This window comes from Clupea harengus, unplaced genomic scaffold, assembly GCF_900700415.2.
Source record: "Clupea harengus unplaced genomic scaffold, Ch_v2.0.2, whole genome shotgun sequence".
Taxonomy (NCBI): Eukaryota; Metazoa; Chordata; class Actinopteri; order Clupeiformes; family Clupeidae; genus Clupea; species Clupea harengus.
This window is the reverse complement of record NW_024879893.1, coordinates 1-55003: the sequence shown is the minus strand read 5'-3', so window position 1 is coordinate 55003 and position 55003 is coordinate 1. Positions and strand designations below refer to the sequence as shown.

Sequence of the window (55003 nt, the reverse complement as noted above, 5' to 3'; positions counted from 1 at the left end):
ATCGTGGTTGTCAGCTCTGTTAGTAAAATATCTGAAGTTTGCAGAAAACATACAGAAGACTTGACCTCGGTGACCTGACACGTAGCTCACTCAATCATTGTGCAACTTCCCTGTTTATGAAAGCTATATTATGTAGTAACATCATGACTTGTATTGTGTTGTGCATTGTGCAAATTACATGAAAAAGCCAAACTATGTCAAAATGCCTTGTATTTCACTGTGCATCAGAATCACACGAATACATATTAAATCATTAGATGTGTCACTATTGTTCAATATGTTCTAGAATGTTCTAGAAACAAGCTTCATATATCTTTATGGCCTGGATCGTGTCTTTGGAGGAATGAGACTAAACAACTCAGTTCCATGACTTGCCCACACACATGGCTTTTAACCATAATAACTGTTGCTGTACGACATAGGCTTGTTCAGTATCAGTATGAACACTGATCTTATAATACTTTAAAAGGGCAATGCCATCATGCATAAGAAATCAGGAAAATACTCTTGGTTTGGGGTCCAGTGTATCATTGTGTAGCTTGCAAAGTATTGCGCGGGACAGCAGTTCATAAAAACAATTACTATGCAGTGTATCTTAGTGGTCACATAACATCTTTGCATTCAGTGCTGTACGAAAAAATGAGCTTTAAGCCAAATAAAAACTTTTTAAACCACAGCAGATATTTTTAGCAACAGCTTCATAATAAGCAGTTGGGACATGAGGGGATCCAACAAACATGCTTGAGAGAACTAGGAGAGCTTGGGTGACCAGATGCAAACAGACCAAATGTGGGACAAGTATCATGTTTGTGCAGGACAATGTAGGACATGTTACCAATGCTGAGATGTAACCTAAAAACTCTCACTGAATAAAAACATTCATATTCTTCTGTCTTTTGGCTCGTAAACATCTGTGTAAGTTTGTTTTTTGTGACGTAGCAGAGGAGTTTACTGGCCCCATATCTGCAGTTTGATTGGCAGCTGTCACAGCTTCTTGATGACTTACGTAACCTCGGTTCCTTAAGCAGGGACCAGATATAACAGAATGGTACATGACGTCAGTCATGGGCCCAAATCGAAGCATTTATCCATTCACGCCTGAAAGGCTGTGATTCGTCCGCGCTCTCTCCTGAGCCCGCCCCCTCAGGAGCCTATAAATTCAGGAGCGCGACACGGAAATATCCTTGGAAAGAAAACTGAGCGTAGAAGTATCAAACCAAGGCAACACTGTACACGCTAAACTTGTTATATCTGGTCCCTGCTTAAGGAACCGAGGTTACGTAAGTAACCGAGACGTTCCTTATCGCAGTTGACTGCGATATAACAGAATGGGACCGTATACATTCCCGCGTGATAGTAGAGTGGCAGCCAATCACACACACCAACTTTATACATTGCTTTTGCCCTCCTAGAGGTTCATACAGCAGCTGGTGGTGAACATTTACAGAGCATCCTTTAACATAGGCGGCAGGGATCAGTGATCCCTCGCCTGTAGGAAACCACCCTGGGATGGTTCATGTGCAACACAACACGTAGACACTAATGAACACATTCATCATTATATCGTTTTCAGGCCAGGGGATTCAGAGATCGCCTGCCTGTAGAACACCATGTAAAAAACTAGGTTCAGCCACATCTAACATATAGAATCTAATGAAAGTGTGGCGAGAACTCCAGCTTGCAGCTTTACAAATATCTTCCACTGAGACTCCCTTTAGTAAGGCCCAGGAAGAAGAGACCCCCCGCGTAGAGTGCGCATGCAACTTTTCCGGGGAATCTAAAGACAAACTCTTATAAGACAACACGATAGCCTCTACTATCCAACGGGAGAGGCTCGGTTTTGATAGAGGTCTGCCTTTTGCACGTGCACCAAAGGACACAAACAGCTGATCTGATTGTCTGAATGCCCCAGTGCGCTCTACGTAACAGCGGAGAGCGCGTACTGGACAGAGCCTATTCAAACGTTCCTCCTCTGCTGACGCAAAAAGAGGAGGCGAGAAAACTGCTAATTCAATCACCTGATTGCGGAATGGGGTTGCCACCACTTTAGGTGTGTAAGCAGCATTAGGGCGCATAACCCCTCTGTCACCAGCGATCGAGAACTGAAGGCACGATGGGCTGACGGACAGAGCTTGCATGTCACCAACGCGCATTGCTGACGTCAATGCCAGTAACAGCGCGGTCTTTAAAGAGACAAACTTTATGTCCACCGTCTCCAGGGGCTCAAATGGTGGCCCTGTGAGAGCACGTAACACAACCAGCAGATCCCAAGAGGGTATGAGGTGTCTCTCCGGCACCCTGAGCCGTCTCACCCCCGCCGTAAAGCGTGACGCTAGCGGGTGACTGCCAGGGGAATTGCCATTAATGCCTGTATGACAGGCTGAAATGGCTGCCAGGTACACTTTGAGAGTGGAAGCCGCCTTCCCCTCATCAAACAACTGCTGTAGGAATTCTAGTATAACGCCCAGCGTGCAGTTAACGGGGTCGTGCTGACGCGCAGCGCACCATCGTTCGAAACTTCGCCACTTTAGCGTATACAGAGCCCGCTCGGGCACTCTGTATTGTGGCTACCACCGCGTCTGATAAGCCTGACGCTAGGAGCCTGCACCTTTCAGGTGCCAGGCTCTGAGAAGCCACAGCTCCGGATAGGGATGCCACACTGTCCTGTGCGCCTGTGTTAGGAGGTCTCTCCGCAGAGGCAGCTCCCAGGGCTGTTGCACTGACATATTGATCAGATCCGCTGCCCACGGCTGGTTGGGCCAGTGGGGGGCTATCAATAACAATTCTCTGCCCTCGTTCGCTACTCTGCTCAGCACCTGCTGAAGGAGCAGAATCGGGGGAAAAGCATATAGGCGTAGGTTCGGCCACAGGTGGCCCAGCGCGTCTGTGCCGAGTGGGGGGTCGTCGCCCCCTAGCGAGAACCAGAGAGGGCAGCATGTGTTCTGCCTGCTCGCAAACAGGTCCACTTGCGCCCTGAAAAAACGCAGCCAGATCTGCTCTATCACCTGAGGGGGACGGGCGAATTGCAGCATGTACCCCTTTGTGATCGTTCTCAGCACCCATGGTGACACTGCGCATGTGCGCCAACTCGCAGCGCAGCCTGCCAGGCTGGGCTTTGAATTAAATTGGTTGGGAACTAACCCGCTCATGGTCAATGAGTCTAAGCCTAGATCTGCGCCCGCTCCGCCTAGGGAGGGGGACGAGATCTGGGGTTGCCCCCTTTTGGTTTCGAAAAAAAATGCACTGTGTGCACCGCGGGGGGAGTCGCACAAGCATGCCGTAGCACTGCCCCTACTGGGGCAGGGGCTGAGACATTTGAGTGTGGTGCTTGTGAGAACCTGCTTACCGTGCTTGACATGATTTTTGCATGAGAGCAACGGGCGGATTTCTGTGGAGGCGGTGTGGGCTCCACCGCTCCCCCCTGTGTGTTCGTCGGGCAACTGTCACCATCAGGTGGCCGGAGGCATGCCCTTGCCCTGGGTCGGGCGTGCAGCTGGCTGCTGCTGAGCCGCAGGCTGAGCGGCGGGGCGGAAGGGGTGCTTTTGCCAGCCTCTTTTGGTGGGCATCTTAGCCGGAGGCGCTGGCGAGCGGAACCCGCTCCGTTTTTGGCCCGGGGTGGACGTCGTGTGTCCTGAGGAGGACTGCTCGCCCGACCCGCTAGAGCGAGGCATCCATGCCTGGAATGCCTCCCTGCTCTTCTGCTGCTCCTCGAACTTGGCAGCCATTTTTTCTACTGCCTCGCTGAAGACGCCCTGGACACTGACCGGGGCGTCGAGGAGTGGTGCCTTCTCCCTGTCCGTCAACTTCGCTAGTGACAGCCACAGGGACCTCTGGGTAGCCACGGCCGTACCCATGACCCTCCCCAGGGCCTGGGTGAGCCGGAGGGAGAGGTCCGTCGCCCGATGGAGCTCCACCACCGACGCATGGTCCTCCCCCAGCGATGAGGCCAGCTCCGTCAGGAGCTTGGCCTGGTACCGCTGCAGCAGCGCCGCCGTGTTGGTGGTGCAGGCAGCCTGCCCTGCCGCCAAGTAGGCCTTCTCGGCCAGAGCCGCCTGGTGCCTGGCCACTCGCATGAGCAGGAGGGGCTTCTGGCCGAGGCGCATCGTGGGGGAGGCGGGCGAGAGGTAGCCCGCCACTGCATCCTCGACCGGAGGGAAGGAGAGGTAGTCACTCTCGCTAGCCTGGTCGAAGTGCATGTAGGCCGCGAACCCCGGCACTGGGGCACGGCCCGAGTAGGGGGTTGCCCACGTGGACTTCAGCTCCCTGTGGACCTCCGCAAAAAAGGGGAGGGCGCTAGGAGCTGGCACGGCGGGGCCAAGCCGTAAAACTCCCCGTCCAGCAGCGAGGCCTGCACGCTTGGAGGGGGAGGGAGAGGGAGCCTGAGGCAGCTGGCTGCTCTCAGTGCAACCTCGTGGAGTTGCTGGCCCAGTGTCCCGTGATGTGGCCGGGGGAGAGGTTGCTCGCGGCCGAACATCCAGACTGAGCTGCATGTTCTCCTCGTCCGAGTCATGCTCGTCCGAGTAGTCCATCAGACTCTCGTCATCCAGGCCGAAGTCCAGCTCCGGCGTGGGCTGGTCTCCGCCTGGAGGTAGCTCCACCGCCTCGTGGCCCGCGGCCAGCAGGATGGCAGGCGACGGCGACGGGGAGAGGCTAGCATGCGTAGTTGCGGCTGGGAAGCGGCTGCTGACGCTCATGCTGCCCGAGGCTGAAGGCGCACTCGGTCCTTCGGGGGTGATAACCCCGGATGGAGCCGGTGCTGCCCTCTCAGCGTCCCCACGCTCCCATAGCGCGAGGCGCTTTGTAGCCTTAGCTGGCGTAAAGCTAGCACAGATGCCACAGGCAGGGTCGACACCAGAGAGCGCCGCCTCCGCGTGGGTCCTGCCGAGGCAGGCCACGCAGCGGCGGTGGCGGTCTTCCTTGACTGGGTATTGCCTGGACATCTTGATTCTGAAATTAAAAGAAAGTATTAATTCACAAGCACACTATCAACAACTGACACATTGGTTAGCAAAAAGCTAGCAGGCTAGTCAGCTAGGATAGCGGCTCTACTTCCTTAAATCAATTAAGTCAACTAATCTTGTAGCGCCCTGAGCTAGTGAGGGTAAAAGAACCCGAATAACTCACCAACTCGTAAGAGCAAAGCACACAGATTCTTTGAATAGAAATGAGCGTAGAGATGAATATATTCAGAGCTGGGTACTTCACTCGCGAAGTTTTCAAAGAGGATATTTCCGTGTCACGCTCCTGAATTTATAGGCTCCTGAGGGGGCGGGCTCAGGAGAGAGTGCGGACGAATCGCAGCCTTTCAGGCGTGAATGGATAAATGCTTCGATTTGGGCCCATGACTGACGTCATGTACCATTCTGTTATATCGCAGTCAACTGCGATAAGGAACCTTGGTTATGTTGCATTTGGATGAGCCAGGTTGCTGCTTTTGACCTTGTCAAGAGCTTGGCACCCATGTTAATCTCGCCATATTTCTGACAATTAAAAACCCATTGACCAATGAAAATCCAGACCCCCCCAGTCCAGACTCGGCGTCCTCACCTGAACCCACTCAGTTGCCACAGGCTAAAAGGAAATGGCACAAAGCCGCAGGGCCGGCCCTGACAGTGTTGAAACCATACCTGCCAACTCTCCCGTTTTTCCCGTGTTTCTTCCGTATTCTGACCCATCTCCCGCCCCCCTCCCGTTTTGTAATTTCTCCCAGTAATCTCCCGTATTTTATGAGGTCCAAAAGTATTTTATAAATAATCAAATCAAAATGTTCGTCCAATGTTCTAAAGTTGACAGATCATGTGTGAAACGCAATCATGTCTTACACAAAAAATACACTATACCATTTTCAACACATTTGTCAATCTGGTAACCTACATCCTATTGCGCAGTTGTATTTTCTGTGCAGGCTATTGACGCGCAAAGTTGAAACTGCAAGGGAAAGGGAAAATGGCAGAAGGCAACCGAAGAAGGTGAAATATGTTTGTAAATTTAAGTCTTGTTGGACCAGTGTTAATTTCGTTGACGAAAACTATGACGAAAAATATTCGTTAACGACCTTTTTCCCGTGACTAAGACGAGACTAAGACGTGACGAAAACGGATCTTTATAAATAAAAACTATGACTAAATCTATTTTAACTTTCGTTGACGAGACGAGACGAGACGAGACGAAAATGTTGGTGGTTGACTAAGTCACAATTGTTTTTTTTTTCTAAACTTGTATGCACATCATTGGTTGAATGTTGCCCGGTCCTGTATCTATCCCTCCTCCACTCCCTGAGATGGCCAGGCATGCAAGTGACGCCCTATGGCTTAACGTTATGATGGCTGAAGTTCAAGCACTCGGTACTGGAAGACAAATAAGAATAGATATCCGGACAGTCTTAAATTATAACTTGACAGAAAATAAAACACAATGCACCGCAATAACCGGAGAGAAACCGTGTGGCTTCAAAATAGATGGGAAGAACACAACAAGAGGCACCTGAAAGCGCACAAGACAACCCTGCCATTTATGCCAAGGTAAATTAGCTAGTAACTGTCAATGATAATTAGCTAATGTTAACTAGTTATTCGAATATATTAGCCAACGTTAAGTTAACTTCAAAGGGGCAGTCGAGTGTATAGGTTGTGTCAGCTTGGATAACTAGCTAGTCATTTTCGATTAAAACCTCCCGTTTGGCTTGGCAAATGAGTTCCAAAACTTTTAGCTAGCTAACGTTGGCTAACTATGAGGTAGCATAGCTAAGTTATACTAGCTATCGATAACTAGCTAGTAAACACATTGCAGAATGGACTATAGGACAGGCCACGCATGACATTAATCAAGAAAAAATAAATGAATATGTGATTGGTTTACATATCCTTGTCTATTTATGCAATTGTTATTAGCACTACTTTCAACTCTCAAACTATCCGTCTAGCTAAATACTGTATGTTGGTTATCAGATTGCACAGCAATTCATATGGAGGATATGTGGTTGATTTAACTAAGGCCATGTAGGCATAGTAGTTGTATTGTGTTATCAGATCATTTGAATCTTCAAAATCTAGACTTGATATTCTCTTATATTTTAATGATAATACTGTTAATTAAGTATTGCCTTAAAATTATTATTTACATTGAATTCATTGGAATTCAGCTGTAGGCATAGGAGATCTGTATCTTAGAGACTAATTGCATCCACAGTTTATGTACTGCAAGCTTGACTATTATGCAGTTGTAGACACAACACAAGGGGTCCCCGGGCCTGAGAAGGGATGGAAAGGAGTTTAATGTGACTATGAGATGGACTTAATTTTTAGTTTAATGTGACTAAAACTAGACTAAAATGTAATGAGACTTCGTCGACTAAAACTAGACTAAAATGTTCTGAGTTTTCGTCGACGAAAACTAGACTAAAACTAAGCAGGATAAAAATGACTAAAAGTGACTAAAACTAATATGCATTTTCGTCTAAAGACTAAGACTAAGACTAAATCTAAAATAGCTGCCAAAATTAACACTGTGTTGGACAGAGTTTCCATGTCAAAGGAACTGACTGACTACCATGATGCAGACAGCATGGAGTTACCTCAGGAACAGAGAGTGGACAGATTCTGGGGCCTTGTAGGGAAAGATGAGCGCTTCTATCAGCTGGCTAGGCTGATGAAGGCATTACTTTTCATTCCACATAGCAATGCCTCCTCAGAGAGGAGTATGGTTAAAAAATTGTTACAGAGAATAGAACAAGTTTTAACAACAGCACTTTGTGCTCTCTCTTGTCTTGCAAAATAAACTATACTAAGCCTCCTTCAAAGTACACCACATCTAAGAAAACACTTAGGGTAGCCACCTACATATACAATTCTACAAAACAGTGGTTTTAAATTATAATATGAATTATTTTGTTGTATTAAAAAATGTCATGAATAAATAATAAGTGATTGCAATAGTTAGTTGTTATAATAATAAATAAGTGATTGTGAATACATTCATTGTGAATACATACATAATAATAATACAGTTATTGTGTATTTATTTATATACTGGAGACTACATAATACATAATAAATACGTTATCTATAAATACTTATATGCACAACATCCCTCAAAACGTCTCGGTTACTTACGTAACCTCGGTTCCTTAAGCAGGAACCAGATATAACACAATGGTACATGACGAATGTCATGGCTACAAATCGAAGCATTTATCTATTCACGCCTGAAAGGCCGCGAGATCTGTCAGCGCGCGCTCCTGGCCCCGCCTGCCAGGAGTACTATAATACCATTACGCGCGCCCAGATCTGCCTTGGAAAGAAACTGAGCAAGACAATCAATCCAAGGTAACACTGTACACGCCAACCTTGTTATATCTGGTTCCTGCTTAAGGAACCGAGGTTACGTAAGTAACCGAGACGTTCCTTATCGCAGTTCACTGCGATATAACACAATGGGACCCTATACATTCCCGCGTGATAATACAGTGGCAGCCAATTACACACACCAGCTCTACTGAAGCCTTTGCCCTCATAGAGGTTCATACGGCCGCTGGCGGTGAACATATTAACAGGGCAACCTTTATCATAGGCGGCAAGGATCGCGATCCTGCGCCTGTAGGAAACCACCCTGGAGTGTTTCATGTGCAACAAACATGTAGACACCGATGAACACACTTATCATATACATCGTTCTCCGGTCAGGGGATTCAGAGATCGCTCGCCTGCAGAACACTAAGAATTTAACAGGGCCACCTTTATCATAGGCGACAGGGATCCGTGATCCTGCGCCCGTAAGAAAACCCTGGGATGTTTCATGTGCAACATAACATGTAGACACTAATGAACACACTTATCATATCTATCGTTCTCAGGCCAAGGGATTCAGAGATCGCTTGCCCGCAGAACGCTATGAAGAAAACGTCTCGGTTACTTACGTAACCTCGGTTCCTTAAGCAGGAACCAGATATAACACAATGGTACATGACGAATGTCATGGCTACAAATCGAAGCATTTATCTATTCACGCCTGAAAGGCCGCGCGATCTGTCAGCGCGCGCTCCTGGCCCCGCCTGCCAGGAGTACTATAATACCATTACGCGCGCCCAGATCTGCCTTGGAAAGAAACTGAGCAAGACAATCAATCCAAGGTAACCCCTTCCGCCCATCTGGCGTTGAAGTGGCTGAAATCCTTCTGCTGGGTTCGTTGATGCTGTGGCCTCACCTCCGTCCACTGGCTTCGAGCTGGTGCCCACATTCTCCCCCGGCTGGGGACAGGCATCGCCGTCTTTCGTTGGTTTGGGTCTCGATGGCATCTTTGACACTGCCCCCGGTTGAGGCTCCAGTTACTTCTGACACCAAATGTAGGATGGCCGGCCTCGCGGCAAGGTAAACAGAAATGGAGGCAGTGTCTCAGATGGTTGTTGGTGATGGCAAAGGTTTTAATGCCGGTTGCAGCAGGCACACACGCCAGAATGGAGAAAAGAAAAACGAACAAAAACTCCAAAACCATAGAACTCAATCAATACATAATTCCCTAAACAATTCAGCTTCAACAAGGTAAAAGTAAACTCTCAATTATCCTGAGTTACATAACCAGGTGTAGCACTCCAAACTAAACAATGCACATAGATCCTCTGGAGGGGTTGGAAGTTGTTCCCCTAACTCGTCGCTCCCGAACACTAGTTCTGCGCCGGTATTTGTTTACCCCGGCCTGAACCATTACACATCGCAAATCAATTAACGATAAAATACATATTCCAACTCATTATTCAATCCCTACGTTTCCCTATATAACTACAGACGGGTTTACACACATACAATACTATTATGCTACACAGCACTCTAAATCAGTTACAAGTTGTCACACCCCCTCTCATCACACCAACTTGGCCTGTGCACGTCTGACGTGGATGCGCCCAACGTTCAAAGGTCATTCCCGACTTTCTGATCTGGTTGTTCCTCTGTCGCATCTGCTTGCAAGCCACACGCTTTCAGTCCCAGTATGTTTTGGTGGATGTATGTCCCATATGAGGTAGGCCTACTGATCGTGGTTAAGTATGATTGTTGTTTGTGTGCCAATAAACAGTGTCCATGTACCCCGCGCTGTCAACTGTGTATGTTTTGGCCACGGAATGTAGTACCCTAGCAGTAACGGGCAGCCGCACCGTTACAGTGACGAGTGGCTGACTGTCACGGTCAGGGAGCCTGAGGTCTCCCTCTGCCTCGCCCGCGGCGAGCGGAGTGCTGCCGCGGAGCCTGGGCTGCGCCCTGGGCAGGGCGCGCAGCTGGTTGTTGTGCTGCAGGCTGCGCTGGAGGGCGGAAGGGTTGTCTCTGCCAGGGCGCGCAGCTGGTTGTTGTGCTGCAGGCTGCGCTGGAGGGCGGAAGGGTTGTCTCTGCCAGCCTCGCCCGGTGGATACCTTTGCTGGAGGCGCTGGCGAGCGGAACCCGCTTCTCTTCCGGCCCGGTGCGGGTGTGGTGTGTCCTGAGGAGGACGTCTCACCCGCGCCACTAGAGCGAGGCATCCAAGCCTGGAATACCTCTCTGCTCTTCTGCTGTTCTTCGAACTTGGCAGCCATTGTGACCACAGCTTCCCCGAAGGCGCCCTGAACAGAGACCGGGGCGTCGAGGAGTGGTGCTTTTTCTCTGTCTGACAGCTTAGCCAGTGATAGCCACAGAGACCTCTGGGTAGCCACCGCGGCACCCATCACCCTCCCCAGTGCCTGTGCCGTGCACCGAGTTAGTCTGAGCGACAGATCCGTCGCGCGACGGAGTTCTGCCACAGACGGGTGATCTTCCCCCAGCGACAAGGCAAGCTCAGTCAGGAGCTTTGCCTGGTAGCGCTGTAGCAATGCAGCCGTATTGGTCGTGCAGGCAGCCTGCCCTGCAGCCAAGTAGGACTTCTCTGCCAGCTGAGCCTGGTGTCTGCTCACCCGCGTGGGCAGGAGAGGCTTCTGGCCGAGACGCATCGTGGGGGATGCGGGCGAGAGGTAGCCCGCTACTGCATCCTCCACCTGAGGAAAGGAGAGGTAGCCCCTCTCCTTAGCCATGTGGAGCTGCATGTAGGGCGCGAACCCCGGCACCGGGGCTCGGCCCGAGTAGGGTATCGCCCATGTCGCCTGCAGTTCCTCGTGCACCTCCTCAAAGAAGGGGATGCTGGAGGGAACTGACGTGGCGGGGCCAGCATAGAACTCCCCGTCCAGCAGCGAGGACCGCACACTGGGAGGGGGAGGGAGAGGGAGCCCGAGGCAGCTGGCTGCTCTCAGCGCAACCTCGTGGAGCTGCTGGCCCAGGAGCCGAGACGAGGTAGGAGGTGTCTCCACCCGCAACCTGACGTCATGGCTCGTCTGCATTGCTTCCGCGATTGAGCTGTGCCCATCGGAGAAGTCTAGCAGACTATCATCATCCAGGCTGATGTCCAGCTTGAGTTCAGGCTGGACACCGCTTGGTTGAAGCTCCTCAGCCTCGCTGCCCGCAGCCCCAGGGTTTTGGTTTATTTAACTTCATGAAATAAGACGTAACATTATATAAATAAGATAACTGTGAGTCCCCCACAAAATAGATTTCTGTAGACAAGTTTAGTCTAGTGTGTTTCTTTTTCCAACTTATTTTGTTTTTGTTGTTGTATTGTTTTATTTGACCAATCTCTCTGATGCTATACATTATCAACATAAGGTGTCAGGACTTTAAACTGTTGTTACATTTGCCATGCCACCATATTTATGGTTGATTGTCTGAGCAGAATTTAGACTTGTGTAAAAAGTATAGTGTTCTTGGCACCCTTCAAACATTATGTTATACATCCTGTACTTACATTACAATCATAGTGACATTGAAATGAAGCTGAAATTGCACAATACTCCTGTACTTATCCAACATGAATCTTATCGTGATCGTCAACAGTGACTGTGAGAACAAAAGACACAATAATGAGAATCAGTTTGTGAGCCTACTCAAGATTTTTTGCACATGTGAAAATGTGTATGAGAATAACAATAATAATATGTATCAGAATAATACAGATAAATACAGAATATATGAATTTATAAAATAAGACGCTCATTAACTGGTATATATTCAGTTAGAATAGCATAAAATGTACAGAGGGGGCCAATTGTTGGAACCATCCCTAGATGAAAGGCTGGTTACCATCATATCTGCATAATTTTAGTCAGTACCTTACTACATCTTACCTAATGTTTGTCAAGAAATTCACAGTTATACTGTAAAAGTAAATAAGTTAAATGCATTACTTAGTTCATTTACTACTTAAAATAAGACATTTCAACTAAATCAAAGTAAAATCAGTTAGTTTGCAATTTTCTTTTTTTTTATCACTTGTAAAATTAGGGATGAGAATGAACACATTTTAATAAAGGATTATTCCTGTTAGGCCCATTCTTTTGGGCAAAGCTGCACACATGCTTCAACTCTACTGATCCTCTATGATTTTGCTGCTCTTAACTCTACAGTGTCAAAAGCTGGCGAGGGACTGAATCTTCTGCTCCTGGGGAAGAGTGGGGTTGGGAAGAGCTCATGTGGGAACACCATCCTGGGGAGCGAAGTCTTTCAGACCCGTCCGCCCTCCTCCTCTGATCCTGTCACTCTGAAACCACAAATCGCCCATGGAGTAGTCGGAAGCACAAATGTTGTTGTCATTGACACCCCAGACCTGTTTGACTCCCAGCTAACCTACAGGGAGCTACAGAAACAGATGGGCTCCATCGTCGCCCAGACATCTCCAGGGCCTTGTGTGTTCCTCTTGGTGCTTCCCCCAGTTGACGTTGGTCACAACCTTGAAGAGATGCTTGCACCTATCCGCAAGACTTTCGGAGAGAAGGCAGCAGAATCCACCATTGCTCTTATCACACACAGTGACCAGAGAGAAGGAGCTGTTGAGAATGTCCCAGAAGCAGTTAGGCAAAAAATGTTCTACATCACAAAAAATCAAGATAGCAAGCAGGTTAGACACCTTTTGTCGAAAATAGAAAGTCTGCTGGAGAAGAATGAGTGTTTCTATCTCAGCCAGACACTCAACACTGCACCAGCTGTTAGGGCAAAACCTCGAACAAAGTTTTTACATGAAATGGCTGAACACAGAGGGCAGAGACAAGAATCTGAGGAGAGACAGGAGCCAGAGACAGCAGAGACACCTCTTCGGTTTACAACAAAACTCAACAAATGTAAGGATTTAAACATTTTGGGGAGGTTTTTAATTCTTCTCATATGAGTTAGCATAGGTAAGCTTACTTGAACAATGTATGGCATGTTGCAATGGTGAATTGTGTAAATATTTTCTTGCATCTCTATCTCTCTCTCTGTAGGGCTTGAAAGAGAACAAAAACAGACAGGTACTGTATGACAAATTCAAGACCTGTTTAAGTCCTTAATCCCTGTTGTTCTAAGGATAAAGAATGTAAAATAAAAAAAATAAAACATAATTAAGCATCTTCCTTTCCTTCTAGTTGACTGTGTGAGGCTGGTCCTGATTGGGAAGACTGGAGTTGGAAAGAGTGCCACTGGAAACACCATTCTTGGAAAGAAAGAATTTAAATCATCTCCTTTAATGGTGTCTGTTACAACAAAATGTAAGAGAAAGACGGCAGTAATTGGTTCAAAAATGGTGCAGGTCATTGACACCCCAGGTCTGTTTGACACGACTGTCTCCAATGAGAAGATCAGAGACGAGATTGGGAAATGCATCACCATGTCCTCACCAGGGCCTCATGTGTTCCTGTTGCTGGTCTCTGTGGGACGCTTCACCCAAGAGGAGATAGAGGCGGTGAAGATGATCCAGGAGATCTTTGGCGAGTACTCCAAAGCATACACAATGGTTGGCTTCACTAGAGGTGAGCTTCTGAGGGAAGAAGGCATTGGCATTAAGAAGTACATTGAAAAAAGCCCAGCTGTCTTGCAGGAACTGATTGAAGACTGTAGCGGTCGATACCATGTCTTCTGCAATAAGGACAAAGACACACAGGCGCAACAGGTCATGTCTCTCCTGGAGAAGATTGATAGAATGATTCAGCAAAATGGAAGAAGCTTCTACACCACTGCCATGTTTGAAGAGACAGAAGAGAGGATTAAAGCAAGAGAGATGAGACTCTTACAGCAAAAACTGGAAGAACTGGAGCAAGCAAATAAAAATGAAGATGTCTCATTTTTAGTCAGTGAAATATCCAAGATCAAGGTGACTCTGGAGAAGAAGCTGAGGAACCTGCGTGGCGAAGCTGTCAAAGAGAGGGATGAAGACATGAAGAGACTTGAGGAGATACGAGCCAATCTGGAGAAGAACCATGAGAAGAAAATCAAGGAAATAGATGGCGAAGTCTTCACTGAGCTCGCTAGAAGTCGGGATAGTATTCGCAAGCAAGCTGAGAAAGCTGAGGCTAAAGCCATGGCTAAGAGCTTACAACACAACCAGCAGAAATGCACATATCTTAAGAGTTGTCTGGTAGAATTCCACAAATTATTAATTTGAATGACAACAATGAAAAGAAACGGTAGCAGTTTAACTTTTAAAATGACTATGAGATTATGCTCCAAAGAGAGTCAAAATAGTCTGAAAATAACCATGAATTCCATGTTATCTATGGAAAATCTACTTAAGCTTTAACCTACAACTGTATTCATCTTTTGAAGCCTAGGCTTACATTTCTGTTGTTATGTATGGGAATGTTGGGTTTATGGGCTGATTTGTGTACTTTGTTTGATTTTCGTTTTTATAATAAATCTGTGTGTTTGATTCACAAGTCACATGGAGTAGTTGTCATTCAATATCACTGGTGAGATGTGTGCTTTGTGGGTTGACAGACACAAATATCCATTGTCATAATATTACATTTAAGGTTAGTTAAATGTGAAGGTTATTATATATATATATTAAAGACGTTGCCTTAATGCCGACAGAGTTTTGGGAAAAGCCTAATATATCACTTTGCAACGTTAGTGGGAAGTGTAGCAATCCCATAGTGGTCAATTCTGATTGGTTAAAATCTGGTCCAATGGTTTCAGAATGAACCCAAAGTCTACGCCCATTAGGATGCAACTACTGGAAACAATCCCTAATGGAGCACGGAAAATATGTACGTTTTCAACAATCTTGGAAACCATAAACACTATCAAGAAATTCTTCAGCAGTCTTTCAGGTTCTAAACAGCAACAGCTGACTCAATCAATTTGATCAAATGTCTCCAGAGTTGACCCTGAGGTGGTAAAAGACAAAATGGTCTGTAGATGATCAGGCAATCATGCACCTGCAAACATGATGAGTACCCCACAGTCCAGTTATCCAATCTCCCCTCAGAACCACAGCAAGCTTCAACAGTCCACCTGGGACTGTAACCCACCTGGGATGTTATTACATGATCAAGATATTGCATAAAAACACAATATTTGCTTTGAGGAAACATACATTGGGAGAGAGGTGGGTGAAAAAATCATGTAGGCACAGAGGTGATAAGGTCATTTAGTGTTTCTCACATTCATATGTGCCTATGTACAATATGAAGGGTTGACAAACTGACCTCTGATTAGAAACAATCATACTTCACACATATATACATTACACTTTGTAAAAGTAAAAGTATATAATGTGTTGGGCTTTTATGGATTTCTCCAAAACTACATCTCAAAGTTTTAACTGATCATATCATATTGTATCATAATAAAAAAAAAAAATTCTATAAAAAACACTTGAGAAGAGGACAACAATTGCACATGTGTTAATTAGATAGATGCCCCTGTCAAACTTGGGATCTCGGGGGTTGAGACTCAAGTTCATCATTTGAGGGATGTTTGAGCATTTCATTATGCTATCATGACAGACCTTAAATAATGAGCTTGTGACATCTTGCAATTGTTATACTGTTTTATCAACAAAATCCCCCCGTCAAACAGACTTCAGGCGTTTCAAACACAACGCAGGTACAAGTCAACACGGATATGAATCCAGAAATGGGCCTTCTGTCATGCTACCTGACCTCCCAGACCTGTCTATAGAATCTCCTTTACAGAACAGGGTACACTCACTCATATTGATATACTCAAACAGAGTCAAATTGGTCTGCCATTCCAGAGCTGAATATCAGTAGAGTGTCAGCAGACTGTAAGAGATGCTGTGAGATCAGAGAGAAGGCCTCCATTTGGCCCTCTGGCCAGAATTTGGATATCCATTTTGTTGATTCTTTAGTGCATTCCGCCTTTCAGTGTCAGCAGACTGTAAGAGCAGATAGGCTCATCATCTCTTGTGACTGTTTCACAAAGTACCAGTGTTATTGTTTTTCTTTGGTGTAACACTTACCTCAGAATCATATTTAGTCAATTTGAGGCACACCATGAAATGTTTTTGGCTATTTTGGCGATATATGTTCTATTTATATATACATTTAAGCTGAGGTACAAATGCCTGGTCAAACTTTTCTGATGTCAGGTAACACAGAATATACACCACAGCAGGTCAATGTGTATCTGAACGTCTGTAAGGCATCATCAGTAATTATTAAGCTAAACCTTAATTAGTAAGCTGAACCTTCCGAAATTAACATTTTGGCATCATCAGGAGGACACATTCAAACTAAACAAAAGAAAGTTACATGTGGCCTTGTCTTGTTTTGTAACAAAACTGCATTGAGATTGAGATGCAGTTTGAATATATCACTAGAAACATGAAAGTAGAGCACCATTTAGTAAATCATAATACACATGATGTCTTCAACATGAAATTAAACCTGTCCCTCAGATGGATCTCCCCAAGGGTCAGGTCAGGGGACAAGAAACTGGAAACTCTTGTTCCCCTCCTCTTCTTTTGGCTCTCTATTATCTAACTTGATGCCATGTCAACAATGGATTTTTTTGTCGTGTCATAGACACACATCATCTGACCATCATGCACCTGCATACCTGATGAATACCACACCTTCTATGGTTATCAGTGGAGCACACAAACAACACATTCTTTTGATAGTCCCAGTGATGGCCCCGTATGTTCTATCTGTATCTCTTTCTCACGCACGTACACGGTACAGATAGACTCTGGCTTACACTCAAGCTCATACCTCCTATCCATGGACAGGTACATGCCTGGGGAGATGGTGTTTAATTGTCCCTCCATCATTGTCTTCATTCTGCTGAGGGTTATTTGTTACACATCAGGGTAAATTAATCTCAGTGTTATTTGTTACACATCAGAGTATATTAATCTTAGGGTTATTTACACATCAGGATATATTAATCTCAGGGTTATTTGTTACACATCAGGGTGAATTAATCTCAGGGTTATTTACACATCAGGGTATATTAATCTCAGAGTTATTTGTTACACATCAGGGTGAATTAATCTCAGGGTTATTTACACATCAGGATATATTAATCTCAGGGTTATTTGTTACACATCAGGGTGAATTAATCTCAGGGTTATTTACACATCAGGGTATATTAATCTCAGAGTTATTTGTTACACATCAGGGTAATTAATCTCAGGGTTATTTGTTACACATCAGGGTATATTAATCTCAAGGTCTTGGGCTACAGGGTCCCCAGTACAACCTGGCAGATGAGGAATGATGACACTTCATTTCTAAGCGTGGTCCAGGCCACCCTGGTAACAGTCTCAGACTGTGGAACACCTCTGGCCCTTTCCTGCCACAGTCAGACCACAGATCCATGCCAGCGTTATCTTAGACACTCGTGATGACATGTGCCAGTGCACAAACAGATAGACAGCTTGCTCACAGATGCAGCATCAGTTCCGTGTTCCATGCAGTACATCTACATTCTAGTACATCTAGAAGCAGAGGAGTACATGTTGTTTTGTATGTATTTGGTTGATCTATTTATTGCTTAAATATTTTATTATTTTATTTCACCATTCATGTTCACGTTGTGCCACAGATTTAAATATTGCTATTTAAATAGAGCTATTTGTACAGGAAGGTTAGGTTTGTGGTATCACTTTGTCTGCAGATTTTATCCTGAAAATACCTCACACTACACTGCATGTTAAATATGTACATGTTGTTTGATCAAAGGTCACCGAAGGACTTTGTCAACATACTTTCACTTTTCGCTTTTTTTCACATCTGACTCAATCAAATTGATCAAATTACCACAGTCGTTAGTGTACTGCTAAATGACTGAAGAGCATATAAGAACGAAAGAGCGTGACACTAGTGGTTTGTGCAGAAGTGAGACCAGAAGAGAAGACATCATCATCTCACGGTAGGATTTGATTCTTGGTTGGAACCGCTTTATTAACTTAGAACACTAATATTACTGAAAGTATACACTTACGGTACATCCTGGTAATATTTTGTGCATAATCCACAACTTCTATTGTAATGCCACTGCTGCGATACAAAATAATGTAATTGGTATTATAATTTTCTCTATAATTACCACTGCTGCTATTTCTACTACTACTAATAATAATGATAACAATAATATCAATAATAACAATAACAACAAGCCTACGTATTATTGTTATAGTAGTAGTAGTAGTAGTAGTAGAAGTAGTAGTAGTAGTAGTAGTAGTAGTAGTATTATTAGTAGTGATAGTAGTAGTAGTAGTAGTAGTTGTAGTAGTAGCAGTAGTAGTAGTAGTAGTAGTAGTAGTAGTAGTATTAACAAGAAGAAGAAGCCAAAGAAGTTATGCACACTACATACTACAGCAGTATACACATTGGAATGTCATTGGAATGTAGGATTTAATGTCAAAAGAAAACTGGCTATCCAGATAGTCAGTAAGTCATTGACTGTATATTTGTATGTATTTACAGCCATGTAAACTAAACTGTAATAAATGTAAACTGGCTTTTGCCTTTTGTATTACAGAGGATAAACATTTCTGAAGGGACGAAAAGCCATCAACATTACAAAACAGTAAGATACATCTAGAAATACTCGTAGAAACTTGTAAACGGTGTGTGTGTGTGTGTGTGTGTGTGTGTGTGTGTGTGTGTGTGTGTGTCTAGGTGCATGCATTTCCGTGTGTTTTGGCATCCCTGGGCTCATGCCATAGTTAGGTGTCCGTGAAGTTTAGTCTAGTGTGTTTTTTCCAACTTATTTTGTTTTTGTTGTTGTATTGTTTTATTTGACCAGTCTCTCTGATGCTATGCATTATCAATATAAGGTGTCAGGACTTTAAACTGTTGTTACATTTTCCATGCCACCATATTATGGTTGATTGTCTGAGCAGAATTAAGACTTGTGTAAAAAGTATCCTCATGAATCTTAACGTGATCGTCAACATTGACTGTGACAACAAGAGACAAAATAATTACAATCAGTTTGTGAGTCTACTCAAGACTCGTTTTTGCACATGTGAAATGAAAATAAATCAGTGACAAAATAAATACAGAAAATATGGATTTATAAAATGAGAAGCTTATTAACTGGTATTTGAAAAAATAGAAAGACTGCTAGAGAAAAAGGAAGAAATAATTACTTCTGCTACTACTAAGAGAAATTACGGTTTCTATCTCAGCCAGACTCTCAACACTGCACCAGCTGTTAGGGCAAAACAAAGTGTGTGTATGAGATGGCTGAACACAGAGGGCAGAGGCAACAATCTGAGGAGAGACAGGAGCCAGAGACAGTGAAGACAGTGAAGACACCTCATCGATTTACAGCACAACTCAACACATGTAAGGATTTAAACATTTTGGTGAAGTTTTGAATTCTTCTCATATGAGTTAGGGAAGCTTACTTGAACTATGTATGGCGTGTTGCAGTGGTGAATTGTGTAAATATTTTCTTGCATCTCTCTCTCTCTCTCTCTCTCTGCAGGGCTTGAAAGAGAAAAAAATCAAAAAGGTACTGTATCACAAGATCAAGTCCTGTTTAACTCCCTAACCCCTGTTGTTCTAAGAATGAAGAATGTAAAATCCAAAACAAAAAAATAATTACGCATTTTCCTATATCCTAGTGGACTGTGTGAGACTGGTCCTGATTGGGAAGACTGGAGTTGGAAAGAGCGCCACAGGAAACACCATTCTTGGAAAGAAAGAATTCAAAGCATGTGTTTCAATGATGTCTGTTACAGCACATTGTAAAAGAAAGTGTGCAGTAGTTGGTTCAAAAATGGTGCAGGTCATTGACACCCCAGGTCTGTTTGACACGACTGTCTCCAATGAGAAGATCAGAGAGGAGATTGGGAAATGCATCACCATGTCCTCACCAGGGCCTCATGTGTTCCTGTTGATGCTCTCTGTGGGACGCTTCACCCAAGAGGAGAGAGAAACGGTGAAGATGATCCAGGATATCTTTGGCCGGTATTCCAAAGCCTACACAATTGTCGGCTTCACTAGAGGTGATGATCTGATGGAAGATGGCATTGACATTAAGAAGCACATTGAAAGGAGCCCACCTGCCTTGCAGGAACTGATTGAAGACTGTAGCGGTCGGTACCATGTTTTCTGCAATAGGGACAAAGACACACAGCCGCAACAGGTCAGATCTCTCCTGGAGAAGATTGATAGAATGATTCGGCAAAATGGAGGAAGCTTCTACACCACTGCCATGTTTGAAGAGACTGAAGAGAGGATTAGAGCAAGAGAGATGAGACTCTTACAGCAAAAACTGGAAGAACTGGAGCAAGCAAACACAAATGAAGATGTCTCATTTTTAGTAAGTGAAATATCCAAGATCAAATTGGCTCTGGAGAAGAAGCTGAGGAACCTGCGTGGCGAGGCTGTCAAGGAGAGGGATGAAGACATGAAGAGACTTGAAGAGTTACGAGTTGACCTGGAGAAGAACCATGAGAAGAAAATCAAGGAAATAGATAGCGAAGTCTTCACTGAGCTCGCTAGATGTCGAGCTGGTATTCGCAGACGAGCAGAGAAAGCTGAGGCTAAAGCCATGGCTATGAGAGAATACAACCAGCAGAAATGCACGATATCTTAAGAATTGTCTGGTAGAATCCCCACAAATCATTCATTCGAATGACAACAATGTAAAGAAACAGTAGCAGTTTAACTTTTAAAATGACTATGAGATTATGCTCCAAAGAAAATCAAAATAGTCTGAAAATAACTTGTAGTGATGGAGTTGGGTTTATGAGCTAATGCACTCTCTCTCTGCATTCTTTGCACTACTTCCTCGTGGTCATCAACACTGTCACAATCAATGCACACTGTAATATAGGGCCAGATCTATCCTGTATCTGTATACACCCCACTCCCTGTGAACATGTTCTCCCTATGTGTATTGTTTTTTACTGTGATTTATGTATGTATGTTTGTGAGTTAAGTGTAGAAGCTACTGGATGACCTAAATTTCCCTCTGGATTAATAAAGTATCCATCTATCTATCTATCTATCTATCTATCTATCTATCTAATGATAAATATTGATAATCACTCTTTGGAAATGTAATCAAAAGCTGTAAAGGGGACTTGAAAAGGTAACACTAGGTGAATTGAAGCTACATACGGATGTTATGGCACATTTATAAACACTGAATAAGGATTTGTGTACTTTTTTTGATTTTCGTTTTTATAATAAATCTTTGTGTTTGATTCACAAGTAACATGGAGTAGTTGTCATTCAATATCACTGTTGAGATGTGTGCTTTGTGGGTTAACAGACACAAATATCCATTGTCATAATGTTACATTTAAGGTTATTTAAATGTGAAGGTTAATATATATATATATATATTTAGCAGGGAGTTTTATCCAAAGTGACTTACAAAGCATATTTAAAATATTTGAACTTGAACAATTGCGAAATGAATGCCTGATGAACACTATTTGTTTCGCCTACCTGGAAAGAGACCATAAAGTCATCTCCAACTAGTCATGGTATCGGCCCATTAGATGTCTACTTGTCTTCCAGCAGTAAGAGTGAGTACATATGTAACCAAGGTTGAATGACTACTCAAATGTCACCACAGGGTAGGGTGGCGATTTGCGAAAGCTGGTTGTCTTCCCTCTGGCTGAAAACTGACACGGATTGGGTATGTCTTCCCATTGCACATGTTACACAGGCCTGGATGTGGTGTCATCCTTATCTCTTAAGACAAAAAGGTCCAGGTCCTCTCGACATCTTATGCCAATCACAGAACATTTGTTTGAAATGTACTTACAACAATGGCACTACTTGAGCTAGACCAGTGGTTCCCAAACGTTTTACAGTCCCGTACCCCTTCAGACATTTAATCTCCAGCTGCGGCTTAAAATGAGTGAATAATATGTGCCCAGGGGCGTAGCCAGGACATTATTTCTGGGGGGGCCAGCTCTGGCCAGTCTTTTATTTGGGGTGGCACTTGATTGTCAAAAACGACTATTTTAAAACTCACACACTGCATTACTCAGAGGAGCAGTTTTCTAACGGCTCATCTAGCCATAAACAATGGATTGAACCTTCTTATGGACACTAATGATGTGTTATTGATAATCATATGTTATTGGAATGGGTGCTTAGATAATGTGCGAGTGCGATGTGTCATGATTATGTGAAGGGGTTCGGGACCTTAACATGAGACGGGGATGTTTTTAGTGCAAGTGACAGACACGATATGAATTGTCATTTTAGGCGATAATTTATTTAGGTAAACTGTAGCATTTTAAGTGCAATATTCCATTCATTTGCGATAATATATACATATACATATGTATATATAAAGAGAAAGAAAAGCAAAAACATTACATCACATGCACATGTCCCATAATACATAAAGAAAAAAAATATCAACAATATGTATAATGTACATTGAACAGTATCACTACAAACAGTGAACAATAGAGCAGATTGTGGTGCTGAATGAAAACAGAGCACTGACAAACCAGGTCTACAAGGGGCACTCTTTGTTTGCTTGTGTGGGTGTGAGTGTGTGAGTGAGTGTGTGAGTGAGTGTAGGTAGATCCATGTAAATAATTTTACATAATTGTCTTTTTTGTTTGTTAGAGGTAGAGTCTTCACTTATGGAGTATTCTAACCAGGGGTGGACTGCATACCACTCACCATTGAAGCTCCTGTTTCGGTTTCCCTGGAGTGTCTTGGGGAAATTTAGTTGAGGTTGCGCTGGAGCTTCACCCCTGGACTTGGAAATGTCTGTTAAACACCAAAGAATCCCATTAGTACAGCTTTTAACATAAGTGCTACCCACTTCCAATTACATGTTGTTCTTTAGTTGTTTTTTAAGACTAAACATGCAATCATTAACATTCTTCAGCTACGCGTGCTGGCAAAATAAGCATGGATTTTCCTGTCTCCCCCTGAGGCACTTATCCTTTTCATTGTGTCATCTTTAAAGAAAAGTTTTACACAACATCAACTATAGACTGCTTTTATTTCAATTTCAAGTGTAAACTAGCGACAGTGTGTTATCTATGACTAAGTGACACCTGGGAATGGACTTAAGCTAACTAGCTAGCGCTAGCTCGCTAGCCAGAGATAATCTTACAAGTTTGCAAAAATAACAGCAGCAGCCTAACTCAACTCACTCTGCCACAATTCCTCAATGTTGACACATTCTTACACATTAACTTGAGTGTGAAGATAACTTTATGATCTTATCATTTCAATGATCCTTTCAAGTATCACCAACTTACTCACCTGTTAGTTACAGTGGTATCCAGTGGTTAGCTGCTAGTCTCCATTGAAGCGCTGTCAGAATGCAGGCACGTTGGTTTGTGTCTTGCGCTGTTGATGGGGGCGTGGCCCAACATGTTGCGAATATGGGCAAATGACAATATAAGACGACTTGATAAAAAAAAATACTAATGCATTTATTTCAGCTTTATACCGTTTCTGTTCAGGTGGGTTTTTTGTATTTTTTTTTTTTTTTTGCCGTGCCGTGCCGTGAGGTTGGGGGGGGCCAGCAGGGTGGCCATTCTCTGACCAATGGTGGCCGTGGCCCCCCCTGGCCACCACGTGGCCACGCCCCTGGGAAAGAGTGCCACTGGAAACACTATCCTGGGAAAGAAAGAATTTAAATCATCTGCTTTAATGATGTCTGTTACAACCAAATGTAAGAGAAAGACTGCAGTAATTGGTTCCAGACAGGTGCAGGTCATTGACACCCCAGGTCTGTTTGACACGACTGTCTCCCATGAGAAGATCAGAGAGGAGATTGGGAAATGCATCACCATGTCCTCACCAGGGCCTCATGTGTTCCTGTTGCTGCTCACAGTGGGACGCTTCACCCAAGAGGAGAGAGAGACGGTGAAGATGATCCAGGAGATCTTTGGCGAGTACTCCAAAGCCTACACAATGGTCGGCTTCACTAGAGGTGAGGAGCTGAGGGATGAAGGCATTGCCATTGAGAAGTACATTGAAAAAAGCCCACCCGCCTTGCAGGAACTGATTAAAGACTGTAGCGGTCGGTACCATGTCTTCTGCAATAAGGACAAAGACACACAGGCACAACAGGTCAGATCTCTCCTGGAGAAGATTGATAGAATGATTCAGCAAATGGAGGAAGCTTCTACACCACTGCCATGTTTGAGGAGACAGAAGAGAGGATTCGAGCAAGAGAGATGAGACTCTTACAGCAAAAACTGGAAGAACTGGAGCAAGCAAATACAAATGAAGAGGTCTCAACTTTAGTCAGTGAAATATCCAAGATCAAGTTGACTCTGGAGAAGAAGCTCAGGAACCTTCGTGGCGAAGCTGTCAAGGAGAGGGATGAAGACATTAAGAGACTTGAAGAGTTACGAGCCAACCTGGAGAAGAACCATGAGAAGAAAATCAATGAAATAGATAGCGAAGTCTTCACTGAGCTCGCTAGAAGTCGAGCTGGTATTCGCAGACGAGCGGAGAAAGCTGAGGCTAAAGCCATGGCTAAGAGCTTACAACACAACCAGCAGAAATGCACTATATCATAAGAATTGTCTGGTAGAATTCCCACAAATCATTCATTCGAATGACAACAATGCAAAGAAACGCTAGCAGTTTAACTTTTTAAATTACTATGAGATTATGCTCCAAAGTCTGAAAATAACTTGCAGTAATGGAGTTGGGTTTATGGGCTAATGATGAACATTGATAATCACTCTTTGGTAATGTAATCACAAAGTGTAAAGGGGACTTGAAAAGGTAACACTTTAGGTGAATGGGACCTACATAAGAATGTTTTGGCACATTTATAATTAACTGAATAACGATTTGTGTACTTTGTTTGATTTTTGTTTTTATAATAAATCTGTGTGTTTGATTCACAAGTCACATGGAGTAGTGGTCATTCCATTCAGGGTTTTGTTACATTCAAATTATTTGTGTGTGTGTGAGTGTATGTGTTTTTTTCTGAATGCCTATGTGCATGTGTATACATTATCTTTATAAATTCCTCTGTTATTTGGTAAAGGTGCCATTATGCTTCTACGACTCCGTTACTGCGTGGTCACGCAGTTGCTTCGACGGACTTGTGAACATTTATAGTTCTCCATTGGTTGGTGGGTGTCGCAAAGCAATTAAAAAAAAAAAGATGGCGGACCAAACTTTTTTTTTTTGCTTAGATTTTTTAAAAGTTACCAAGAAAAATAGACATTGTGCAATGTAAGAACCCCGTTATTGTAACTGAAAAATACGTCTGAGGGGATTTGCGAGGTGACTGAGCCAGCTATCTAATGTTAGCATACTACTACCCACAAGGTAAACAGCGATAAAAGTTTTTTGTTTGACTTTTTTTTGCTTAGATTTTTTTAAAGTTACCGAGAAATAGACACTGTGCAATTAAAAAACCCATTATTGTACCTGAAAAATACATCTGAGGGGATTTGCGAGGTGTCTGAGCCAGCTATCTAATGTTAGCATGATACTACCCACAAGGTAAACAGCATGGGTTGGACCAATCACAGCCCTGGGGTCTCTGTGGGCTCTCCGTCAATTCAACAGATAGTTACACAATTTGGGTGGTGCACGTCAGGCCACGGAGAGGTGCTCGGAGAGGGTTTGCAACGACGGAGAGGGCTCTGCGTGTCTGCGTAAACTGACGACCATAAATTAGTTAATGTAAAGTGTAGCCTAAAAGTTTTGTTTTGATCGCTTTTATGTTTCATTAATTCAATTTTTTTACATTTCTGGTTTAATCAAATCAGTGGTTCATGATTTTATTTTTGGGGTCTACTAGAATAGATGCACATGCTTCAATGTTCCAAAAACACACACATTTTCTTATACTGTACATCTCTATAATAAGCATTGTGTTCTAAACAAACAACAATCTAATCTTTATCATCAACCTTGCCTCTGACAACACATAACCAGGCTAGTTAAAGGAAACTTTTTAATAACTTTAAACTGATTAAATGGCAGGGTTTCATTTGCATGACAAGACAGCTAGTTATCTAGCTGATGTTACAGTCTCCTCAAAATTATAAGAGGAAGAGGAAGAGGTAGAAAGCCTCTGGGTGCCTGTGCAGTTTCATATTAACTTCATATTATTCATGTTTACTGTGTAGATGCTTCCCTAAGCTAAAGATAGCAAGTATAGTTCACAGCTAGGTAACTGGTGTGAGACCTTGCATGTTTTATTCACCTCTTGCAGAAGTTTGAGTTCTGTAGCATCCCTTTAAATAGGCTACAGTTAGGTGGGAATACACACACCTGTTTCTCTATTGTTATGGAAGACGGAGTGTTAATGAAAATGTGTTTAATTTCCATGTTTTTAACTGATACATTAATGGGATTTGTATGTGAAAGAGGGAGAGAGGCCAATTGTACCTGGCAGAGTTACTGACTTCCAGATGAAAATGCATTCCCATGGATAGACTGCACCCGAGTATTAACCGCAGGGCTGCAGAAATTTGACAAAATCAATATATAAACCACGGTTAATAATCAGGAAATTACTGTAGCAACAACTTTCTTACATTAGAAAATTATAATTTTTGTCAATTATGTCTAACATCAATTTGACATTGGAAACACACACTCGTGCTGACTGTGGCATACCACAGCAAGGTGTCAATCTCAGGTTGAGAGGGCAGCAGGTTGGTTTTGGCATATAGCGCCCCCACACCACTAGCACAAGGAATGAACATCTTGTCCTTTACAACAGATAAGTTGTACAAGAATAAGTTAAAATTAATTTCTTAAAAATAACAACATTTGTATTAAAAATTAATAAATAGATAAAATATTATTAACATTAAATTGCACAATTTGCCAAATTATTATCATAATTATTACCTTGTTTAACGGTTAACATACAAATATGAGCAAATATAAAACAGGGGAAATATTAGTATGGTCTAGACTGCACAGACTACTGTCGCATTTACATCTACTGTATGTGTTCTGCTCCTCTCAACTCTATAGTGTCTAAAGCATCGGATCAGCTCTATAGTGTCTAAAGCATCGGATCAACCCTATAGTGTCTAAAGCATAGGAACAACTCTATAGTGTCTAAAGCATCGGATCAGCTCTATAGTGTCTAAAGCATCGGATCAACCCTATAGTGTCTAAAGCATCAGATCAGCTCTATAGTGTCTAAAGCATCGGATCAGCTCTATAGTGTCTAAAGCATAGGATCAACCCTATAGTGTCTAAAGCATCAGATCAGCTCTATAGTGTCTAAAGCATAGGATCAACTCTATAGTGTCTAAAGCATCAGATCAGCTCTATAGTGTCTAAAGCATAGGATCAACTCTATAGTGTCTAAAGCATCAGATCAACTCTATAGTGTCTAAAGCAGCTGATCTGTATCTTCTGCTCCTGGGGAAGAGTGGGGTTGGGAAGAGCTTGTGTGGGAACACCATCCTGGGGAGCGAAGTCTTTCGGACCCGTCCGCCCTCCTCCTCTGATCCGGTCCCTCTGAAACCACAAATCGGCGGTGGAGTAGTCACCAACAGCAACCTGGTCATCATGGACACTCCAGATCTGTTTGACTCCCAGCTCAGACACAATGAGCTACAGAAACAGATTACATCCACCACCACCACCCTCTTGATAGTGAACAACAAAGTGTCAAAACTTGTACTGCCTGTTGAGTGCAAAAGACTGTGGTTTACTTTGCACTAGTTTTAAGTATGTTTATTTATTGTTGAAATCAAGCAATTACCAAGCATCTTAGAGCACGAATGCTCTAACTGTGGCAAAGTAAAACAAAGATGGACCAAAGTGGCATCACTGGTTTCCCCCTAGTTTTGTTTTTCTTACTACATTTCATGTCTGTTCTGCTCTTGAATGGAAATCTTTATATTGACCTCGACATGTCTTTCTGAAGTAAAGCACAAGACTGTAGGTGAAATAAAATTTTTTGTGAACGTGTTAATGATGAAACAAAATACTGTCAAAAAAGGAAACTATCTTGTTAGTAAACCCTCAACCATCCATGCATTGCACAAGGTATGCTGCAATAGAAGGAGTACATTCTGACATCGCAGGTTTTTCTATGGTATGCATAGATTACTTACTAACAGGTTTTTCTGGTATGCATAGATTACTTACTAACAGGTTTTTCTGGTATGCATAGATTACTTACTAAAAGGTTTTTCCATGGTATGCATAAATTACTTACTAACACAGAAGGACTATGCTGGGTTTTGCATAGTTCACCATAATGAGAGAACGTGGAAATGTTACCTGCTATGCCTTTAAATGCAGTAGAGGACAACATTCAGTAGTTCAAATCTCTTTTAAAAATACCTGCTAAGCCTCTCCTTAAATAGAGGACAACAAACAGCTGTCAAAAGGTCAACATACATGCACATACCTGACAAGACAACTCTTTACTTACCCCCAGACAGAACAATGAACATATAAAGGAGGTGGCCAGCACCATTTAAAAAACACAAAAACCAAACAATACACAATGACAAGACAGACCCTGAGACATAAACATAGTATTTCCTCCGTATCCTAAAACAAAGAAATAACTATGTAATAAATAATCATGTTTCACAGGGTTGTAAAAACCACCTTATCCAAGTGGCCTGGCCTAGACCATTTTTAGTGTCTCCTCTGCCAGTCTAGGCAATTAGCAGTGGAATGAGGTAGGGACAGAAATAAATGTTCTGGGTTTCCGGCGACGCTTCTTTATGTCGGACCGACCAGCTAGCAGATGGCACAAACTCTTCAACAAGTTGGTAATCCAAGTATCTTTTCAGTGACCCACAGTTGGTGCACCAACCGTGTCCACTTAAATAAATGGTTTGAACTTCGTTGAAGTTAGTATAATCAGTTGTATGTTTGTTTGTGTGTGCGTGTGTGCAAACCATGTCTGTTTGGGTACACTAGTGGTTGCAAACATGAGGCAGGAGTGTGCGGTTCCTGTGCGCTCGCACCACGACCGTCACAGTGGGTTAGTGGTGTAGTTGTATATTTTTAATTGTTGGCCTTGATTTCTTAGTGCACATTTTTTTGTGTTATGTTCAGGTCTTTTTTTATACTTTTTATAAGGATGATTAGTGAGCTAGTGAATTCAGGGATTAATACATGCATCTGTTAAATAAAGCTGGTCTTTTTCATGGTATTTCACAAAAAAAAGACAGCTATAACATAAGCACATTCCCTAACCCCAATATCTGCACCCTTGCCTCACGAGTGCAATACCAAACTTCATCATATTTGATAGAATGAAGGACACATTAGTTGTGAATACTATTACCGAGTTTGAAAGGTATTGGTCAGGTAATAGCCAAGTGACAGCTGATTTGACAGTAGCCTACTGCTGTGTGTTTTAAGCAAATTAAATGTGGAATGTTTACAAACGGGCACCTGCTATCGTTGATTATACAGTAAAAAAGTTTCGAAATGAAACAAAAACACATTACAGTTAAAGTTGTATGTCAACACAGTGGCATACCACATAACTATCGTCGGACAATAGCCTCTGAGAAGGTAGTATGTTGCAATTTATGTGGATTTGTGGACACCCTTCACATCTCATCTTTAATCCTCCGATTCATGCATTAATTTCAACTGTTCTATCATCTGAAATATCACGGTATGTCGAAACAAACCTTTGATCTAAACAGAATATTCAGTATGGAATGGGAATAGATCAGAGCAGTATCTTTTACAGCGTTTGACAAATATGCCCCGATTGTTGTGCAAGTGAAGTCTCCTGCAAATGGGATATATTCTCCCCATGAATTTCGCGGTCATTTGAACGTCCTTATACGTGTTTAAGGAGGGGTTGTAAATGTGCTCATATCTTCGGACCTCTTCTGTTATGTTTGTTCATAATCAACAAGAATAAGTTTGTGAGACAGTCTGCAGGATATTCATACAAAAACGTGTCATTAGTATGAACAGTTGAGACATTGACTCCGTCGGGCTCCGGTGGGTTTGGACAATATATTTGAATGACTGTGGGGCTCGATCACTATTCTGTCAGACGCGGGCGGGCTCGGACAGAAAAATTGGCCTGATCCACATTCCATCGGACACACACACTATTCTTGTTTATTTATGATTCAAATTCTTCTTGGGTTTAACTTGGCTTTTAAAAATGGCGGTATTATGCTATGAAAACCGGAAATGTGAGACTTCAGAAAGGATGTAGTCATCAGACCAGCAGACCAATCACAGCCTTGCAGGCTTGTGTAGGCTTGTGTAGGCTTGTGTAGATTTTTGACGCGTGGATAGATAAAGGGGTCGACGCACGCAAGGTGTGAAAAAGCTTGCAAGGGGCTTGCAAGAAGCTTGCAAGGAGTGAAAAAGCTTGTGTATCTGTGCGTTTTTCTGAAATCGCCGAAGTATGAATCGGCCTTTACACTCCTTTCATACCAAGGTTCTACCAGGTTTGACCAGGGTTAGGTTCAGTTTAAACATTTTGCAACACATCTTATTTAGTTGTTAGACATAAAGGATACGTTACTGTAGGAACTTAATTGCTGGTCTAAATTCAAGCATTTACACAGCCATTTTTTCTCTCTCTCTGTCGAGTGAAGAGGCAAACAGGGATGTTAAACCCTGTAGTGAGGTATCATGGTAATGATAGGCTTACTTAATTTTGTGTTTAACAACACTAGTAATCAGCCTCAGCCTATTCTGCATTTGCCTGTACTGCATAGGCTGGTTCCAGCTACACAGTGATGCCATTCTAGATGTCCCTAAATAGATCTTTCTGGTGTTAATGGACACAATGCCAAAGGAGAGTGTGTCCAGGTCTGACATAGAGGCAAGAGAACAAGACTATACTACAGAGCGTATCTCAGTAATCTCATAAAAATGGACAAACAAATGAAGAAATGTAGACGGATAGAGAGGGAGGAGAAGGGAAATTGAGTCAAAGAGAGTGGTGTTATACAGAGCTTGGACACATGAAAAAATAGATGGGGGAGTTAGAGTGTCTTTTATAAAGGGGGAGAGAGAACAGAGAGTCAGTTAGTGAGTGAGTGAAAGAGTGAGACAAAGACAAAGACAAAGAAATTAAACTGATTGAGATGTTAGATAATAGGATAGAGAGAAAGAAATAAACAAACAGAGACAGACAGACAGAGATAGAGTGATAATGATAGTAATACAGTGATATAATAATAATAATAATTATAATACCTTAAACTTATATAGCGCTTTTGTAAGTACCCAAAGACGCTTGTGAAGGTGATAGAGTGATAGTGAGAGAGTGATTGAGAGAGAGAGGTAAAAAATGAAAGACATGGGGAAGTTAGATGTTAAAGAGAAAGAAATAATAAAGAAATAGATAGATACTGTAGATAGATAGATAGATAGATAGATGAGGACTGAATGAGAGAGAGGGAGAGATACAGAGAGCTGCAGAGACTGCAGCTGTGCCAGTTTACTGTTGACAACTAACAGTTTATCTATTGCTAAGTCCCACCCCTCAAACGCAGATGAGCCAATGCCAGTTCAGTACCAGCTGCACTCGGACATCTTGAGCTTACAACTCTATAGAGTGGCATCAGAAATCGTGATTTTTCTCTAGTTTTATGGGGATTTACACAGAAGTAAGTTGAAGTTAATGGACAAATGATGTGCATGGAGTAGATTGCTTTGCATGCAGTGTAATTAACCTGAATACCAATCCAAAATATAAATGACTCAAAGGCTCATACATTTGTTTCACATCTCTATGGTCAAAAGCACACTGAGTTTTAACCAATCCAACCAAAAAACACAAAGAACTCTGACAAAAACAGATCTTTTGGTGAAGTGTCTAGTTTATTGTAACCATGTAAAACCCTTTAGGCAGACAGACAGACAGAGAGTATCAACCCCTTCCCAGCACCAGATACATGATTCACTGCAGACAACATTAGGGGGACAACGCAGTCCTCTCTCATCTCCTTTTCTCTACCCCCTTTCCTCTCATCCTCGAATACTTTTCCCTGTTTTTGATTCACTGCAGACCACATGAGGAGAAAACAGGTTTCTCTCTCATTTCCTTTACTAGCCCCCCCTTTCCTGTCATCTAGTGCCTTTTCTTTACTTTTTAAAAACTGTTTAACCTTGTCTTGTGTGTGTCTTATGTTTTTTCTCTTCTCTCTTTTTTCCCATACTTCTTTCCCCCATGTTCAGGGAAACAAGTGATGTCTTGAAGAGCACTAGATTATTTTTAGTTCAGTTTAAAGCAGCAATAAGGAGTTATGTTCCAAAACGAGCACACTAACTACCTAAAAGGCATGCAAAAACCACCAACAGCCCAGTTGACACTGATAGAAGCTTGCCAACACACTAACTGGTGTCACACTAACTTGCAGTATATCTGGCAATGTAATGCTGGTGAAAGCTTTTCTTCCATTTTTGCAAGGTGTTCCAGCCAGGAAACACAGAACTACATAGTGCATTATCCTGGATGGCTAGTGGGAAGACACAGGTGTTTATCTTGTCCTTCACATGACCATTATGCCATCAAATGAATTTGAGGATGGTACCAAAACTAGTTGCCTATAAAACCATACCTCAAAAAGTTGTCAAATTGTTGCATAGTGTTACTTTAAGTCCCAGGGTCAGACCCTGGGTATATGAAGGATGTGAGTGTAACACATCTATGATGAAGCACCATAATAAAATGATGACTGTAAGGCTTTCAAGCAAGGTCTGTGTTTATAAAGTTAATCAAAACAAAATACTGTCCTTGGATGTGTACTCAGTGCTGCAGAATTATACCTCACATGGTTAGAATCAAGTGAATCCGCATAGTAGTGCTATGGCACTTGGTCCTTGTAGAAATAAGAGCTCAAACAAATTCAAATATCTTTGGTCACTCTGCAAAAAAAACCCACAATTGCCTAGTTGGTGTGTCTTTTTGCTCTAATTGGTTTGCTCACTTTGCCAATCTTCACATATCCTTCTTTCTGATTGGTTGCTGTCTTTCACTCGGAGTCTTGCCGTGCAGGGGCCACTTCACCATTGGTCATGATGTTGTTTCCTCCATTGATCATGGTAGCTTCTGATTGGGTATCCGTCTCTGTGGAGACACCCACCTTTGATCCTGATTTGCTCACAGCAGTCAGTGCTCCATCTTTAGTGTTGTCTTCTTCGTCGTGAGACCCAGACACCCCGTTAACTTTTGGCTCTGCATCATCTGATTGGTTACCATTTGCTGTGGGGCTTACTTCTCCATTGGTTAATTTTGATTGGTCCTCATTTCTTCCAGCTCCTCCCTCTTCGTCTGTGTCACTTGCTGAGCAGTTTCCATTGAGGATGGGCGACTCAGCGTTAGCGGTAGTGCTCAACTGACCGCTAGCTTTCTCCTCAGGTGAAGGAGTTTCCTCCACATGGCCCTCTGCAATTTGATCGGTCATCTCCTGGGCTGCTCCATCAGTGGGTGTGGTTTCACCCTCTGCAACCTCTCCCTCATTGGTTGTTTGTTCTTCAGCTTGCTCTCCATTGGCTGTTTCTGGGGTTTCAGGTTTTGTGTCTGTGGCTTCTTCTGATGCTTTCTGTTCTCTCAGTTTTTCTTTGAGCTGAAGCAATTTCTCACTAAAAGGGAAAGAGTTGGATCATTTGTTGAATTCAAAGAAATACGTGATATGATTGTTTTTAGTAATTTGCTGTATAAAAATAACAATAATAATAATATTGTTTCTAGTTATGAATTGTTATAGTTATATCTCCAATGACTGAACAGTGTTTGATTTTTGTTTTAGTTTCTAGGTGCTACCTACCTGTAGGAGGTCTTTAGGATGCCATTGACCAGAGCCAGCTGTTCCAATGTAGTGTCTGCAGAGGGCGCCAAGGGTCTGCACACAGGAAAAAGAGAATGCTAAGGTGAATACAAATTAATGAATAAAAGTCTAGTTGCCTAAAGCACTTCCTTCTAATCATTCACACCTAACTCCTATGGTCTCTGGTTCTTCATGAGTTAATCATCTTACCTCGAGTGCGGCAGAGTCAGAAAGCTCGGCCCTCCCTGACGAAGGGAACGTTCCACGCCGCACAGCCTGCTGGGTAATTGCTTTCAGAAACTCAGCACTGCATTTGGTCTGCGGGTGGTCCTCACCACACTATGACACAAACATATGCACACAAATGTTTAATTGCTACTGTAACTCGGGAGTTAAAATAAATCACTACTACACAATTGTAATAAACATCAGGACAATTAGATTTAGTCAAATTAATTGTTTTCTTTTTTATATCCTTCATCATATGTTTAACACAATGTATTTATTTCTTAATTTTGTTCCTTAATTCTTGTTTGTTGTTTGTCATTGAGTGTGTGTGTATTGTAACCTGCATGGGTGCACAACCGATTATATGCATTTGTGTGTTTGTGTGCGTTTGTGTGTTCGTTGTGTGTGTGTGTGTGTGTGTTGTGTGTTTGTGCGTGTACGTGTGTTTGTGTGCATGTGTGCATGTGTGTTTGTGAACTTGTCTGACCTTGTCTGGAACACTGTTAGGGGCTTCTCTCTCGCTGGGCCATGGCTCTCTATAGTCTCTGCTACACACATCTTCTGGGCCAATAGGTGGTGACTGCATAGACACAACACAACACTCAGTGACCTTTACCCCCCCAACCTATGACCTCTTAATTCAATGTATCTGTATACAGGCGCATACCATCAATGACCCAACTGGAATATAGGCTAAATTGTGGGAAAAAGCCACAGAGAAAGTGTTAATGAGCCATAATCATTATGAGTCAAGAATATGAGGTACAGTATTTATATAAATTGCCGTACAATACATAATTTTAAAAATCACAAGGTACTACACATGTATACTTCAGGGGTGTTTCATATGTATAAAGGAATCCCTGTTACAAATGACAAAATGAGGCCATGGTCCATATGTAGTCTTTAACATACAATACTGTAAAGATGAAGTTGGTAATCAATACTAATGTATGGAATCATGTATAGTGATCTCACTTGAGGGCAGTCTTTGACGTCCCATAGGTCCTCTGAAGAAGGTATTGATTTTGAGGGCCATTCTGCCAGGAACTGGATGGACTGCTTCCCCTGTAACACTAACCAAGGGAACTCTGGGATAAGGAACAAGAAGGCCACATCAAATCACATCACAAGTCATTTTCTTCCCATGAATTACAGACACCAGTTTGAACTTGTTTTGTGCAATGTTTATTGCTGGACAAAGGATGGCTCAAGAATATGTGAAAATTCACATGGATCTTCAATAATGAGTAGGGACCTGTCCTGGAGGGGGAAAGGGTGGTGACTATAGGTGTAGAACTACAGATGGTAAATATTAACAATAGGATGAGGTTTAGATTAGATTAGGATTAGGTGGATGGAATTGTGTACAGTTTCACAAGGGTTTATGTATAGTCTGAGGGAGGCATTGTGGGACAGACATTAGAAACGGCAGAGATGGCCCATTGAGAGAATCACGGTGGGTGGATTGTGGATATTTTCAGAGGACTGTGGGTAGTGGCTTACATCCAGGGTGGCGATGTAGGGGTGATCCTCTCCGTGCACCAGTAACAGGAGGAGACGCGCGCGATACAGACACCGCTGGGCAGAGCCGTCTCACCGCCCAGCGTACAGATATATAGCCAACAGAGCCCTACGAGAGGAGAGAGAGAGAGAAGAGAGAGAGAGAAGAGAGAGTAATAAGTAATGTGAGCGATATAGATAGAACAAGAAGGTAGGGATAGACAGATGATAGTGGCCAAATAGTACCATCATTAATATTTCTATCTATGTATTGAGTTCTTGTTATTCGTATGTTGCGATGACTGAATGAGTAGGTGAGTAGGGGTGTTGTGTTGCCATGCCTGAATGAGTAAGTGAGTAGGGGTGTTATGTTGCGATGACTGAATGAGTAGGTGAGTAGGGGTGTTGTGTTGCCATGACTGAATGAGTAGGTGAGGTAGGGGTGTTATGTTGCGATGACTGAATGAGTAGGTGGGTAGGGGTGTTATGTTGCGATGACTGAATGAGTAAGTGAGTAGGGGTGTTTTTCTAGGGGGATACTGTCCTCTGGTCTACTACCTGTGCTATAGAACTGTGCCGTGCAACTTTTAGGTTTGACAAGTCATTGAATGTGTACTAACACACTGCTGGATTTTGTGCTACTGTTTAGTGTTTGTTTAATGGACAGTTTCCTGTGTACTAACATGCTGTTGGATAGTCCACAAGTGTAGTAGAATGAGTGTTAATTAGGTTTTGTGTTCAAATTTAGTGTTTTGGACAGTTTCCTGTGTATTAACATGTTGCTTGACGGTGTTGGGGTAGAGTAGGATGAGTGATACGCAGATTTAGTGTTCAGTGTCTCCGCTGTACTACTCACATACTGCTTGATGGTGTTGGGGTGGTCGAAGCCCAGCACTCTCTCACTGATCACCACCACCCTCAGCTGAACACTACGAGCCTGGAGGTGGCGGGGCAGAGCAGAGAATTATGGGTAGAATATCAACCAATCATAACACAGTATGTTTACTGACACACTCACACACTCTCTCTCACACACACACACACACATACCTACCACTGCTGTGAGCACATGCAAACACACAGAAATACATCACACACACACTTGTATGGACAAATAAATACATGGAAATTAAACATATTGCAAGGATATCACATACACACATGGACACACACACACACACGCACACACACACACACACACACACACACACACACACACAACCACACACCTCTGCAGGACGGCCCTGTAGGTAGGCTGCTTTGGCCAGAAGGCTGAGGCAGCTACATGCCTCGGGGTGAAGGTCATCACACACACGTCCAAACAGATAGGCCGCCTCCTTCAGCTGCTCATAAGCCCTGTCCAACTGGCCTGAGGACACAAACACACACACACACGCTTCAGAACGAGAACACTCCATAACACAGATTTCAGATAAAGTACACAGAGAACACAAAAGAGAGAATGGCCACAATAGACAGAACACACCAGAGAAAGAGAGAGAGAGAGAGAGGAAGAGACCACACACACACAAAAGACAAATAAATGAGAGATAGAGTGACAGAAAGAGACAGCGAAAAATAAGACAAGAGAGAGATATGGTATAATGCAGACTCAGAGAGAGAGAGATCACATCTCTTTGATAAGGGGTCAACATATGAATCTCATTCCCAGTGCTCATTCAATCACACGGATAGACTCACCCTTCTGCAGGTAACCCTGGGCCGCATGGAACATCCGTGAGGCATCCTGGGTAGTCATGGTGAGGTGCTTCACCACAGGTAGGATGTTGTACACGTCGTCGGGCCCGATGGGCGCCTTGTTACGGTTGTCGAGGATGTAGTCTCTCAGTCTGAGCTGTGACACAGGAAAACAAAAACAGCAAAGGACATAAAACACAACGTCCTCCAGGAGGTTATTATAGTTTATCTATCATCATATGATATATCATATGTCCCTGTCACTGTACTTCCAAAAGTCCATAATGTATAATGAATTATATTCAATAACAGGAGATTACATTCAGTGTTGAATAGTAAGGATGCCATACAAGAAGAAGGGAACAGCCAAATTATACAACATCCAATTCTTTCCCAAATATTGGCTTGAGATTTGTATGGCTACAAGCTATTCTCTCAACAATATTATGCTCAGTTTCAGTAAATTCAGTCATTTGATTGTGTTCAGCTGCTTTGCTTTTAGTTCCTAAATTGATCAGTGGGATTCAACACACTCACCTGTATGCCAGTCTTTAGACAAAACTCCCTCAGTAGAGACATCTTCTGCACTCCATAGTGCTCCACCAGGTGGTCAGCGCTGGTACTGCAACAACATTCAGGAATAAGTCAATGTTATTGAGCAAATTAGTCTGAGCTCACCCTCCTATTTCAGACTTCTATTCAAATTCCTCCCTCCACTCTCAACAGAGGGGTATTATAGGCAGCCCTGTACGTCTCAATTTCATTAACAGGCAAGTGGATAAATCCAATACTGATCGGCAATGGTGATTTAGAGTGGTTTAATTGCAAGTTACATAATTAAAAAACTGCAACATGCAGACAATAACAACAACAATATTACAAAGAGTATCTGGTTTATTGTTCTAGAGTCTTGAAATTACTAACTGTACACCTGTAAAAGGAAGTGCACAGTGAACACGAACTCTTCTGTCAACAGCCCAAGAAGAATACAATGCTGAAATGTGACTATGTCTGTGACTATGTATTGTGGAGCAATATTCAATGTGTTTGGACCAGTAGTTCTCCACTGAAGATAAACCTTAAAACTGGTGTGAACAGGTATGTGTCTTTTCCTTTTCTATGCTGGAACATATTATGGTTGTGTGCTAATGGGTGAATGATATATGCTAGTTTAATATCTCACCCCAGTCCTTCTGTGAGACCGTAGGTCACTTTGGCATCCTGACCAATCAGGCTCCACAGCTCGTTCCCGCTGAACACGCTCCAGGCCATGCTGTCGGAAGCCCCTCCCCCTCCACGCCCACGTCTCCTGGAACGTTTCTTTGGCTCCTCCCCAGGAGAGGCGGGGTTATGGTGAGGCACCAGTAGACAGCAGAGGAAATGACTGACAGCTGCAGACAGACTAGACACCTCTACTGGCTGAAGAGGAGAGAATAAGAGAGAACCAGGAAAGACAAAATGGCAGACTTATTTACATCGAAATCGCTTCATCAAAGATTCAACAGATTAAGCATTTCAACACCTAAACCTTGGCAGTATGAAACAATTAAATGCAGACAATTAATATAAACTTATTGGCAAGCTAGTTTGTAGACAGCGTTATGTAGTATGTTACGGTGCAATATACCCAAACTCTACCTGTAAGAAGTTGTTGAAGATTCTTTTGGCTGAACGCAATACAATCTCGCTGTATGCCAATCTCTGAAAAAGTGGAGTGAATAGAATATCAGTTATAGTTCCGGATATTCACCCAGAGTGAAATGACAGATGCTGACTGGTGGTTAAATTAGACCTACTGTTATGTGCCGAAGACGATCCTTGTCTTCTGATTGGCTGATGGCTGTGGTCAGCTGACCCAGGTACCGCAGGTTGATTCCTCTTTCATGCAGGACATGGCAGAGAGCGGCGCCATCTATGGGCATCTCTCGGCAGTGCAAACAGTCTTCCAACTACACACACAAACATATCAAATCCTATTTTTCATACAAGGATGTTGTCATAACATATTATAGTAAACCTGCATGACACATGTTATTAATGTAGTATAGTAGTATACGTACTTAACTCGCATTTACAGTAGTTACATTCCTGCTCTTTTATTGATTTATTATGTAAAGTAGTATTTATTGTTACACTAGGTCTCGTAGCTTGATTGTTCTCTCCTTTGTACGTCGCTTTGGATAAAAGTGTCTGCTAAATGACTAAATGTAAATGTGTAAATGTATATAGTTGTGCAGCATGAACCATATGGAAGATTCATCATGACGATAATAGATACCATGCATCATAAAAGTAAAACTGTAATGTGAGTGGAGGCAGTAAAGGTCTCAGATTTAATGTAGGTAAACTGAACCCCTAATGGGCAGTGTGGACAGTCCTTAGCACTGCAGGGCAGCTCTTATGTGCTGGATGTGTGGATAGGCTCATTTAAGTAGAACAGTGAGTGTCAGCTCACCAGTGCTGGTATTTGGTGTGTCAGAATGAATGAGCCTGCTTCCCTCAGTAATGTCTTCTGGTGCTGGATCACTGCAGTTTCAGAGCTAGGGAACTCGACTCCTACACACACACACACACACACACACACACACACACACACACACACACACACACACACACACACACAGGGAATGTAAAGTACCATGGGGCATTAACAGTAATATCTATTGTGAACGGATACATCTGCAATACAAGAGGTAATTAGGGGGGCTGAAGTGTGGTAAAGTGGCAGAACCCATACCTGGGGTGAAAACATTGGGGTTCAAGCGCATCTCAAAGATGATGTCACTGATGGAGCCCACATCTCTACATGCCCCTCTCACTGCCTCTGCCCCTCGTGGATCACCTGTGAAATACACACACACACACACACACACACACACACACACACACACACACACACACACACCACACACACACACACACACACACCCACAGACACACACACATGTTGGCATTATTGCAATGATAATTACTGTGTTACACTTTACTTGTTGGCATTATTGCAATGTAACGAGGGTTGAGTAAAATAAAATGATTTAGCAATGAAACTTGTTTGCCTCTTACCGTCTTTCACACACTCTTCCACCCCACCGTTCTCTTCCATCCTTTCTCTGACTCGCTGTGTGAACTGGGTGTTTCTGAGCGAGAAGAGGAAAGGAGTATCACGTGAAGTATCACACACACACACACACACACACACACACATATATAAACATACAGGAAAGCTTATACAAATACATACAATTTTAATTCATGAAGGCCAAAACATCTATATAAATGCAAAGTGGTGTACATACACACATAAGCGTAGACTTGCATATACATTCACACACACACTCACTTGTTCTGTATGAAGGCTTTGACCAGCTCGAGGCGCAGGCGGCAGAGTCCGTGAGGGAACCCGGGTGTCTCCTTAAGGTCAGAGTTCACCACTGCCTCCTCCCCCTCCACCTGCCCCATGCCCTCGGCCTTGCCTTCTTCACTCTTCTCCTCCTCCGCACGCTGGTAGTTGGCATCTGCGGGCATGGTACGGAAGACATCCAGCACATAGTAGCGCCCGTCCGCACCCAGAAGCCCCTGGGCATCCACAGAGGTGAAGAGGGGCACCTGATGGCCGGCGGGGCCCACCACAGCGTGCCTCTGCAGGGATAGGCCCTTGGCCGACTGAGCCAGGAGCTCCAGCAGCTTCCTGCGGTGCGGGTTCTCCATGGGCCCCGCGGTGTAGCCGTACAGGAGGCCACGGGGGGCCCCGGCCTCTGAGCCCTGCAGGCCGGGGGCAAGGGCCTGCGCGGAGAGACGCACCCCGCGGTAGTCCACAACCGCGGTGGGGAGCGTGTGGAGACCCTGGAGCTCCCCCTCCAGCTGGCTGTAGGTCTGGACAGACAGCAAGGGATGCTTGTTAGGCATTTAGAGCAGGACAGATGGATGGATTCACATGTGTGTGCATGAATGGGTAAATGGCTGGATTGAAGAGTGGGTGTATTTATGTACACATATAGTATATATAATGGGAGGGAAGACATTTACATCAGGGGATTATGTGGATTAAAACTAATGAGTGAATGTATGCAGTAATGAATAAGCAATCGCATGAATGGAAATGTAAGTATTTTTTACTCATTTGAAACAAATCACATTTAGCATATCATAGAGAAAACTGCATTATAGAAGTGGCATCTACAAAACGCTTTACACTTAAAATTGTATGTACTCCCAAAAACTGAAAGGATACAACATGAGTATACAAATATGCCTCATAATATAACTATGGACATAAAAAGATAATTGATCCTTCTTGTCAGATTATAAAGGTCACAAGTTATGGACATCGCAGCAACATAGGTCATGGAGGTCAAAGGTCAATGGTACCTGAACAGCCCTGAGCTCCAGACGCTGGGCAGCCCTCTTGCCTCTCTCCCCGCCAGGAGAGTACCGGCTGCCCCGCCCTGGCTCAGAAACACACCACTCCACAAGAAGGCTGGGTCATCCATAGCACCATTGATTGGCTCCACACAGCCATCAATCACAGTCTCCGCCCCCTGTGTGGCTGCCCATACAAAGGCGCTGTTGACCTGGATGGGTGGAGACAAGAGGAAGTAAAAGGTGACTAAGGGATTGAGTAACTGTCTGAGAGGTCAAAAGATTGACAGACAGGACGTTAATGACAGGAACAAGGGAAAAGCAAGAAAGAAAGAAAGAAAGAAAGAAAGAAAGAGAGAGAGAGAGAGAGAGAGAGAGAGTGAGTGAGTAAGTGAGTGAGTGAGTGAGTGAGTGAGTGAGAGAGTGAGAGAGTGAGAGAGTGAGTGAGTGAGTGAGTGAGTGAGAGAGAGAGAGAGAGAGAGGGGAACATTGGCAGGAAAGTGCAATTTGACTGATAAAACATTAAACTTTCACACAATATGCTGCATTACTAGTGCTGAAGATGTTGTCTTTAATGCCATTGCCTCATCCACATGATAGCAGCTCTAGGATGGGTGTGGAGATCACTTTGGGTGGGTTTAATGTGAATCATCTTGGAATGTTGGGAAAAGCCCTTTTCTCAAGATATGTCCAGTTGTGTGTGTGTGTGTGTGTGTGTGTGTGTGTGTGTGTGTGTGTGTGTGTGTGTGTGTGTGTGTGTGTGCGTCTGTGTGTGTGTGTGTGTGTGTGTGTGTGTGTGTGTGTGTGTGTATGTACCTGTTGAATGGCTCTGTCTCTCTGCAGTCTCTCCTCCAGGGTCTTGTGTGGCAGATCTCTGGCTGCCTGCAGTTCCTCATTCCAGTCTGGAGTCTGAGAAACAACAAAAGACGTTTACATACACACATACACACACACACAGAGAGAGAGAGAGAGAAATGTACACACACAGACTTACATACACAATTACATATGCAAACATACACTCACATAAACACTTACATATGCACACACACACACGTTCACATACACATCCACAGACACACACACACACATACACAATAACATATGCACACACACACACACACACACACACACACACACACACACACACACACAGTTACATATGCAGACACACACACGTGCACACAATTACATATGCACACACACACACACACACACACACACACACACACACACACACACACACACACACACACACACACACTCTGGGCTGATGTGTTGCTGTATAGCCAGTGGGCTGCTGTGGGTATGTCTGTGGGAGTGTGTAGCAGAGGCAGGTCCCAGCCAGCTCAACACCCGGTACAGAGAGGCCAACGCCTCTTCAGATGAACGCTGCTTTCTGTGACATATTCATAAACACACATAGATTTTTCACATTGTAAATGTCACACTGCACACCAATTAATACAAGATGATGCTTCATTAACCGAATGTAAGTTATATACTATCCAACAGAACAGTGCAGATATCATAAAGTACTATGACTTGATAGAGAGTTTGTGGAAGTACATTTAAGATTCTGATTGAACTATTGTGTCTGTGTGTGTGTGTCTGTGTGTGTGTGTGTGTGTGTGTGTGTGTGTGTGTGTGTGTGTGTGTGTGTACCTGTTTCTCAGTGCAGTGAGGTTCTGTTTGAACTCCGGGCTGATTTGACTCAGCAGGTCAGAGAGGCAGTGGCAGACAGCACTGGAGGGGGCGGGGCGAGGGTCAAACACCTCAGCTGTAGACCTGCACAAACAACCAATCAGAAACCTCGCTCAGAATGCACCTGACCCTGTCAGCCAATGAAACACTTAACAAGACATATGCAACACAGACCCAAGATTACATACATAGTTAAAATATTAGTTGTTCTTGGTGATAAGAAAATATTAAAGATAATTTATTTCATGCATGTATAACTGCTATAATGCATGATTACTCATTTACATTACACATTTACATTTAGTGATTTAGCAGACGCTTTTATCCAAAGCGACGTACAAAGGAGAGAACAATCAAGCTACGAACAATAGAGACCTAGTGTAACAATAAATACTACTTAACATAAGAAGAAAAAAAGTGCAGGAATGTAAGTGTGAGTTACTCACAGCACACATGAAAACATGTCAGGGATCATTAGTCATCGGTGTCAATGCTTAGTCATAATCTTAATGCTGATCTGGGAGTCTTGCTTTGAACTGAGATTATAGGTTCTATAGGTTCTATCAGGTAGGTTCTGCTCACCTGTTAAGGAAGAAGCCACGGGGACAGGAGGTGATGTCAAAGTGCCGCCCCTCCCGCGTGTGCACACTGATGTACAGGAAGTCACCCTGAAGTTTCCTGGGGCCGGGGGGCGGGTTCCAACAGCTGAGTGACAGGTCCAACAGACAGGTCGGAACCTGAGGGGAAATTATCATCACCATCATCATCATCATCATCATCAAGACTTCATAATTACTGCCTCTCCACCATTACCATCACCATCTTCACCATCATCATCAATTTATCATTTATCATAATGCCACAACCACCACTTCCACCATCATGCTTGCCTACAGAGTGCTTGCTGGTTCTGCTCCCACCTACTTAAATGCTCTTGTAAGGGCAAATGTTACACCCAGGACGCTTCGCCCGTCTAGTGAGCGTCGGTTGGCACTGCTGTCTGTGCAAGCACGGCATTCCAGACTATTCTCATTTGTAGTTCCTCATTGGTGGAACGAACTGCCTAGTACTACCAGAGCAGGGGCGTCCCTCTCTACCTTCAAGAAGCTTTTGAAGACCCAACTCTTCAGAGAGCACCTCCCTTCCTAACTAGCACCTTGACTAGCGCTTAACTTGCACTTCAGCAGTTACATTCCTGCACTTCTTTTCCTTTCTAGGTCGTTTTTTATTTCTTATGTAAAGTAGTATTTATTGTTACACCAGGTTCTTTTATTGCTCTTAGCTTGACTGTTCTCTCCCTTGTACGTCGCTTTGGACAAAAGCGTCTGCTAAATGACTAAATGTAAATGTAATCATCAAGGTTGTCATCCATATAATTTTCTTCATCATCAGTCTGAAAACCATGTGTGTATGTAAAATAATTTACCTCTTTGTATTTATCTGTGTGTTCATGTGTGTATGCTACTGTATTTTCCTCACTGTGTTTTTGTGCGTGTGCCTGTGTGTGAGTGTGTGCCTGTGTGTGTAATGTGGTACTCACCTCGCTGTGTGGGTCTGCGGGCAGCAGAGTGGCCAGAGGGGGGAGCTCTGTAGCTCCAGGTAGGATGTACTCTGGAGGGGGGTCTCCTGGCCGGGCTGGTCTGTCTTGGTGTTGCTGGCCGAGCGCTTTAGACTCTTAGAGGAGTGGCCAGCAGGGGGGCATCTGAGTAACAGCAGGTTGACACCACAATAATCAACACTGATTCAGTCATGTCATTACACGTGATTTGCTCATCTGCTTAGTCTAGTTAACTTAACTAGTCCCTTCTGATCAAAGATTAGTATTAGTATTTATTTCTCAGTAGTTAGCATTTAGTATCTATTTATTAGAAGTAAGTATTTATTTCTAACCAGTTAAAATCATACCATTTACTTTCACACTTATATCACTTATATTCAGCATTTATATCCGAAGTGACTTACAATACAGATATCTCAATACAATCTCTTTCTAGAAAACCTATGCTTTACAAGCTGAGCTATCGGGCCATAATAATTACCAGTTAATACTGGTAACACTACATCAATTAGCAAGTTAATACTAATGGATAGCAATAGTAGTGAACACATGTTATTATTTGTTGCTACTTGATATTAATAGTTACATTATTTTTACTTAATCAGCTATAACATGTTAGCAATGTGTATGTCTACTCAACATAGTTGTTAAAACAACATTAAAATAGCAAACGTATTATTGGATGCTATTAAAAGGGATCTCATGTAGTATAGACTCTAATAAAATATGTCATCAGTACAAGGGGACCCTGGGAACAGACAGCATTACCTGGTGTTTGGTGTTAATCATTGATGAGTCTGTGAGTGAGTCATGCAGGTGTGCATGTGAACTGAGGGAGTCATGAGCAGTCATGAGGTCCTGCTGCTCTAAGAGTGAGTGTGTGTGTGTGTGTGTGTGTGTGTGTGTGTGTGTGTGTGTGTGTGTGTGTGTGTGTGTGTGTGTGTGTGTGTGTGTGTGCGTGTGTGCGTGTTTGTGTGTGTGTGTGTGTGTGTTTGAGCCTCACCTGTGGTGTGTGTGTGTGTGTGTGTGTGTGTCCTCACCTGTGGTGTGTGTGTTTGTGTGTGTGTGTGAGTGTGTGTGTCTCACCTATGATGTGTGTGTATGTGTGTGTGTGTCAGTGTATTGAGACCACTGGGGGATCCTTCGTCTCTGAGGGAGTCATGAGGTGTTGTGTGTGGTGTGGTGTGTGTGTGTTGTGTGTGTGTGTGCCTCACCTGTGGTGTGTGTGTGTGTGGTGGTGTGTTGTGTGTGTGTGCCTCACCTGTGGTGTGTGTGTGTGTGTGTGTGTGTGTGTGTGTGTGTGTGTGCCTCACCTGTGGTGTGTGTGTGAGTGTGCCTCACCTGTGGGTGTGTGTGTGTGAGTGTGTTGAGAATGCTGGGGGATCTGCCATCTCTGAGGGAGTCATGAGGTCTTCTGCTCTCAGGAGGTCCTGCACCCTTGCCAGATGAGCACGAGCAGAACGTGGAGAGTAGGGGTCTGTCACACACACACACACACACACACACACACACACACACACACACACACACACACACACAAAATATGCAAACATGAAAATGCAAACTTTGCAAAAAAATTCTAATGCCAAACAATATCTTTGTGCATTCACCCACTACACCGTCTCTCAAACACACAATGACATGTAAATGTATGCAAACATATGCCATAATGTTTAATGTGCATAAACACATAACTGATATCCCTTTGCAGTCACACAACCACATAGTTTCACACAAACACGCACACAGACACACACACACACAACACACACACACTCACTCACACACCTGAACTGCGCACACACACTCACAATCATTTTTATAATTTGTTTTCCCTTTGGAGTGACATTTCAGATTGACAAGACTGAAGGTCAACTCTTTATCTCACAAACAGACACTAAAATACTCAGACAGTTAGTCACTCACTATTTTTTTTTTTTTAAACACACATGTGAGCACATACACACACACACACACACACACACACCACACACACAAATGAAAAAACTATGAAAGTGTGGGTTGTGTTCCTGTGGTCTCGTGTGGTGAGTGACTCCGAGCAGTGACACCTGAATACTTCATGGGATTAAAGGGTAAAGAGAGGGAGCAGAGAGAGAGCAGGGAGCATAGGCGGAGATCCCGGGGGGGACGGGGGGGACGTGTCCCCCCCTACCATAAAGTTGTCCCCCCAACAATCATTTTTTTTTTTTTTTTAAATAAAAATACGACGACACAAGCGGTGCTAATTATAGACGTAAAAAATGTGTTTTTTAAGTGTTGAAAAATCATGTTCCCCCTATTCCTCAAAGTGGTTTGGTTCACATGCTGTTTCCAACGGGCAGGGCTACCGGCAGCTCCGTGTTTCAGTTAATCAGCCCAGTAGCCTACACGGTCAGATTGTCAGACTGTTTCCTCCTCTGTCCCCTGTCGCTGCCGCTATGATACACGATATGTAAAGAGATTTACCTCATTCTCGAACGCAGTAAGAACATGTAAAGAAGAAGTTTTTTTCTAAACTCCATTTACGAAGTTCCAATCGATATGCACAAGTATACATAAGTTTATTAATGGATTGGCATGACAACGTGAACGTTTGCCGATAACACACGCATGCCGGTAATTAACACAGTTAAGATAGCTAGCTAGACAGTCTAGGACACTGTCCTGTCAGGGCAGGTTCATGCTAGTTAATAAACGTAGGTCTACATCTCAGTGCCTCTTCAGATTTGTTAAATTATCTGAAGTTAAATTAATGTCATCTTTTTCTGGGGTCCATCAACTATGCTGGTAATGTAATATAGAGTGACAGTGGCATAGGAGGTAGAGAAGTTGTATTGTAATCAAAAGGTTGCTAGTTCGTTTCCCTGTTGAGCTGTTTTATAACTTATTTTGAGCATCAAGTTCTCTTGAACTTTGGACATTATTTGTCTGTGAATAGATATTTCGTGTTAGTAATTTAATGCTGTTTAGATAATTCTAAAATGACTTCGAATTTCTGTTTGTAAATGTGATAAGAGAATTCGGTATTTAGCAGTTTATGCTAGCTCTTGTGAAAGCAATTTTTTCATGTCCCCCCCCCCGGAATTACACTCTGAAATTTGACCATGTATTGTCCCCCCTACAATGAAATGGGATCTCCGCCCCTGGCAGGGAGAGAAAGAGAGAGAGAGTGGGGCTGAAGAAGAAGAGATGGGGGGACAACCGGGGAAGGAGATAAAGAAAATAAGTAATAGCAAAGGAGAGAGATAGAGGGGGAGAGGAAGAGAGAGAAACGGGGAGGGGGAGAGGAAGAGGGTGAGGGAGAAATAAAGAGAGAGAAAGGAGAGAGAGTGGGGAGACAAAGAGAGAGAGAGATAGTGGGGAGATGAAGAGAGTGAGAGAGAGATAGGAGGGAGAGAGTGGGGAGAGGGAGAGAGAGAGAGAGAGAGGGGGAGAGAGTGGAGGAGAGGGAGAGAGTGAGAGAGATATAGGAGGGAGAGAGTGGAGGAGAGGGAGAGAGAGAGAGATAGAAGGGGGAAGAAGAGAGTGGGGGAGAGGGAGAGATTGAGAGAGATATAGGAGGGAGAGAGTGGAGGAGAGGGAGAGAGTGGTGGAGAGAGTGAGAGAGATAGAAGAGGGAAAGGGAGAGAGTGGGGGAGAGGCATTTTGGCAGGTATGGTCCAGTATAATCAAAGACAATTTGCATAGTAGTGAAGCCAGTTCAACTGGTCTTCAGATGCACACACTCACACTCACACACACACACACACACACACACACACACACACACACACACACACCCAGCATGCTCGGTCGCTCAAAGAAGTGTGCTATGCTTCACTGATTAGAGCACGTCAGAGGTTTACAATAAGACACTGTGCTGCTGGGGAACATGAGCCAAAATGACTCCTTTGGAAAACATGAGTTCATCACACTAGCATGGACCTGTGTGTGTGTGCGCATGTCTGTGTGTGTTTGTGGGAGAGAGAGTGAGAAAGAGTGTGTGTGTGTGAATCATCTCACCCTCCACAAGGCGTAGTGCGGCCCCTGGTTTGAGGCCCTTCACCTGCTGCAGCTCCATCAGAGAGTCGAGAGTCACGCCTGAGAGGGCCAGAGAGAGGGAGGTGCGAGGGGCCACCTCATCACGCCCCAAAACCGCCAGCACCACGTCCTGGACCAGCCAGAACCCGTGCACCTACACATACAATCAGGCACATAATCACACGCACATACACACAATCACGTGCACAATCACGTGCACATACACACACACACAATCACAGACACATGACATACATGTAAACAAGGGAGCATGAACACTGTAAATAAGTTTGTAGTCATAGTGCAAGGGTCAGCCACAAATGAACAGCTGTCAACAGATACACATGCATTGACACACACACACATGCACACCTACACTCGCACACACACACCATTTGTTTCGCAAGTAAGTGAAAAAGAAGTGATGAGGCACTGGATAAGAGGAAGGAGGGATGGGAAAGGAGGAGAGGACTGTGTCAGCCAACACAACACAAACACACACCTACACACACATACGCACGCACACACACACACACATGCGCACACACACACACATATGCACACACACACACACATACGCACACACATACGCACACACACACACACACACACACTCACACATACACATACGCACACACACACACACACACATACACACACAAACTTCTTACCTGCAGTTCAAATGGTTCAATTCCTGGGCCCCTGGATCTTGACAGAAAATGATCCATCATCTTTCCTGTTTCACCTCGGCAGCATTCTTCCCATTAGCTGCTGCTTGCCATCTACACAAGAGACCAATGAAAGTTAAACAAGAGTTAAAATAAGGATCCTGATTCTTCACACCACACACTGAAAAAAGGAATTCTATTGAAGTCGAGGTAGAAGGCTCCGGCTAAGCATGCATGGGTTACCATACAAGGCAATAACTAAAGGAACCGGCATGTGTTTATCTTTAATCATGTGTGTTAAAGTTATGGTATCCCATGAAGATAAGGATAAAAAAGACAGTTTTGTGGCCTGAGGATTTGGGAATACATTTCCACTGTAAGACTCCTTTCATTTCAGAGCATAAAATGGACCAATAGACTGAAAGAACTCGGAGGAAGGAAAATGCTTTTGACCCTTCGCCATTAATCGCTCAGTCTTTCACACAGTGAACTGCAGAGCACTATGTCAAAAGACACACACACACACACACACACACACACACACACACACAAACATACACACACACAAACAGAACAGAACAGAACAGAAGTTTTTTCTCTCTTTCTCCCTCTTTCATCGGCTCGGCTACAGGCCAATTTTGCCAAACATTTCTGCCTGGTGAGAGTCAAACATTGAGCCGTACCCATAAAAGCATGAAGGCTTCTTTTCTCAGCATTCTTTTGGTCTGAGTCAGACAGAAGTCACACACACAGACTCTCTTTCGCTCTCTCTCTCTCTCACGCACACACACACAAATGCAGTCAAAGAGAGAGAGTGAGACCTGATTTCACCCAGCGCACATAACCCATCCTGTGCTGTAATGGACAGCCAGGAAATTCAACAGGGGAAGGAAACCGCCACAGGCAAACCAGACCAACAGGCCTGCTGTTTACCAGAGGGGTCAGAGGTCAGGAGGGACAAAGGAAAGATTGATGGGCGGATTTTTCACACACGTGTTACATGTTTGTGTGTGTGTGCTATTGCCTACCCTCATAGTCTGACAAATCACGGTTAAATATCAACCATTAATAAGAAACAAAAACTAAATAAAATGAATGAATGAATTATTCCATTATTTGGTAGAGAGCTATGCATCCCTGTCAAGTCTCGTGTTTTAGCCACGAGACTCTCGGACTTTCAACATTTCTCGTGTTTGCACGGATTTCAATCACTGACCTCACGGATTTCAGTCATGTTAACTCGACAACTATGTCTATGATCTTATTGTTTTGAAAAGAAGTGACCAAGTCGCAGATCTAACCCCAATTCAAACTGTTCTTCCATGTGTTTCTGTTTGGTCTACATTATGACCTACATCTCACCAACGGCCTTCTCATCACAACCAGCTTTGTCACACAAACACATCTGTGTCAAGGCCCCTATTTACTATGTGTGTCTTGATTCGCCTTTCTGTTACATGCTGATATGCAAATGGTGAACACAAAAGCAGGAGAGCCCCTCTTGCTCAGCTGATACCTGAAGCCTCAGAGGGGTCTTTTAAACCACAGCAGTCAACTGGAGTGACCTGATTCTGTTCATCAGATAGGGCAAGCCTGGCCTAGATCACAGCAGCTCTGGAAATGGGTCTGGAACTGCTCTGGAAATGTTCTGGCCCTCATTCGCTGCAGAGGCAGTTACCCTCTGGAGGGAGAACACATAGGCTGTGGACAGAAGTTTACATATCTTCACTCAGATCTACCAGTTAACATACTGTATCTTCACTTATCTATACTCACTCAGATACTGACTGTGAGACAAAAGTTAGAGCGAGAGTTAGTTAGCCATCCAATCCAGTAAGAGTCAATAAACTGTCCATTCCAGACCATAATCTATGGACAGGAGTTCAGATCTTCACTTAGACAGCATGAGACTGGAACAGGTCTGTCAGTGACATTGTGTGGTTTCACTCCACTGGGGAGTTGGCCGCCTAATCTGTGGACAAGATTAATATCCGCACACAGAAAGCATCTACAACCGGGAAGGGTCTGGCTCAAGGTTGGCTTGACCCAGAGTAAGTTGGGCAGTCTGTTCCAAATCTTGGAATCTGTTCCAAACTGTAAACAGGGCTAATATCTTCACTGAGATAGCGTCTGAAGCGAAGAAGGGTCTACCTCTAGGTTCGGTGGTTAGTTAGTTAGCTGTCCATTCCAAAGCGTTAACTGTAGACATGGTTTATATCCTAACTCAGATAGCATATGACACTGTAGCTAATCTGGCACTAGGTTCATCCAGGAATTGAATTAGCTCATCCAGGAATTGAATTAGCTGTCTGTTCCAAAGAATAAACTGTAGACATGGCTGGCTAGTATCCTAACCCAGATAGTATTAACATACTCTGAGTTTAGAGTAAGATTTCATTAGCTGTCCAGTCCAAACCATAACCAGTGAACAGACAGCACCTCAGTCTTCGTAATCTCTCATATCTGGGCGAGTCCAGGGCTGGAGCTGGCACCACATTAGCCTGTCACTCAGGACTAAAAGTTGAAGCTTGAATCCCCTAGAGCAGTGGTTCCCAAACTTTGTACAGTCCCGTACCCCTTCAGACATTTAATCTCCAGCTGCGTCCCCCCCCCCCCCTCCCCGTTGAAAAAAAAAAGTTTGATTGATGGCTTAAAGGTTGAGGTTGATTGATGGCTTAAAATGAGTGAATAATATGTGCCATAAGTGACCCAAACCTTCTAAGGTTGTTGTTTGCCAGCCATCAACAGAACAGAAGACTAAAAAAACATTATTTGCAGGCGATTGGGAAGATGAGCGAATTCATTTGACAGGCTACGGAGGTCTGTGTTGAATAGGGGGAGTGGCCGGAGCGGAGTTCAGCACAGACGTGACATTTTCTCAGTGGTTTTGTTTTCTAATTAATGCTTGTTCATCGTTGCGATCGTTGTTGTGTTTATAAGAAAGAAATACAGCCTTGCAGGAAAAAATACAGGGGAATTTGGGCGATTTTGATGCACTAAATGATGTTTCCGTCTGAAAGTTGCAAATTCTGTTTCAAACGGTACATTCTGCGAATTCCGTCCGTTTTCTGTTATCGCGGAAATTTTCTCCCCGCTTACCCCCTGAACCACTTCGCGTACCCCTGGGGGTACGCGTACCCCAGTTTGGGAACCGATGCCCTAGAGCAAGCACTGAGGTGGGGAAATGAAAAAACTCCCTTTTAACTGGAAGAAAACTTGAGCAGAACCTCAGCTCAAAGGGGGGGACCCATCTGCTTGGCACAGCTGGATAGAGAGCTAGAAAGGGGAGAAAAGAGATGAATTCATACATGGATCAGAGGATAGAACATATTAGTGTAACCACAGCCAGCAAATCCCACTCCCACTCCCCGACGCGACAGACACCGGCACCCATGGGTTCCGGCCCCCAGAATCAGCTCCAGATCTGGACCCAATCTGAGGTGGATCAGGTCTGAGATCAGCGGCTGCTTATGCAGGCCACGTGACCCTGAATGAAACCGTTAAAGGGTTATTTGTGTGTGAACCATTGTGAGAAAGTTCACTGTTGACGAGTCAATGGCACTGGTTTCATGTCAGTTTGAGGATGATTAGCAGGCAAATGTCTTTTTTGCAGTAGCTTAATTGCATCTCCAGAGGAATTCACAAACATAGCCAAGAAAACAAACTTCTGTCCCCATTTGTTCTTTGCAGCTGTCAGTGGAAGACTATCTAGTGGGAGAGAATAGAGGACTTTCTCAAGTTACTAATGACTTACTTCAGCAGCCAGAGAGACAGAAAGGGAGCGAGTTTTTTTCCAAGTAAAAGCAAGACTCCACTTGTGTTTCCTTGAGCTACGCTAGTTCCTACACTGCAGGAGCCTGTCCAAACATACACACACAGAGACGCACACACACACCCTCGGCATGCTGAAGCACTCATTCAGCCACACACCCTCTGGCAGAATGCTAAAACTCTCTCTCTCTCTCTTTATCCCACACACACACACAAAATGAGGGTTGGTGATTTCACTCTTAGTAGCCCAACCCTCTTTTGGCAGAAGCAGAGGAGGAGGAACACAAACTGTCAGAGACGGAGCCACTGATTGGCTAACACTTTTACAAAGAGGGAAGCTCATTGGCGTGGACTCTGGTGCACTGCATTGTGCATTGTTATAACGGGCTTTGCCAGCTCACTGCTCTAAATACATTTAATTTGTACCACAATAAATAATTTAAAGTATTCAGGCTAATAGAACTTTAACTATCAGAAACTTAGGCAATACTTTACACAAAATGAAATCATAAATAATAACAGCTGAACCTTTTCCCACCACAGGTAACCACAAGGACGTAGAAACTACAACAGGTGACGACAGTGTGCTTGTTGAGGATGCCATTTTCTTGCCCTATCTTGCCCTCACCATGTGTGTGATGTGGTCTGTCAGCAGGCATAGCGGAGGCTCTTAGTGCATCTCCTTAGGGTGGGCAGGCTTATCTGAGAGGGGACTGGATAAATGTACTACACCTACTTCCACTGATTTCGTCAATGGTGGTGTCTAGTCTTTACAGGATTGACAGGTGTGGGAGGACGAAGTGCTCTTTCAAGGGAAGCACCCATGTCCTCAGTCATGCTGGCCATACACAGCATAGCTGGCTGGGCCCTCTCCTGTTCTGGTCTATAAAACACACACACACACACACACACACACACACACACACACACACGTACCAACATACACACAGCTTGGAAAAGATGGAAAGAGCTTGTATGCACATCTCACCCTATAGTGTGTTCAGAAGCAGGGTGAAGGCATGGAAGTGAGAGAAGAAAGTTTAATTACACACATGCACAGACACACACACACACACACACACAGAGACACACACACACACACACACACACACACACATGCACAAACACACACGCACAAACACACACATGCACATACCTTTACAAACTAAACGAAGAGAAGAACAGAGAGCATGTGTCGGCACACACAGACACACACACACACACACACACACACACACACACACACACATGAATCACATCAACAGAGTTGTTTCTGATAGTCAGGCCTGTTCCAGGTTGGAACCATGTGTTGTTTCCAATAGACCAATTTGAACTGAAATGCTGAGGAACACAATACAGTTTTCATGCAACTTCATACTACCCAGTGTCTGTTTAACACCCAAGAATGTGTGTGGGGGGGGGAGTATGCACATCTGCATAGGAATACTTTGGCTAATATGTAGCATGTGTTAATCTCTACCATGTGCCTCACGCTGGT

The 55003-nt window shown here is 43.6% G+C and overlaps 4 protein-coding genes and 1 long non-coding RNA gene across 5 annotated transcripts; 2 read left to right on the top strand and 3 right to left on the bottom strand.

The window, feature by feature from the left end:
* The first annotated feature begins 9285 nt into the window (after positions 1 to 9285).
* Positions 9286 to 20876, top strand: LOC105901079. The gene is made up of 5 exons (XM_042705381.1): positions 9286 to 9365; positions 12390 to 13159; positions 13301 to 13327; positions 13442 to 14430; positions 19866 to 20876. Exons 1-5 carry the CDS (start codon positions 9286 to 9288, stop codon positions 20874 to 20876), a joined length of 2877 nt encoding a protein of 958 aa, XP_042561315.1.
* A 1619-nt stretch (positions 20877 to 22495) lies between these two features.
* LOC122130664 lies at positions 22496 to 23782 on the bottom strand. Its single transcript, XR_006151938.1, has 2 exons — positions 23531 to 23782; positions 22496 to 23026 (listed from the first exon to the last, which is right to left on the bottom strand). It is a non-coding gene; the product is annotated as an uncharacterized LOC122130664 (long non-coding RNA).
* Positions 23783 to 23818: 36 nt separating this feature from the next.
* On the top strand, positions 23819 to 24801 carry LOC122130662 (GTPase IMAP family member 7-like). Its single transcript, XM_042705380.1, has 2 exons — positions 23819 to 24346; positions 24541 to 24801. The coding sequence occupies exons 1-2, from the start codon at positions 23819 to 23821 to the stop codon at positions 24799 to 24801; spliced, it is 789 nt and encodes a 262-aa protein (XP_042561314.1).
* An 8228-nt stretch (positions 24802 to 33029) lies between these two features.
* LOC122130661 lies at positions 33030 to 34782 on the bottom strand. The gene is made up of 3 exons (XM_042705379.1): positions 34712 to 34782; positions 33997 to 34071; positions 33030 to 33811 (listed from the first exon to the last, which is right to left on the bottom strand). Exons 1-3 carry the CDS (start codon positions 34780 to 34782, stop codon positions 33202 to 33204), a joined length of 756 nt encoding a protein of 251 aa, XP_042561313.1. The 3' UTR covers positions 33030 to 33201.
* Positions 34783 to 36218: 1436 nt separating this feature from the next.
* On the bottom strand, positions 36219 to 49850 carry LOC122130663 (clustered mitochondria protein homolog). Its single transcript, XM_042705382.1, has 19 exons — positions 49738 to 49850; positions 49049 to 49220; positions 46435 to 46523; positions 45029 to 45160; positions 44071 to 44225; positions 43450 to 43572; positions 43047 to 43183; positions 41794 to 41870; positions 40766 to 41298; positions 40489 to 40562; positions 40163 to 40267; positions 39881 to 39981; positions 39222 to 39374; positions 39064 to 39126; positions 38609 to 38844; positions 37963 to 38047; positions 37429 to 37582; positions 36957 to 37096; positions 36219 to 36664 (listed from the first exon to the last, which is right to left on the bottom strand). The coding sequence occupies exons 1-19, from the start codon at positions 49795 to 49797 to the stop codon at positions 36449 to 36451; spliced, it is 2805 nt and encodes a 934-aa protein (XP_042561316.1). The 5' UTR covers positions 49798 to 49850; the 3' UTR covers positions 36219 to 36448.
* Between the last annotated feature and the right edge of the window lie 5153 nt (positions 49851 to 55003).

What these genes read in the sequence shown, in the direction of transcription:
- LOC105901079 (XM_042705381.1), top strand. Translation starts at nt 9,286, where the DNA reads ATGGCATCTTTGACACTGCCCCCGGTTGAGGCTCCAGTTACTTCTGAC. An exon ending in TACAACAAAACTCAACAAAT is followed by an intron (nt 13,160 to 13,300) that starts GTAAGGATTTAA and finishes CTCTCTCTGTAG; the next exon opens with GGCTTGAAAGAGAACAAAAA. An exon ending in CATATCTTAAGAGTTGTCTG is followed by an intron (nt 14,431 to 19,865) that starts GTAGAATTCCAC and finishes TAAAATCCAAAA; the next exon opens with CAAAAAAATAATTACGCATT.
- LOC122130662 (XM_042705380.1), top strand. Translation starts at nt 23,819, where the DNA reads ATGGTGGCCGTGGCCCCCCCTGGCCACCACGTGGCCACGCCCCTGGGA. An exon ending in AAGACACACAGGCACAACAG is followed by an intron (nt 24,347 to 24,540) that starts GTCAGATCTCTC and finishes GAAATATCCAAG; the next exon opens with ATCAAGTTGACTCTGGAGAA.
- LOC122130661 (XM_042705379.1), bottom strand. Translation starts at nt 34,782, where the DNA reads ATGTGTGTAGCAGAGACTATAGAGAGCCATGGCCCAGCGAGAGAGAAG. An exon ending in CTAACAGTGTTCCAGACAAG is followed by an intron (nt 34,072 to 34,711) that starts GTCAGACAAGTT and finishes TCCTGTGTGCAG; the next exon opens with ACCCTTGGCGCCCTCTGCAG. An exon ending in ATCCTAAAGACCTCCTACAG is followed by an intron (nt 33,812 to 33,996) that starts GTAGGTAGCACC and finishes TTTCCCTTTTAG; the next exon opens with TGAGAAATTGCTTCAGCTCA.
- LOC122130663 (XM_042705382.1), bottom strand. Translation starts at nt 49,797, where the DNA reads ATGATGGATCATTTTCTGTCAAGATCCAGGGGCCCAGGAATTGAACCA. An exon ending in CCGCAGACCCACACAGCGAG is followed by an intron (nt 44,226 to 45,028) that starts GTGAGTACCACA and finishes ATTTCCCCTCAG; the next exon opens with GTTCCGACCTGTCTGTTGGA. An exon ending in GTCTAAAGACTGGCATACAG is followed by an intron (nt 37,583 to 37,962) that starts GTGAGTGTGTTG and finishes CCTGTGTCACAG; the next exon opens with CTCAGACTGAGAGACTACAT.